The sequence below is a fragment of the Ochotona curzoniae genome, unplaced genomic scaffold, assembly GCF_017591425.1.
Source record: "Ochotona curzoniae isolate NIBS_2020 unplaced genomic scaffold, NIBS_Ocur_1.0 contig_1014, whole genome shotgun sequence".
Taxonomy (NCBI): Eukaryota; Metazoa; Chordata; class Mammalia; order Lagomorpha; family Ochotonidae; genus Ochotona; species Ochotona curzoniae.
In genome coordinates this window covers 29093984-29166072 of record NW_024464920.1, presented here as the reverse complement: position 1 = coordinate 29166072, position 72089 = coordinate 29093984, and the positions used below count along the sequence as shown (strand labels likewise).

Sequence of the window (72089 nt, the reverse complement as noted above, 5' to 3'; positions counted from 1 at the left end):
CTCCTGTGACCTGCATTGCAGTGCAGCAAGTCAAGCCTCTCCTTGCAACAGCAGCATCCCCTATAACGACCGATTCAAATCCCGGCTTCTCCACATGGGATCCGGCTCCCTGCTAACCAGCATGGGAAAGCAGCAGAAGGTGGCTCAAGTGCCCAGGCCAGTGCTACCCACTTGGAAAACACGGAAGAAGTTCATGGCTTCAGCCAGGGTAGTTAAGCCATCTAGAAAATAAGACAGCAAATGGAAGATTCTCTCTATTTTTCTGTAACTCTATGTTTCAAACAATATTTCTGCTTTAAAAAAGAAAAACTGACCTCTTTCGCGCATGCGCACCTCCCCCTCTTTGGCTTATTTTTTTCTCACCCCTGCTAGCTGGCTGACCAAAGCACCCTGCAAGAGACCCAAACAGAGAGTGCCCCTAAAATCTTCGACAGAGAAAAAAATATCCATTTTTATGCTTGTCTGCCCTCCTTGGCACCCCTCAGAAGTCCCTTTCCTTCCGTTGAAGGATTAGCAAGGCAATCTGATAGAGCTAATCTGCACCAAGTGCAAATGACAGATATCCGGCTTCAAGGAAACTTCCAGTTGAATGTCTGATCTGAACCATGTGCGGTGGAAAAACTCAATGGGAGCCAGGAAGCCTCTCCCTCCATCACATTGTTGAGATAGCTCTGCTGGAGCGTGGAAAGGGGGAGCGTGCACCCTCTCCTGTGGGAAACTGTCAGCAAACATCACCAGGGCAACGATGCAGCCAAGTCTCCTAATGGGTCTGGGCTGAGCTGGGTGCTCCATGAAGCAGGTGTCCTTTGAGGCGCACTGTGTGTATCACATGAGGACCACAACGCATTGGGAATTAGAACACACAGTAATGAAAAGCAGGAGTGAGCTTTGCTAAGAGCAGAGCTATTCCAGCACTCTGCTCTGGGTGTTGCCTGTGCTATTATCTACTAAGGAATGGATTCTGATCTACGGAATTTCCAGACTCAAGCAGAAGTCCATAGAGGGAGAATATTGGTTAATGTTAGCCTTAATACAGAGAGAGATGATTGATCACAACCATGGCCCTCATCTCTCCAAAGCATCTTCTCAACCATTCTGTCTTTTGCCACAAAAACACAGCTACCTACACCACCTACCCACAGATTCAAGAGCTTTACAAAAGTTTCTTAAAGAAGTTTCCTGCTCTTCTTCATTTTTTCCCCTTCTCTTGACTTGGCTGTACGAAATAATTGTAATAATACTTTTATTATGAGCTGCTCACACCTTCATACCATGCAGTACAGTAATAAGACTATCATTAAATATATGTCTAGCTTTATTGTGTTATTTGATTAAGTCCTAAACACTGTTCCCAAATACTCCTGTTTCATAATTTATTGCTAAGCGTGTATGATTAGTCACTCACAACTTCTGCAAAATTAGGGGAATCATTAATTAAGGGACCAGGATCTCAGCCTTACCCTAATTATAATCAGCACTGTGATTTGGGGATGTTTCCTTAATCTCTTTGACTCTCAGATTTCTCAAATACAAAATGAAGTAATTGAGCTAAAAAGCTTTCTAATTTGTCATCCATCTCTAAAATTTCACAGTGTTATGATTACAGGAATATTGAGAGAATCTTTTCATATTATTAAAAATTCCCTTTAGAAATCAACACAGGGCCCAGCGCAGTAGCCTACTGGCTAAACTCCTCACCTTGCATGCACCGGGATCCCATATGGACACCGGTTCATATCTGAGTGGCCCCACTTCCCATCCAGCTTCCTGCTTGTGGCCTGGGAAAGCAGTCGAGGCCAGCCCAAGGCCTTGGGACCATGTACTTGCATGGGAGATCCAGAAGAATTACCTGGTCCCTGGCTTCGGATTGGCTCAGCTGCATCCATGAACAGAGGATCTTCCACTCTGTCTCTCCTCTTCTCTATGTCTTACTTTTCAAAAATAAACAAATCTTTAAAGAGGAAGAGACATAGAGAAGGATCTTTCCACTAATTCACTCCCCATATGGTCCCAGTGACTGGGTTTGGTCCAGGCTGGAGCTTCTTCCTGCTTTCCCACAAGTGTGTAGCATTTGTTTTCTAGGCACATTAGCAGGGAGCTGGGTCGGAGGTGGAACAACAGAATCAGGAGCCTGTGTCCATACGGGATACCAGTGACAGATGGCAGCTTTACTGACTACACCATAGCACAGCCTCCCCAAATATTATTTTAAAAGCCAGTTATACAATGTCATGACAACTTACCATTCACTGGGCTTCATATCTGTCTTACGTTATAGCTCAGGCAATTTGCAATCACCAACTCATTTAAACATTTTTTAAAAGACTTATTTAAAGGAAGATTCAATGAAAGAGAGACAACGATCTTCCATGGGCTGATTCATTCCCCACATGGCCTCAACAGTTGAACTGAGCCAATATGAAGCCAGGAGCCAGGAACTTACTTTGGGTCTCCCATGTGGATGCAGGATCCTAAAGCTTTACTGCGTTCCCAGGCCACAATCAGGGAGCTGGATGAAAAGTGAAGCAGTCAGAACACGAACGGGGCCCACATGGGATGCTGGCACATACAAGGCGAGGATTAGTCAACTGAGCCATTGTGCTGGCTCCTCCTTTGAACCTCCGAAATCAGTGCTATTATCTTGACAGCACACACAGAGAACTAAGGTTCAGCACTCCCCAAGTCAGAAGATCTGCAATTCTGATAGCTGGACTCTACCTGATTCCAAAGTCTATGTTCTTTTCCTTAAAAAGACAAATACTAATTGTATATAATAGGCATCGATGAGCAATAATGTGATTTCTTAACACATATTTACATTGTGGAATGATTAAATCAAGCTAATGAGCATATCTATCATTTCACATAATTATCAATTTTGTAGTAAAATATAAAAAATGTACTCTTCTAGTAATTCTGAGGCCTATAGCGTATTACCTTTATTGTTATTATAGTCACCAGTCAGTGCAAGTCCATTTCTGCTCTAACTGAAACTTGGGACTCTGTGTTCAACGTCTCTTCTTTCCCGCAACCACCCCCACTATCTACTCCCTGAATCTGTGATTTCTTCAGACTCCACATCCAAGGGACACTGTGCAGTATTTATCTTTTGGTTTATCCTTGCTGTTATCAATGGCAGCATTTTTTTCCTTTTTGGTTTTTAAAAAGATTTATTTCTTGAAAGTCAGAACTACATAGATTGAGAGAAACCAAGAGAGGCCTTCCATCTGCTGGTTAACTGCCCAGATGGCCACGTTGGGCAGAGCTGGGCTGGTCCCAAGCTGCGAGCTTCCTTCACATCTCCCACATGGAAGCAGAGGCCCAAATATTTGGGCCATCTTCCACTCCCTTCCCAGACCTTTAGCAGGGAGCTGGATGGGAAGTGAAGCAGCCAGGACATGAACCAGTGCCCATATGGAATGTCAATGCTACAGGCTTGCTATGCCACCACGCCAGCCACAAAACTTTCTTGTTTTTATGATTAGAGAAGTACATATAGGACTCCTTTTATCTACCCAATCTTTTAATGATGGACATTTAGCTTGCTTCTATCAGTTACTGTGAATTACCATGAACCTGGGAGTATAGATGGCTCGTAATTCACGCAAATACTGTGTTCTTCAGGCTGCATCATGATGCCTTCAAAATAATTTTGAATAACTTAAGGAGGGGGAAGAGATTGGTTTGAATCCATTCGAAATTTAAACAAACCTTGGAAGTCACCTGCATGTATTTTTCACCCTCTGTCTGCTCCACCTTCCTCAGCTAGATTTCCCTATCTACTGACCTTTCATCATGCTTCTCACAACATACAGCTTTTGAATGACTGCACATTTCCTATCACTGGAACTTTGTTCCTAGAATATTCATATCTGATAAATTTAAGCTTTCAAATTTTCCAGGCCCAGCGCAGTGGCTCAATGGCTAAATTCTCATATTGCATCTACCAGACTCTTACATGGGCACCATTTCTGTCTCAGCTGCTCCATTTCCCATCCAGCTTCCTGCCTTGGCCTAGGAAAGCAGTTGAGGACAGCCCAAAGCCTTGGGACCCTGTACCCACGTAGGAGACCTAGAGGAAGCGCCTGACTCCTGACTTCAGATTGGTTCAGATTAGCCATTGCAACCATTTGAAGAGTGAACCAACAGAAGATAGATCTTCCTCTCTCTCTCTTTCTCTCTCTCTGTGTTTCATACAATCAATATTTTAAAGTAAAATATAAATATACATATTTTTTCAAATTATCCTGAAAGTCAAAAGATGTATAGAAACATCCCAAAATGATTTATAATCTGAATGCAGAGAGAACATCAGTGTGGTATGGGGTGTGAGATTTGGGGTCAACACATGAAGTTTAGATCCCAGCCCTGCTGATATGAAACTGAGTGTTTTAGGGTCTGATATTGCATTTTACTGATTTGGGCTTTTCTCATCTGTTAAATAGAAGCCATAATACCAGCTACACAGAGTAGAATTATACATGCCAAAAGGAAGTGAAGATAGAACCGTAGGAGGTGGCATTTTCTGAATGCCAATTAGGGATCAGGCCTTGTGTGAAGCATTTAACATTGTCTACAATTTTCACTGTTACATATAAACCAATTCTTGTCATTACTTTCATTTTATACAAGGTGAATCCTAGATACAGCAAGACTAAGTGACTTGCCTGAGTGGTTCAGGTGGACAGTATCGGGGTCCAGATGTCAATCAATACTGGCAATCCATCAGAGCATCCTCAGGAACTTTACTGAAAGATGGACGGCTGACACACAAGAAAAACCTGATAAAGATATCTTGTTTTCACTCCCTATAAATGTGTAATTTATACATTTGTGTGTAAGAAATTGGCCAACATGTTGCTTGCTAGGTTAAATTTAATTTCAAACTTTAAAGGTCATAAAACGTGCAGGATATATTGTATCTAAATGCTGGAAAATGTGGAATGACCCACTTTGAGCAAAGTAGCTTTAAATAAGGTCTGTTTTAAATAGCACGCCCTGGAGTATTCACCACAAAAATTTCCAGCCATTTATCAAATGGGCTATACGTGCACGTGCCCTCTCTCCTCACTCCCTCTCTTTTCTGTATATGTATGTGTGTGACTGTGTTAGGGGGAGACATCTCACCCACTGATGTGTTCTTGCAACATTTGGTAAACAGATCATTGCTATTACCTTTGTCTTAAATGTCCGATAATTTATTCTGAACTTGACTCTTGATTTGAAAGCAATATCAATGAAGGTTGGTCATATTTGTAAAGGAAACTATTTAAGCATTTAAGACTCATTAAATTTCTCTGTGACTTAATTGTTCATACAATAGCATTAGTCTTACATACAAAAAAAGATGTAAACAAGGAAAGGACACAGGGCAAGAACAGAGGAAGGGTAAGGGTGGAAAGAGGGAGGGTAGAAGTGCAGAAAAAAGGAAGCAGGGGAGGAAGGAAAATCTTTTCCAACCAAGGCAAAGGGGTATCCAAGTCAATCAGGGAAATAGTTCTACTGAAGATGTGCTTCTGCTATGTTAGACTTACCTGTTTGAATGTCAGAGTATCAGAGAGAGAGGACATACACACATATGAAATCTGCCTGTTGATTCACTCATCGTTGGAAGGACTGGTCCAAGCTGCAGCCAGCAGCCAGGAATTCGTCCTGGTCTCCCTCAGAGCTGGCAGGAGCCCAAGCACTTGACCATCTTCAGCTGCCTTCACAGCAAGCTGCATTGGATGTGGATCAGCCAAGGGCTTTCACTGTAATTCTGCGATGGGATGCCAGAGTCACACCTGCATCTTCATCTCTGGTGCCAAACGTCAGTCCCTCCATCAAATGCTTTAAAGATGAAAAGAAAGTCCTTACTGAAACAAGAACCAAGAACCCACTGTTTATACATTATATATATATATGTATATATATATATGCATAATATATATATGTATATATATATATATGCATATGTGTTTGTATTTATTAAGATCCAGGTATATATTCTACTGCTCTGAGCATGAAAAAACAAACAAGTCCTAATCCTGCAAGTAAGAATGGGGAATACGTGGCTTGATTATTAACATTCATAACTTAAGCTGAAATTACAGAGTCTACAGGCTTGCAGATGTGAAAAATCAGATAAGCAATGTGACATAAAGGCAGGTTACTTAATCTTGCTATGATGCAGCTTTGTCATCCATTAAATGGAAATAATGGCAGAACTCAGTTTATACATCATTATGAGGACCCATTGACCCATGAGCTAACTTGGTCCCTAGTCAGCGATGTGGCAGGGCAAAGGATGCAGGCTAGTTATACAATTCTGGGCTTCGTTTCAACATTGCTACTCAAGTTGCTGTATGATATAGGGTGAATAATTTAAACTCTTTTTAATAAAATAGAAATGATGATACAACCACACAGTAGGCTATGTTGTGGATTTCAAATCCCTAATTTTAAATTCCTAATTTTGAAAAATAATTTAAGTGGCACAATTTTTTTTTCCATATCTATTGATTCAGCTTGTTTTCAATGTCTTTGAGGTCAGTTGAGGTAATTCACCTTAGTCTTGAGGTGAAATTGAAGAAATGTAGATAGAGAATTCCTAGTTAATTTGTCTTCTCTTGGATTTATTTTTCATATTCTTGAAAAGCGCATATAAAATTGTGGCTATGTGAGGTTCATTGGATGTGGGGTTGTATCAGCAAAGAACAAAATAGAGATCCTCTATAATTTATACAGCCTACATCCTCAATATTGTTTTCATGACAAAAGTTAGATATTAGAAAGTAAAAATGCTAATTCCCCTGGGATTCAATAGCAGGGAGGAGGAGAAAGCAACCAAAACTGATCACAATTCCATTTTCATTTAAATCAATTTGTTAATTGGGTTAGAATCCCACTGCTGAAACAAGAAAGACTATAGAAGACTGCTTTATTTTTAGCTTGTCTCTACAAAATTCTCTAGCACTCCTTTCTTCTTGAAGTCAAAAGAAGAGTAAATGTTCTCAAAAATAACACAAGGTTAAAGTTGCATATTTGCATCTTTGTTCTAACAGAGTCTGGCAGAAAGGCATGAGATCTGCATTTTGCTCCATGTAGTTTTCTCATAAAGCCCACTTTCACGATCGCTTTCTGAAGATCCTCTCATATTGAAATCACATGGTTTTCAATATTTTGGGGCACCAAAATAAAATTATCTTTTAATTCCATTTCCCGTGAACTTCTTGAAGTACATTCTTAAACCACAACAGGTTCCAAAACCTTTGACCTACATTGGAGGAAGTTTTATCTTTCCATTTTTAGTGTACGTATGTTGATTGAGTGGTTGCCCTCTTTGCTTTTTATTAGGCTTACTATTTATTTATTTGGTTGGTTGACTGGCTTAAAGGCAGAGAAACATGCAGAAAGAGAAAGCTTTTCCATCCTCTGATTTACTTCTCAAATGGCCACGGCAGTCAGATTTGGGCCAGGAACTCCATCCTGACCATCCTGATGGAACTAGGACCATCTTTCTGCTGCCTTCCTATATGCAATGTCGGGGAGCTGGATCAGAAGTCGAACAACTGGGCCCGGTGCAGTGGCGCAGTGGTTAAGGTCCTCTCCTTGCACACCCGGGATCCCATATGGGCGCCAGTTCTATCCTGGCAGCCCCGCTTCCCTTCCAGCTCCCTGCTTGTGGCCTGGGAAAGCAGTCGAGGATGGCCCAGGGCTTTCGGACCCTGCACCCGCGTAGGAGACCCAGAAAAGGCTCCTGGCTTCAGACCGGCATAGCACCGGCCATTGCGCTCACTTGGGGAGTGAACCATTGGACAGAAGATCTTCCTCTCTGTCCCTCCTCTCTGTATATCTGCCTTTCCAATAAAAAAATAATGAAAATAAATCTTTTAAAAAAAAAAGAAGTGGAACAACTGGGACTCAAACTAGCACTCTGATACGAACAGCAAGCATCTTAACCCTCTGCTCTACAGCAATAAATATTCAGCAAATTTTCTATCACTTTTCTTTTTGAAAAAAATATATTACTAAGGGAGGATCTAGCTCGAATGGCATCTGTAGAACACCCACATAACATGTTATAGAAGTTGAGTACTTCAAGGGCTGACTCCACTTCTGATTCCAGCTTCCTGTTGATTTGCACCTTGGAAGGCAGCAAGTGATAGCTCAAGTCCTTGGGTCATCACGCATCCGGATGAGCTGAATCGAGTTCCTGGCTCCTGGTTTTGACCTGGATAGAAGATCTCTATTGTTTCTGCTCCCACATCTTCGACTTTCTGATAGATAAAAATAAATTGTTTTTAATAAATTATCCCAACTTACATATAGAGCTGAGGAGGATGCTGAACCATACCTGGGCTCAGGCTGCGCTCAGTGCTCTGGCTATGGGCATGTCTGTTGTGTATTTGCCATCACTGGCCTCACAGGAAGTGTCTTCAGTGTGAGGAATCTCCAGACTGCTGGAGGAAAAGAACAACCCTAGCAGTCCCTTGTGACTGACGTAGTTAAGTGGATCATACCACATGGCCTTCTGCAGATTATGTAATTCAAGAGGCTTTGGACTCCACCTTAGGCGAGGTCAGTTTAGGTCAGAAAACTGCACAGCAAATGCCATGTTCTTATAACTCACTTATAAACTACTGTGTCATTTTTGTAATTTTTAAACTATTTTGTTCAAAAGTAAAACTTGAAGCTTTCTCTAATGGTCTTAGTTATAAACTAATTAGCTGCTGTCTTCTCTGTAGAGCCCCAAATGGTCACATTCTTTTTAATCTCTCTTTCTAAAGACAATGTTATATAATATCATTTCCTAGAGTCAGTCTTTCTGTACAGTCACACTTGATCTTAGCCAAAAGGCTGAGAAGTGATTAGTCTTTCTGTATAATCACAGAAGTATGAAAATACTTGAAAAACAAACTCATTTGCATTTCTTGGGAGAATGAAGAAACAGAAGTATCCAACTTATCAAAAGTTATGTGTTACCAAGTACAAAAAGTACATTTCACTAAAAAAAAAACACTTTTGACTTGCTTTTGACTTCTACTTCAACTAGGAGAAGGTTGGAGGCACCAGTGACAATGGCAAGGCCATTGCTAATTACTGCCAAAGTTCTTGTGGCCACCTCTGAGACCATGGCATTTGTCATTAATGAAAAGGCTGCCTCGAAGCCTGTTGGACAGAGTGACAAATGCCAATGAATCAAAATCGTCACCAGCACCCATGGGTTCTTCGGTTCCACTCTCACAGCAATCATGATATCACTGTCACCAAGATGTTTAAAGGAACCAAGGCCAGAACCTGAAAACCTGAAAGATGGAAAAATGCCATCTGAAAAAAATGCTTCAAGATCTGCAAGAATGAGAGCATTCCTTTCTATTCATTGTTCTATCCTTAATATCTAGCAAAATATGAGGTACTTAAGTGGAACTCAAGGAACCATTGTTAACTTTAAGGAGGATGGATGAATGGTGTGAGTGGGGCGAGGGATAGACGGAGGGATGTACACATTAATGGTTATTGTCAATGAACTGAATATTGCCTGTTGATATGAGTCAAACAACAAACCCCCTAGGTAGCTGCAGTCAGGCAAAACATTTGCTAGTTTGACACAGGAAGTCACTTTTAAGTGAATGATGTGTGTGTGGTTTTTGTTGGGGGGTGGCGTCAATAACAGGAGAAGTCTTTTTGATGTGGCACTCAACCTGAAAGTTGTTTTCTTCCTGTCAAGGTTGGAGCATCATGATACCTTGGAGATGGAGAAAACAGATTCCTGGCTATTGGCAGACACAGCTGTGGAAATCAGCACTGGAAAATTTTTCTTAGAGAATGATTTCACACGCCAGTCATGCTTGGATCGGTCCGGTATCAAAGAGGAAAGAGAAGAACCAGAACTGTATAAATACAGTTCATAAAGATTCTCTACCTAATAAAATCTCAGAGTAGAATTTTCTTAGACTTTTTTTTTCTAAATACAATTTGTCAACTGTAGAAGAATAAGTTACTCCACTAAGGTGGATCCATGGGGAAAGCATGACAGGACTGCACGTTAAATATTATAAAACAAACAGAATAGTTGCAGCAAATCATGTTGGACTAAGAAAGACATCCTTCACAGTTATTTATAGCTATAGTTTTACAGATACCACAAACCACAGGACTGAAATGGAGGGCACAGGAGCTTATGGAGGTATAATTTATATACCATAAAATTCACCTTTGAATGAGTATTCATTTCAATGATTTTAGTAGATTTGCATAGTTGCGTAGCCATGGCTACAATCCAGTTATCCAGTAGTTCTGTCTCCCCACAAATTTCTTCAAGATTCATTCACAGTCCACCTCTCCTATGCCCAGACCTCAGCAATTACTGTGCTGCTTTCTGCTGCTGCAGATTCGCCTTTCTTAGAAATTTCGTACAAACCAACTCATGCATGACAGTCTATTGTGTCTGTCTTATTACACAGGCTGTTTTTGAGGTTCACTTCCGTTTTTTATATTTATATTTATCAATAGTTTCTGTTGCTAAATAATATCCCACTGTGTAATATACAATATTTCATTGAACCAGTCTGTGAATGTAATACATGGACTGTATTAATTTCTAAGCTATTATAAAAAATGTCCCTGTGAACATTTTTATACCTAGTTGTGTAAACAAGTTTACTGGTTGGTATCTCTCAGATAAAAAGAAAATGAATTACTGGATTATATGCTAAATTTATGTTTGACTTAAAAAAAAAGTTTTATTATTGGAAAGGAAGATTTGTGGAAAGGAAGATTTGCAGAAAGGAGAGACAGAAAGATTTTTCACCTGCTGTTTCTCTCCCCCAAAATATCTACTACAGCAGAAGCTGAGCTGATCAGAAGTCAGGATGCCGGAACTTCTGGGTTTCCCACACCAGTGCAGGGTCCTAACTTTGGGCCATCCTGCACTGCTGGCCCAGGGCTAAACACTTGGAGCCAGATCGAAAGAGAAGTGGAGTAGCCAGGACATGAATCAGCACTCATATGAGATGCTGGTGCTTGCACAGGATTAGCCAGCTGAAGCACCATGCCTACCTCAATTTTATGCTTGACTTTTTTATATTTCCAAACTATTAGCCAAAGTGGCTGCACGATGTTACATTCTCACTGGTAACATGTATATTCCGATTTCTCCACGTCTCCTGGGTGCTATCATCAGCCATTTGGGTCAGTTACTCTAGTGAATTCGTAAAGAAGGGTAATTCATTGTAATTTTTACATTGTTTTTCCAAGACTAAGAATATTGAGCATCTTTTCATGTGTTTATTAGCCTTTCATTCATTTAGCTAATTTGGTGAAATGTCTTTCGAATCTCCTACTTATTTTTTAATTAGGAAGTTAGTCTTATTATTGAGTTGCATTCTTTCTGAATGCAAGTCCTTCGTCACATATAAGCCTTACAAATATTTTCTTCTCTGGCACTTGTTTTTTCATTTTAATTTTACCTTTTGAAGAGTGAGGGGTTTTTTATTTTGATGAAGTTAATTTTTTTTTTACTGTTTCTTTATCCAAAAAATTTTTTTTAAGATTTAGTTTTTTTATTGGAAAGTCAGATATTCAGAAAGAAGGAGAGACAGAGAGGAAGTTCTTCCATCTGATGATTCAGTGCCGAAGCAGCCACAACGGCCAGAGCTGAGCTAATCCGAAGTGAGCCAGGAGCCTCTGCTGGGTCTCCCACATTGTGCAAGGATCCCAAGGCTTTGGGCTGTCCTTGACTGCTTTCCCAGGCCGCAAGAAGAGAACTAGATGGGAAGCGGGGCTGCCAGGACATGAACTGGTGATCATATGGGATCCTGGCGTGTGTGAGGCGAAGATTTTAGCTGCTACTGTACCGGACACTATCAAAAGATTTTTTTTTTATCAAAAGATTTTTCTTTATCAAAGATAGTGCTTTTGGTGATTTTTTTCTTTCTTTTGTTTTTCTTTTTTTAAATGGTCCTGTATTTCTGGTTTTTAATTTATTGAATCTTCTCTCATATCCAAGCTCAACTAAGTAAATACATAAACTAAATAAGTATTTCACTATAATATGGCTATCTTATTGTTCTTTTCTCTCATTCATAAGATTATAATTTTGGGGCCCAGATATAGCCTAGTGGCTAAATGCTCACCTTGCACGCACTGGGATCCCATATGGGCTGTAGTTCATATCCCAGCTGCTCCTCTTCCCATCCAGCTCCCTGCTTGTGGCCTGGGAAAGTACTTGAGGACAGCCCAAAGCCTTGGGACCCTACATTCATACAGGAGACCCATAAGAGTCTCCTGGCTTCAGCTCAGCTCCTGCTGTGGTGGCCACTTGGGGAGTGAACAATCGGATGAAAGATCTTTCTGTCTCTCCTCTCTGTATATCTGCCTTTCCAATAAAAATAAAATTAAAGATTGTAATTTTTAAAAGATCCTGCTGGATATTTTTAAATTGTATTTGTTTATTTTAAAGTCAGAGTTACAGACAGAGGGAAAAACTGTAGAACTTCTATATACTGGTTCACTCCTCAAAATGCCTTAGAGTGGAAGCTGTGCCAGACTGAAGTCAGGAGCCTAGAACTCCCTCTGGGTCTCTTATGTGAGTGACTGGGTCCCTGGGCTGCATTCCGCTGCCTTCCCCAGAGCGTCAGTGGAAAGCGGATTGAAAGCAGAGGAGCTGAGACTCAAACCAGCACCCGACATGGGATACAGGGAGCGCCTTAACTCATCATCCACACCACCTGCGGTCTCAGGTACTATTACGGGCCCCACTCCAGAGTGGGTCAGCAGACACAGAGTACGTAAGATGCTCACCAAGCGCCGGAGCTGGGACTGAAGCTCAGGCAAACCAGCTGCAAAGCATGTACTCTAATCATGATACGGGCTAAGTAATCTCCCCTGCAGAATGTCTCAGAGCGGTCAGGGTCTAATGCAGTGTCCCTCAGTTTCTGTGACACTGCTCTACCGAGAGAGAACGTCCCTGTTTCAGCTGTGTGAACTTCCCCTCCTCACACACAGCCCTGGCTCCGAACAGCAATCTAAGCAGAGCACATCCTCTTCTCGCTCTCACTTGATGCTTGGGAAACCCTGGCACTGGGAGCTGCCGTTGGATGTGTCTGGTGCCGCCATTAACTGCCACTACAACCCCAGCACTGTCCTTGATTCCTGAGTCCTGGCTGTTCTGTAATTCCAAGGCTCCCTGGGATACCGCTGTATCACACTAACGCGTCCCCTTGCTGCTGATGACAGCACAGGTGCTGTCCTCCTTAACCACCAAACGAGCATCCCTCCTAAGGGCAGCCACTACCGAGGCTCCGTACTACCTGCCCACGGTCCGCAGCTCGGCGCATGAGCACTCGTGTTTTTGGGACCTCTGCACAGACCTCCTGGCTACACCAAGTTCTCCTGCCTGAGTGTGGGTGACATTTGCTTGTCAAGTGCGTCTCCCCTGGGATAGTGTTTCTAGGCCTTGCAGGAAGCAGTAGCTTATCTGATAAACTGCGTGTGAGAGAGCCAGAAGGAGCCCTTCTTTCCCTCCTTCTCACTCTCAGGGAACAGATGCAGACTGTGACCAGGGACTACTGGAACAACGCCACTGCTGTTTTCCAACCCAAAAATGGCTTTGATGGTGGCCATTATAGATCAGAGGAGAGACGGGGAGTGATATTTTGAGGCAAAGGCTGTCTTATTGCGCCCACTTCTGAGTTCTTCCTTTAAGCCACAGCTTCTTTCCCTTGACAAAGCAAAGAGCCTGCTGCTACTGCCAGTTGGTGACAGCAGGTGTCCCAAAGGCTGGCATCAGAGCTTGCTGCAACCCCCACAGTCACACTAGCTTTAGGGATAGTAGCAAGTGGCCAGGAGTTCTAATGTGGACATGTGGGTTGTGAGAACCAGCACAAACTCTGAAGGCAAGCCGCCCTCCATTTACCTCCTGTGTCATGGCACACATAGGCAAGTTCTGAGACCATTTCCTCCTCTTTAAAACAGAATTGAGGGACCTGTGTGATGGATTAACTAGCTAATCCTCCACCTTCAAATGCCAGGATCCCGTATGCATGCCAGCTCATGTCCCATCTGCTCTGCTTCCCACCCAGATGTTCCATGTGGGTAACAGGGGTCCAAGTACCTGGACCATTTTTCACTGCTTTCCCAGCCCTTTAGCAAGTACTTGGACTGGAGATAAAGCAACTGGGATACAAACTGCCACACACTTGAGATGCTGATATTTCAGACTAAAGCTTTCCATATGATGCCACCACACCGGGCCCCCACGTTTTATTTGATATGTGATTCTAGACAGTGTGGTAGATACAATGAAGTGTAAGTGATCACTTCAGTTCTCAAGGATTTCAGGAGGGAACAAAAACATAAGCAAACTATGTAAAGCAATGTCTTGTAAGTCCCAAATGAATGATACAAAGGCTATTACTAGGGTATTTACAGAAAGATAAGACTAACATGGTCTGAAGAATGCCTAAGACATAATGGGGTTCATGCCATGGCATAGCGAGTAAAGCTGCTACTACAGTACAAGCATTTCATATGGGGGCCAGTTCAAGTCACTGCTGCTTGACTTCCTATCCAAGCTCCCTGCTTGTGGCCTGGGAAAGCAGTCGAGGACGGCCCAAAGCCTTGGGACCCTGCACCTGCGTGGGAGACCTGGAAGAGGTTCCTGGCTCCTGGCTTCAGATCGGCTCAGCTCCAGCTATTGTAGCCACTTGGGGAGTAAATAAGCAGATGGAAGATCTTCCCCTCTGTCTCTCCTCTCTCCATATCTGACTTTCCAATAAACAAATAAATCTTTAAAAATGTTTTTCTTTGAATGTTTCATGACAGGAGGTTTTTCATGCAATTTGCTTTTCCATTGACTTTCTGCTTTTTATATCCATTTGTGGCTCTGGGAATACCATTTTTGTTTTTTCTGTTTTTTCCTCAACTAATACTGGGGAAAGGGACTTTTAAAATAAGTAAGTAAAGAGAGATGCAGCGAGCTCCCATTTTCTAGTTCACTACTCCGATGCTTGGAAGCATCAGGGCCGGGCCAGAATCAGAAGCCTCAGTCCAAGTGTCCCACTAAGTGGCAGGAGTTCACTCGCCTTAAACATTATCTGCCACCTCCTAAGCCCTGACTCGCGTGAAGCTGGTGTCAGAGCCGGACCTGGGAACCAAACCAGGGAACTCCGGTGCGAAACACAAGCCTCTCCCACTCTAAGCTGAATGCCTGCTCCCAGAGAGAAGGGAAAATTTTCAGTATCATCTGTTCCTAACATCACAGTCATAAACAAAGACAAAGTTATAGAATCACTGGATTTATTTAATATGGTGTGGGCCAGGTTTGGTGGTCAGGCCCACATTGTTGAAATGAGACTACAGTTGGAATTTGAAATATATCTTGAGACCAATGAGTAGTTATTATGGATATTACACAGCAGAAAACATGCCAAGCTGCTGCAGTTTCCTTTTCTATAAGTACATGGTTTCCTCAAAGCAGCAATCTTAAAGGCACACAAACTCAGCCATGAGAATCGAGTTCTCAGTTGTTTTCCCATAACAGCAATGATCCAATACGCTCTCACCCAATTTGTGTGATTTCGTGGCAGAAGTTTTAAGTAACCGAATGGGGTTTGGCATGTAATCTCTGGTCAAGAAAGTGTTAAACTCCCTGGGGATTCATGCTTGGGGTTTTTTCCCCCTTATGAAACTAGCATGCAGCTTTCTCAATCTCCTACCCTGGCCATGCAGGCAGGATATTGCAAAAGTTCAGAATTATTTGTATTCCATCCACCATTCGTACCCACACATACACACACACCTACAACTGTGTAGGGCAGATGTTACCACCCATGTGTGCAAGATGAGAAAACTAAGACTCCAGATGGCTATGGAATTGCCCAAGACCACTTTGCTAACATGTGATACAGCTAAACTCAGAGTCATGTTCTTCACTATTCCATGCCACTTGAAAAGAGGCAAAGTTCTGGGGCCAGCACCATGATGTAGTAGACCAAGCTCCCACCTGTGGCACCAGCATCCCATGTGCGTTCTTATTTGAATCCCAGCTGCTCCACATCCAATTCAGTTCCCCGCTTATGGCTTAGGAAAGCAGCAGAGGATGGCCCAAGTGCTTGGACCCCAGCACCCATGTAGGAGATCCACAAGAATCTCTTAGTTCCCAGCTTAGGTACAGCTCCCCTTCAGTCATTGAAGCTGTTTAGGGAGGAGCCAGTAAATGGAAGATCTCTCTCTCTCTCTCTCTCTCTTTCTCATTTTCTTTCTGTAACTGTGCCTTTCAAATAAAGTAATAATAAATCCTAAGGCAGAGTTACAGAAAGTTGTTCCAACTGCTGGTTAGCTCCTGCTCCTCCAATGCCTGCATAGCCAGGTCTCGGCTTTGCAGCCAGAACTTAAGTCAGAAGGAAGGAGCCACAGACTCCATCAGTGTCTGCCATGCGGGTGGCTGGGACCACCCAGTGACGATTCTTGAGCTATTGTCTGCTGCCTTCCCAGGGGCTTCAGCAGGAAGCTAGATCAGAAGGAAGGAAGCCAGGCTCACCCTGCCAGGCTGATAAAGGGATGTGGATGTCCTCAAGCAGCAGCTGAGTGGCTTAACTCCCAGAGGCCTGCCCCAGCCACATCCATTTTGAATTCATTGCCCAGGGCTACCTTTTGGTGCTACAGATGCAAGTTCAACAGCTGTGTGGCTGCAACAGAAGTCATCTGACCTACCAAGCCCCAAGTATTGACTGCCTGGCTTTTAACAGAAAATAAAAATTTGCGGGCCCTTGTTCTCACAGGAAGGTCTGACACCAGTGACAAAATAAAACACCAAAATACCAACAGAGTGTTATGGGAATTCACAACAGAAGAGACCAGTGTGGTACAATAGTCATAACAAGGTGGACATTGAGGGGCCAACACAGTGGTTCAACAGGCTAATCCTCCACCTACAAGTGCTGGCATTCCAGCAGTGGTTTGTGTGCCAGCTGCTCAACTTCGCATAAGCAGCTCCCTGCTTACGGTCTGGAAAAGCAGGAGAAGATGGCTCAAGCCCTTGGGCCCCAGGACCCACGTGGAGACCCAGAAAATTGGTGCCCATATGGGATCCTGGAGTTTGCAAGGGGAGGATTAGCTAACTGAGTCACTGTGTTGGGCCGAAAATAAGTAAATCTTTAAAAATAAATAAATAATAAAACCCAAAATGGATATTCAATAATGAGCAAGGTTTTTGCAGAATGAAATGAATTTGAGATTGTAGCAAGGTAAAAAGTTCACTTTGACTGTAAGGCAGTTAAAACAAACAGACTTATTTCTATATCTTAATGTTAGAGTTACAGAGAGAGAGAGGGATGAGAATCTTCTAATCCTTGAATCACTCCCCAAATGGTTGCCACCGCCAGGAAGCTTCATCTGCGTCTCCCACATGAGTGCCAAGAGTCCAAATTCTCAGGCCATCTTCAGTTGCTTTTCTCTGGCCATCAGCAAGGAGCCAGACTGAAAGTGAAATAGCCTGAACTGGCCCCCTTACAGGATACTGGTGCTGCCGGGTGCAAGCGAGATCACACCAGACATGTCTAAGGTTTATTAAGGAGTCTTTATTAAGCAAGTTTGGTGATAACAGGGCCCACTAGAAATAGCAAATCACAAGTCCATATAGCAATCCAGTCGATCGTAACCCTAAGAGGAACAAATGGTCATTACCCTAAGCCTATCCATTAAACTGAAGACTGTCTTAGCTTCCCCAAGAATATAAGTTATCCTAAGAGACATGCAACAAATAACCTGGACACACTTAAAAAGCTGCAGACACTCACCTTTCCCTGGCTTCTCTGCCCACATTCCATCACTGCTAGGCCTCACCTCTCCTGGAATTCCCAACAGATTAGAAATACAAAGCATCTTAGCATTGCTATCTTCACTTTACTGCCGAAGCAATGAACAGAGGGTGAGGAATACAGATGTGCAGGGGCCATGCTCAGGGGATGCCTGTCCTCAGAGTCTGTCTGTGGGAAGCCAGAGAGCAAGCAGGTACTGGGAAGGCCAAGGGTCAGAGTGCTAGAATCATGGAAGCACTTGACCAAGAGAGTGAACTCCTCATTATCACGAGCCTTTTCAGGTGCTTGTGAGGGGAATGGTTACACAACAATGCAATACTGCCCCCTCTGAGGTTCTAGGTGATGATAGGTAAGCATCACAGGTGGACAGTGGGGAGCATCTAGATGGTGTGGGGGGAGCAGCTTCCAAGCCCGTGATCCTGAACTAGCTGCCCACCTCACCACACTGGCATTGCCGGTAGCAGCTTTACTCACTATCCCGCAATACCAGTTCCTGTAAAGTAGTTTTAACTCAAAGCAAAAAGTGAAACACAAAGATTTAATATTGTTTTGATAGAGCAGGGGGGTAATTGAAGGCTCTCTGAGGAAGGGAGTGCCTTGTTCAGTGTGCTTTGAGATAATTCATCTGGCAACAATGTATAGACCGGATCCACACCAGGAACAGACCTGGGGCCACCAAGAGCTGAGAAACTGTCCCAAACGCAGCCAAGGGTTAGTCAAACTAGATAAGAAGACACACAGTGAAAGAACTTGCATCGCTACCTCAGAGATATGCTCACAGATGGATTATTTCCAAAAATGCAGAAAGCAGCATTAGTTTGGAAGACTGGGCAATTGTTAAGACGGTAATACAATTAACAAAGGGAAAGAAGAGACTGGTTTGGTGGCAAGGTCTTTGGGTCCAGCTAGCATGCACAATCTGCGCAAGTTGTCGATTGAGCAAATAGCGAAGGCTTCAGGGAAACCCACAGAGCAAGGACCCAGAGGCAAAGGCAGCACTGAGAGGTTCAGAGTCCTGTATTCCATGCATGCAGATGGGGGGTTCTCACAGGTGAATGGATTCCCATCTAACAGAGAATGTATCCTTACTCAATTGAATGGTTTTACACATTCTCTCAAATTTCAAACATGCTAGTTGCAATCTAATTTCTGGAGAAAAAAAAAAAAATCAATTGGCCAAAGATCACAGAGTTACTGGGGGGAAAGAACACACACACACACACACACACACACACACACACTGAGGGTATTTCAAAAAGTTCATGGAAAATAGATTAAAAGACAAGCTTATTTTGTTATTAAAAAAAATCTTGTATCCCATTGCTAAGAGTACACAGATAACTGCTTTTGTGTGAGCTTAAAGTTTCAGGTTGTCTTCTCAAATTTTCATGTAACAATTGATGTATTAGAAATTTATTTGTGGGCCCAGTGTGGTAGCCTAGTGGCTAAAGTCCTCCCCTCTCATGTGCCAGGATCCCATATGGGTGCTGGTTCTAATCCCAGCAGCCCTGCTTCCCATCCAGTTCCCTACTTGTGGCCCGGGAAAGCAGTTGAGGACAACTCAAAGCACCCATATGGGAGACCTAGAAGAGGCTCCTGGCTTCACATTGGCTCAGTTCCAGCCATTTGGGCTGCTTGGAGAGTGAATCATCAGATGAGAGATCTTCCTCTCTGCATATATGACTGTCCAACTTAAAAAGAAAATACACCCTGGGAGTTTATTTGTAACTCATTCATTCAGTTTATGTTCCAAAGACTAGAGAAACAGGAATTATCAAAATAGTTAACATGCTCAACTAACCTAAGTTATAACAATATCAAGAAAACACACACATAAAGCTTTTAGGTAATTGTAGGGCATTCGTATCTGTTCATTTAACCCGAAGGTCAGCCTAGCTTTTGATAACTACATATGCTTAAAATGGAGTGAAATCAATCACAATTTTTACATTGGAAATTTTGTACCGAAGGTGTTTTATCTTTTCTCCAATGAGAAGCTCCCACCTTTTTTTTTAAAGCAAAGCATTGTGGAATAGGAAGTGTTTTCTGGTGCCCTGAAGTCACATAAATTAAAAAAAAAAAAAAGTCTACCTTAGGGGCAATCCCATAAAGTTGTTGAATTGCTCAAGTCATGCATTTAAATAAGCAATTTATTTTACTCATTTAATGTTTCTACTTGGGGAATCATCGACCCGCCAGCTGCCTTGGCAAGGCTAATCTGGAAAGTCATCCAGGTTGCAGGACAGCAGTGAATGAAAATTCCTGACAATTCAGGAGAAAGGCGAATTCCAGGATGGAAAGGCTGTACTCCGGCCTCGAGGCTCAGTCACTTCCCGGACACTGCGTCCAGCACAAAGGGCCACGCCGACACCAGCGGCTGGGAGGCGTCCGCAGCGGAGTTCACATTAAAAGGCATCCTGGGGGTTCCGGTGGCAGAGGCGGTGCTCAACACGGATCCGCCTTTGCTGCCCGCCGGGGTCGGGCACCGGGACGCCCAGGAAGGCCCAGGGAGGCCCAGGGAGGCCCAGGGAGGCCCAGCGAGGCCCAGGGAGGCCCAGGGAGGCCCAGGGAGGCCCAGGGAGGCCGACGCGCGCCTCCGCCCCGCCGGGCATCCCGCGGAGGCCAGCGAGCCGCGGCGCCGAGCAGCCACGTGTGCCGGGCCCGCGCCCGGCGCCCCGCCCCCGGCGCCCGGCCCCGCCCCTCGGCCCCGCCCCTTCCCGGGCCGCGCACCCGCGCGCCCCGCCCGCGGGCGGAAGCGAGAGCGAGGCTGAACGCCTGACGTCAAGGCGACACCGCCAAACCTCGCCCAGAGTCAGGCGTGTAAAGCAGCCGGAGCGGCGGCGGCGGCAGCGGCAGGACCGCCGTGGCGCCGGGAGCAGCGAGGCGGAGGGAGCGCGGGGCGACCCCGGCTGCGAGGGCCCGGTGACAGCGTGAGAGGTGCGCACGGTGCACGCGTGGCCTCCGGAGGGTGGGCGGCCGGGCGCCGGCTGAGGGGAGCTGCCGGGCTGGGGTGCGGCGCGGGCCGGGCGGGGCGGCCAGGGGCCCCGGGGCGGCGCCGGCGACCCCCTCGGCGCGCGGCAGGTGGCTCGGGTCGGGGGGCGCCTCGCGACCGGCCGAGCGAGCCTGCTGCCCTGCCCAGGCCGGCGAGGACCGGCCACCGCCGCCGCGGGGGAACTGCGCGCTTTGCGGAAGGGGTCAAATGTCTGAAATATGGCGGAGGAAGTGAGAGCCCGAGGACCCCCCCCAGCACACACACACACACACACACACACGCCACACACACCGCCCGCTTCCCTCCCGCCGCCCGTTTCCCCGAAGGCTCGCTCCCCGCCAGGGCTCCCTCTCCCATGGGTGGGTGGAAGTTAGAACGGAAACCAGAAAGTTGTCGTTTTTGAACCCTCAAACTTCCCTCCCCAGCCCCGAGCCAGGGCAAGGAGCTTTCGGGGGACGGAGGGGAGGAACCACTCCCCGACGTCCGGCGGGCTCGAGCCTGACAGGGAAAAAGTTTGCCCGAAAACGGGAGCTGGCTCGCTCCATTTGTTGCGGGAAGTGGCAGGAGGAAGGCAGCGGAGGCAGCCCCACCTAGTCTGGCAGCGGCTGCCGTGCAGAGAGAAAACTGTTAAAGGGGCCTTTCCCTTCGTCAGCAAGAGGAAATCTCTCTGTAAGCGAGGGGGTGGGGGGAGAGAATCCAGGAAGTTTGTCCTCTTCTCTTTTTCGCTGTCTCGCTGTGTCTTGATCCTAAAGCCGATCGTGGATTTTATTGGAAACCACCTCGCCCCGCCCCCAGTGAACCGGGCCCTCCGGATTTGGGGGGGCGCGCTGGGGGGGGTTTGCCTTTTTGGAGAAAACGTCCTTGCGAGTTAGAGCAGATGGTTTGCTTCCCCTGCGCCCGTGTCCCTCCCACCCTCTTGAGGAGTTTAGAAACGTGTTTCGGCCCTGGAACTCCTGATTGGTATGAATAGAAGTAGTCTGCTATGGTAATGGAAAGTTAGCATTTTTGTTTTTTTTACAGAAAGTTGACGCTAAATGACCATTTTGATGTCTTTGAATTCATTCCGTCTAGTTGGATTTTTGTTTTGCTAGAAACAGAATACCTATTGAGTGCGTAGAAGAAAGATTCTAATTCATAAATTCATGGTTAAGCCCTGGGGGGGGGGGGCAGCTGTTCAGAATGCTCTTCCGGCTTGCTTAACCAGACCTTATCTAAGCAAGAATTAACTTACAGAAAAAGATGTTAGCCTACAGCCTTTTATCATTTTTGACTGACTCCTGAAATAGTCTTCCTTGAGTCATGCTAGAGTCATGGGTGGCTTTTCTAGGGGCGGAAGGGAGTGTTTAGATCATCCAGTCCCATCCGGCTGTGAGGAGGAAACTGAGGCCTGTGGTAGATAACACGATGAGTTAGTGGGTCTCCCAGCCCCGGTGGACAGCCTGGAGGGAGAGGCAGCCCTTCCCTGCGGAGTGGCCTACAGCCGGTGGTATTCCCCAGAAAAGGACCACCTTAGCCACCCTGCGGGAGAGACCCACTTAGGGACTTGCAGCACAAGATGTTGGGGAAATGCGTAGTCAAGAGGAGATAATTGTATTTAGAACCCTGAATGCGTTTCATCTCTGTAGTACCCTAAGTGTTCACTCACATTTTCTTGTTTGATGTCCCCACAAAATTGTAAAGCTCCTGTATCTGGGAAGCCCCAAAAGAAGGTCATTGAGTAGCCTGTTTGGTGTGAATGTACCTGGTGTCAAAACCCAGCCCAAGAGCCCAGTACCTGCGTGGTTTATTTGTAACATGTGTGGGACATGGCAGTCACTTCTGTCATCTCTCGGCCTCTCCCACCTACTTCCAGCCCCATGAAAGTCATCTCTTCCTTTCTGTGACACATATCACTTCCTGTTTTAGGTTAGCATTGTCTATTTTTGTTATCCTACTAAATAGGAAACTCCAGGGAGATGTGTGTTTGTCTTTTTGTGTGTCCCAGAACGCTGGGTTAGAGTGAGGGCAGGGGGTGATTGGGCCTTGGTTTCCTCTGTCCCCTTGGCCCCTGGTACTTTGCCTTGGTATATGGAAGTCTTTAGCATTTGAATTTCAGTGATAAGGAAGATGTTTGAAGAGAATGTAGTTGCACCTTGAAAAGTTACTTCCACATTGCCTTTGGAATCTTGCAAATTGATTTTCATTTTTTGTTCACAATAATCTTGTACAATAGAATTCCAGTACTTGCTCTATGGTAAAGAGCCACCTTGTCAAGGAAATTTAAATAAGTTAGAATGACTTAAAAAAAAAACTGGATCCATGTATGTAAATATATTGTTGTTTTTTTTATAAGGATATTTTCAATTGTATCTTATAATTAAAATCGGTAGAAGTGCTGTGCAGAGATAGTGTGGTAATTAATTATATGTTTTAATTGTAAAGGTTTGGGTGGAAATTTCATGTTCACATTCCTTTGCCTTTTGTGTAGGTACTTGTTAGATTTTGAGAAGTGAAATTAATATGTGAAATTGTAGCTCATAAAGAGAATTTAGCTGACTTTTACAAAGGTGTCTTTTGCTAAAAGTGTAAATAAACAATCTTATTGGACGTTAGGGAGTTCTTACTGGTTAGTTTGTGTCTGGATGAAGGGGAGGGTATTGATCTACCGGGTCTGGACGTTCTGGCACTAGCAGTAGTTTAGTATTTATGGATTGCATGTTCAGAAGTCATTACTGCACAACAGTGATGTCATGTTCACTCTAGAGAGAGATGATGGTGACCAATTCTAAATTTCCTAAGATTTCATAAAATTATAACTAAATATGTGTCTGGATTTTATTTTATTTTTAACTTTACTGTTATTTTTTGAGTGGACTCTAAGCTTTGAGATCAGGGTGAAGTTTTGACTGTTAACCTTTTCAAATTTAATTTCTTTTACAATCAGTTTGGAAACAGGTATTTTGATTAGTGCCGATGATTCATTGTAACATTACACAGACTTAAAATTCAGAGACCTCCATTTGTAGTGAACACTAACTTGCTATATATATTACCTGTTGCACTTTTTCAGCTCAGTTGAGCACTGGGTTGTAGTAAGATCAAACCCTGTAGTCACCGTTTTCATGAGTTCTTAGACTGCTTTCTAAAATCATAGCAAACAAAAGATACCACATTTTTCATACTGATATGCTGATCCTTAATTAAGTTGCTAAGTAAATGATGCCTAACACTCATTACATCAGCAATTTAGAAGGTTTCTTTCTCTTTTATTTTCCCCTTTGCATCATTAGAGGATCAAAATTTTTTTATATAGCTTTCCAAGGAATCAGCGTTGCTCTGCTTAACTGTTGTTTGATTATGTATGACACTTGAATACTAGAAATACATTCATTTCTAAAATAAGAAACTTAAATCTCTCTAACCTAAGAGTAATTATGTTCTGAATTTGAATTTTACATTAAACTTAATCCTGAAGTTTACTTTGATTATTAATGCTGTTTTATGCCTCTGCTCTTCTAGTTAACACTACTTTTGGTTTACACTGTGAAACCTGTTAAATGTGGTTCTTCTCTCCCTGCAAGGTGGTCCTTTCCAGTGATAGGGAAATAAAGATGTTAAGAGAACACCCATTACAAATATTATAGAACTTCCGTGAGTTTTCTGTAATTGCTCTAAAATGTATACTTTGAATGGATGTTTCTCTTTTACTTAAAACTTATTTAGCATATCATTGAGTAGCTATATTTTGAAAATATGCGGGTATCTGGTTGTGTTAGTAAATTACCATTGCCTGCTATTTTCTTGTTCTGCCTCTTAGAAACGGAAAAAAGATAACAGCAAACATTGTTTGTATATTTAATAGCAGTTTTTGATAGCTCCTGGAAGAAAATGGAAAACATTAGGTAAAATAAAATTCTAGTTATGTTTTCTAAATGTAAACTTCTTGCATTAGGTGTGTTTTTCAGAGTTACTAAATTAGTGGTTCTCAATTAATGAAACTTATAGAGTGTTGATTTTAAGGAAGGATTATAAACTTTTTGTTTAATCATGTCAAGTTAATGAACTTTTTATATCTTGACTTTTAAAGCTGCAGTGACCGTGTGGAATCCTAATACTGCACTGTGTTGCATATGTAAAGCTACTGTTGCTAGGATTTGTGACTTATCAGTAAACTTAGTAGCAAGTCTGAAACCTTGAAGTCCGTACTATGCAAATGAAAAGGGAGTTAGGGATGAATTAATGTTACATAATGTACATACTATTTCTCTCACCGTTGAAATTATTGAACTGGAGATCTTAATCTGAATCTATAAGATAGCAATTTTCACTGTTTATGTTTTTAGTTTTTTTATTAAAGTGTTATCCAGGCAAATATGTACTTCCCTTTATGAAGTTTTCCTACCTCTGCTTCCTCATTGAAAATGATGGCCTAGGGCCCAGTGCGGTAGCCTAGTGGCTAAAGTTCTTACCTTGCACACACCAAGTGGCCAGAGCTGAGGTGATCCGGAGCCAGGAGCTTCTTGCAGATCTCACATGGGTGCAGGATCCCAAGGCTTTGGGCAGTCCTCTGCTGCCTTCCCAGGCCACAGGCAGGAAGCTGGAAGGAGAGTGGAGCAGCTGGGACACAAGTCAGCACCCATATGGGATGCCAGGCTTGGTGAGGATTTAACCAGTTGAGCCATTGCACTAGGCCCCCCAGAGTAAACCTTAAAAGAATATGCGTTGTAGTGTTGTCTTTTGTTTGGTAAAGCTCTCATTCCCCTGGAACATTGCTTAAGAATCCATTAAATGAACTATGTATTATGAATTATGACAAAAAAGAATAAGAAGTTCTTCCCCTTTTCATTGCACTGATGTTCACACGTGTGGCACAGAAGCAGCAGTAGGTACAAGGTGACGCCTTGGAGAGTGCCTGTGTTCACTGCCATGTACTCAATTCAAATTCCACCCAAGGGCCCTTGATGAGGTAAAACCAATACATAAACCTTTACCTTGTACACAAGGCAGAAAGTAATGCTTTTAAAACATGTTGGATACATATCGAAGTATAATGATCGTCTCCAGTAATAGCTTCTGTGTGGTTGCATTTTCTCCCCAACTGCACCAGCCACATTTTTTCATGGCACACCATTTGTATTGGAAAGGATGCCTGACAAACTACAGTTACTCAGACCTGAGTATTTGGTTGGCATTCTCAGAAACACTGAGCCTGTTTCTTTAAGGTGACAGTCTAGTTCCTAAGCAAATTACAAGTTTGGAAGGCTGGTGTCAACCAATATGCTGTTGATAGTTCCCTGGTATTTTAAAGATGCTTGTGGTTGTATTAATGAACATTTTTTAGGAGGTAGTGATAATGGATGCCCATGTTTGTTTATGTTCTTATTCTGGAAAAGGTGGGAACTGACACCCATAGGTAAATGTGAGGTCCTGTTTTTCATGTTCTTGGAATTTCTTTATTATCATTTTAGGTTTAATTTCCTTGCAGTTTTTTTGTTTTGTTTGTTTGTTTGGGAGGGTCACAGTAATTGATAAGGTAATTTTTTTTTTAAATGTTGTTTGCTTATTTGAGAGAGAGGCCTCTCACCTACTGACTCACTCCCCAGGTGCCAGCCGTAGCTCAGCCAGGACTGGACCAGGCTCAAGTCTGGAGAAGCCTGGAATAGCGTGCAGATCTCCCATGCGGTACTGGATGCAAGGACTTGAACCATTTGATGTGTTGCCTGCCTTAATTAGGTGCTCAGAAACACTTCTGGAATGATCCTGTTTTTACCTTTGGGGAGAGTACTTTGTCATGTTTATTTACAAATGATTGTAGCAATCTTTGTTAAATAACATTATGAAACTTTGGTCACAAAGAAAGCTCCAGATGTGAAAGAATTTCTAAGCTAACCTATGTTTGGATCAGGTAGAAATTTAGTACCAGTTGTTTTTCAGAGGAATAATAAAATGGGTGTTTGTGGAGAAAGAATATTGAGCTTAAACATTACTGTTGGCAAGAACAGCGTTGACCTCAGAGGAAGAAGGGATGTGGAGAGGTTTAAAGAAGGAGTCAATTGAAAATGCTCGCTTTGAGGATTAAGCATTGCAGAATTCCTACTTGCGTGAGCTAATCCCACAATAAGGGGGAGTTTAATAGAAGGCTTTAGTGCTCCCTGTATTAAATAATTAACTAGTCAGCTGTTTTATTGGGTCTGAGCTGGAAAGCATACTGAGGTGTGTGTCCAGGACATCATATTAGTCACAAGGTTGCCACTGGCCATTGCTAGTGTAGGCTTTGATTGCTAGTTGCTGGGGAGAGGGGAATGCATGAAATTCCTTCCATTTTAGCTTTTTTTATATACTTGTGTTTGATTTCTTCCAGGAGCGTGTTATCTTCATTCTTGCAACAAAGAAAAGTAAAACAAGGCTTGCGAACTCATAGCACCTTGTTTATAGTAAAGTGATGGTGGTGATGATAGGCAATAAAGAGGTGAAAGAGCAGGAAACAAAAAGGCAAGGAGGGTGCGGATGATGAGGAAGAGGCTCTCACTGCAGCGAGCAGGCTCACCTCTCAGAAACACGCTTTATAGTTGGGGTTAAACACCAGTGATGGGTCTCACCTGCCAGGAGGGCCTGTGCAGAAGTACTTGTCATTATCTGTTGCCTAGAGATTATGATCTTAATGCTTATTACCAAGAATTTTGAACACTTGTGCATGGTTACTCCCCGGCAGACCCTTACAGACTTTTGTCTAAACCTGCAAGTCCCTGAAGAGGGCATGATTTCATCATCCTTGAAAGTTTTAGCTGATTCCTTTGGCCATGACACTGAATCTGAGAAGTTGTGCACCTTGCTAAGGAGGTGACTGGTATTTGATTTTGCCCTGTTGTCGGACTACATGTGGCTTAGTAGTGATCGTTGACTTGGGTGAATCAAGTTTCGGTGCTTTGGCTGGTACTAGCTGTGAAACCATGCACCAGTAAACTCCTCAGAGTCTTAATCAGTATCTAGGAAGAGTTTGACTAAATAGCTGTTAAGATCTGCTTGAGCTCTCTAATCTGTATTTGTGTAACACTGCCCTTGTTTAAGCCACAGCCATCTTGGTCTTAACTCCAGTAGGAGCTTTCCGACTTGTTTCAATTTTTTCCTTCATGTCAGTCTTTACGCAGAAGACAGTAACTTTTTAAGAAATATTTTATTTTTGTTGCAAAGTCAGATATACAGAGAGGAGGAGAGACAAAGAGAAAAATCTTCCGTCTGATGATTCACTCCCCAAGGGGCCGCAATAGTTGGAGCTGAGCCAATCCAAAACCAGGAGCCAGGAGCTTCGCCTAGGTCTCCCATGTGGGTGCAGGGTCCTAAGGCCTTGGGCTGTCCTCAACTGCTTTCCCAGGCCACAAGCAGGGAGCTGGGTGGGAAGCATGCTGTCAGGCTTAGAACCGGTGCTCATGTGGGATCCCAGTGCGTTCAAGGCAAGGACTTAAGCTGCTAGGCCACTGCACCTGACCCAACAATAACTTTTTAAAAATATAAATCAGCTTGTGTATACCCTCTGGTCCCAGTCTTCCCCCAGTGGCTTAAAATAAAAGCCAGTTCCTTTTCGTGGCCTGCAAAATCCAGTCTAATCCAGTTCATACTTATTTAACAGCTTTACCTCCTTTCCATTGTTACTAAGCTCTGAGCACACTGTACTGCTTTCTAATTTTTAAAATATTTTTTATTTTTAACATTGTTTACATAGTTGAGTACACACCCATGTGGGTCTCTGATTAGGGCAGGGAGGGTTGAGGTATGAAGGAAGGTGGGTGGGACAAATGTTTTAGTTCTTTTTTTTCTTTCCCTCCTGTGTCTGCAGAGGAAAGGAAGAGGTGGGATCCAGGACAGTCATTTAGGACACCTTAGAAGACCCTGATGTGGGGAAGAGTGTTCCAGCGTTGTTGCTAGAGTGGTTTTGATAGTTCTGAGAAGTTGTCAGCTTCATTGAACCAGGGTTAAAAACATCTTTCAAGATCTGTTGATTGACCAAGTTACCTTAGTACATCCACAGACCCAGGAACTTGCTGCAAAGCGTGGGCAGAATTGTCCAACCTTATCTACTTTACATCCTTTAACAAGGCTGTCCTAGATGAGCTAGCTGTGCTGCTCCCTTGTGCATCTGGACATGCTGTCCACCACACAGGCATCAGCGACTGAGGAGGCCCAGTCCTGATACATTCTCTCCAAGGTCAGACTACGCATCCTTTGATTTCCTCTGTGGCAGGGTTTGAGTCCAAGAATCTAATTGGAGAGCCCTCAAGAGACCTCCCCTGGGGTGACCTCAGACTTAACTCCTGTGTTCTCCAGCCAGTACAGGATCAGATTTGGTGTGTCACTTGCACCAGCCAGTGCATATACTGGTGGATGCAGCTGCCAAATCAGTTCTGCCCCCAGCCCCAACTCCTTTGACCCGACCAGTGCTGCAACCCAGCCCAGCCTAGCCCGCCACAGATCCTGTCTTCACAGACACCAACTGGTGCTGCAGCCTAGTCTAGGTGGCCTTCAATAACCCCCACCAGGCCTGCCCCCAATCCCATGTGGTATGGCCTAGCCCGGTCTGTCCCATATCCTTATCCATGGGTGCTGTGGTTTAGCTGAGCCTGACCCAGCGCTGCTTCTCATGGTAACCAACAAGAGGTGTAACCTAGCAGGGGAGTGCCCACAGTTCCTCTGCCATGGCTTGTACTTTCCAGGCGAACAGCAGTCCAGCCTTGCAAGACCTACATCCAGTCCCGGCACTTCCAAGCAGGCGTTGCAGCCTAACCCAGCCAGGCATGACCCTCAGCCATGGCTTTCGAGTGCTGATGATGCTACTTAAGGCACAACCCAGTTCTCCCACATGGGCAGGTGCCTCAGCCTGCCCTCTGGTTCCCTCCTTCTAAACTACCCAGCCTCAGTTACCTCGCCTACCTGTGAGTGTAGTGTCCCAACTGGTAGAAGCCTTAAAAGTCACTCCTCCCCTTTAAATGCCCTCAGTGGCCCCCATTCCAACACTTTCCCAGACCCCTTTTTCTGGACAATCTACAGCCCCACTAGTCCCCAGTGGCACACAGTGTGCCTGGGGGACAGGGCGGTGTGTCTCAGCACTGCATTCCCTAACTTTCCCGCATATCTTTTAGAAAGGGGAAAAGAAGAAAAAAAGGCAGCTATGTTGGCACACTGGCATAATTAACATAGATTTGGTGTTAGCCGGGCCCAGGATGCCCGGCATCTATTAGCCACTTTTCTCCCAGCACTTGCCTAGGTACCAGACAGTCTAGGCAGCTGTCTACTGGGGTTATACTTCCTGATGTTGACCCAACAAGCCCTTTACCAGTGCTTGCTTCTTGCTCAACATTAGATCTAATTGTTAGCATAATCAGTAATTATATTTGTCCATTTGCTTACATCTTTTTTCCTTCTAGCCAGTTTTTAGGAGGACAGGAATACTGTCATTTGCTACCACTAACTCAAATGGTTAAGTAATTGACACTTAGAAAAAATTTAATTGAAAGAAATATGTAAAGTTTGCAATATATGTCATTATCTGTTCTCATCATAAGCTACTTCAACGCTAATTTTTGAAATGCTATGTCTGTGTTCAACTATAATTCTTCGTTTCTTATTTAGGACATCTGTCCCTTGGGGACGAGTTCATCTTGACTACATATTATTGAGAGCTAATTATTCTCAGTTACTGTATATTAAGATTAAATTGAGTAATTATGTACAGATTTTCGTCATAGATACACAAAGTTAATATGAAATGTATATAACATTCAAAATATCCCAATGATTGATGAGTGCTTAGACAGTGAGAGGAAGAAATGGAAGATTTTAGTCTACCGGTTAGAAAAGACAATCAAAATGACGTATAATCTGCATCATGTGGAGAATTCTGTCCTCTCTTTGCCTTTCAAATTTAAAAAAATCATGGAAAATTTTCCGTATTGCTCATATATGTATTTTCCGAATGCTCATATATGTATTTTAAGGATTTAAAATCTTTTATGCAGTTTGTCTCCCAGTTGAGGTTTCTAAGAACTGAGACTGTAGAATGCGTGCAATAGTAAAGTGCGCCTCCAGGAGCAGGTGAGCAGTGTTAGAGTGTAGGACTAATGAAGTCTCGATTTAAAAACCCTTAATGCAAAGAAATACTTATGCTTGGATTTTAAAATTTCTTGTACAAAATTCAGTCTTTTTTATTCCATTTTCTATGAATTTTCTTCATCCTCCATAAGTATCGAAATAGGCTGCTTGGAAACTCAGAATTGATGACAGGAAGTTCCTGTCTGTTTTTCTGTATTCCATGTCCCCCTGTACTGTTTATGTAGCAGCCTAATTAATACTCAACTTTCAGTTTTCATTGCCTTTTTCCATTTTTTTGGTGCATGTATACTGGTGTTCAAGAATTTAAGCTTGTATGCATAAGATGGTTTCTGGATACTGAGTTCTCTGGTAGAGTTGCCAAGACAAATATTCAGAAGCTACCTTTAAAAAAGAAAAAGTACTTACTGACCTAGTAATTATGCAAGTAAGTAATTATGTGCTATTCATATGTGAAAGCCATATGTAAGCGTTTAAATGGCTTCTAGTGAAGTGTGGCATGCCTTTTATTTTCCCAAGTGGCCTTATTTTACTGGATACTAATCACATCTTTGAATAAAGATTTTATATTATAAAATGAAGAACTGTTTGTCAAAAAATAGTATTATATAGCAGTTAGCTACACAAGTTAATATGGCTAGATAAGTTGCTGGTGTTAACTGTTTAGATCTTTGTTAAAGGGACGAGCATTTGACCTGGTGGTTGATGCTGATTGAGAAGCTGGAAACTAAAGGTACTTGGCAGTTTCATCCTTGGGAATATCAGGATGTGATATCTGATCCAGGCTGCTGCTCCGCCTGTCTGCTAAACAGGCAAGCAGAGTTGAGGTCCCTGCCACCCACAGGGAAACCCTAATGGAGCTCCCTTTTTCTGGTTTCAGCCCAGTTCCAGCTGTTGGCAGGCATTTGGGGAGTGAATCAGCAGATGGAAGCACATATCTGCTCAAACCCCCACGGACCTCCTGCTCTGGGTTCAAATACACTTCAGAAAAGTCATATTATGCTAGACATTGAATCTTAGTTAAGAGGTTAATTGTAAAATTAATTTATCTTCTAGCACAAAAACACCCCATTTCTGACTTTTTTCTTTTTAAGATTTATTTTATTTTTATTGCAAAATCAGATATACAGACAGGTGGAGAGACAGAGGGGAAGATCTTCCATCCAACAATTCACTCCCCAAGTGACCGCAAAGGCTGGAGCTGCGCTGAAGCTCGGAGCCAGGAACTTCCTCCACGTCTCCCACATGGGTGCAGGGTCCCAAGGCTTTGGGCTGTACTCGACCACTTTCCCAGGCCACAAACCAGGGAACTGGATGGGAAGCGGGGCCACCGAGATTAGAACTGGTGCCCATATGGGATCCTGGAGCGTTCAAGGCATGGACTTTAGCAGCTAGGCCACTGCACCAGACCCACTTCTGACTTCTTGCACCTCTGCCCCAAAAGCTCATAATTTGTACTTAGTATATTTGCTTGAACCATTTGCAGACAAACCTTTTCCTAACTAATGATGATATATCTTTGATGTGGCTGTTTAGTTCAGCAAACACTTGAATGTCTTTGGTAGCATTAAGTTCTGGAAATAGAAACCCATCTTGGATAGCCACTTTTTCCCCAGTAAAGACTATCCTTTTGGAGGCTAGTGCTGTCACATGACAGGATAATCCTCAGCCTATGGCACTGGCATGCTATTTGGATGTGTCCCAGCTGCTCTACTTCTAATTCAGCTCCCTGTGTAAAGCTTGGGAAAGCAGTGGAGGGTAGCTCAGGTCCATGTACCCCTGAACCCGTGTGGAAGACATGGAAAAAGCTCCTGGCTCCTAGCGTCGGACCAGCCCTGTACCAGCCCTTTTAGGTGTTTCGGAGGGATGAACCAGTAGATAGAGGCTCTTCTTGTCTTCTCTCTAACTGCCTTTCAAATAAAAATAAAATCTTTAATTAGGAAAAAAGCATCCTTCTGGAAGCGATATCTCTTTCTGTGACATCATTGGCAGTTGACTTGAGTTACTGAAGACTCTGGTCTAGAGCTCTGAGGAGCAATACAGGCCCTCCTTCTCTGTGTTCAATTAGGTAAAGTCTGTTTGCAGGCCAAAAGATAGAGATAAATGCTTTCTAGTAGACCTTGGTCTTTCTTTGCTATGGGATATAGGTGTTGGGATCTTAGGAGGAAAAGTATTAGAATTTTTTAGAGGGCTCAGTGTAGTAGCCTAATGGCTAAAGTCCTTGCCTTGCACGTGCCAGGATCCCATATGGGTCCGGTTCGTGTCCTGGCTGTTCCACTTCCCATCTAGCTCTCTGCCTGTGTCCTAGAAAGGCAGTGGAGGTTGGCCCTGAATCTAAAAATAAACAACATTGAATGTGTTGACTAAGTAATGTTCTTGGTATTTCAAGTTTTGAAAGAATGTTGTAAAAATGAATGAGACTAACTAGTCCAAAACCAAAATGGTTGTTTTTGACAGCCAGTCTGTAGCATTCATTCACTTAGGTCATCCTCAGAAATTCTCGTCATGTCTTTTGGCTTGGTTTCTTGGCATCTGTTATGTAGATATTTTAATTCACCTGTAAAGCTATTAGATAGAAGTGCTAGATATTTGAAGTATTGCATAGCGGAGGTATTCACATGTTCCCAAAGTCAAAACCCTAATTGGAAACTGTACTCTTTCCCTTTGAATATCTGAATCTGAATTGCTGTCCGAGTATTCTCAACGCAGCACTCAACTACAAGTAGCAATTAGTATTTTAAGTTGGTATTTGAGCTAAAACTCATTTTCTTTGCAACTAATAGGCAAAATCTATCCTTCTGTGTCTCTTCCAGACACTCATCTGTAGAGCAGATGTTGGCAGATTCTTTCTGGACAAGGCCAGAAAAATCATTTTAGGCTTTGCTGATGCCCAGTGTTGTAATTTACCACAGTCTCTGTCATAGCAGTTCTGCTCTGCCATTGCAGCCTGGAGGCAGCCATGGACAGTACGTAATGAACAAGGCTGTAAATAGGCATGGCTGCATTCCAGTAAGATTATTATCATAGCTTCATAGCTATGTTCCAGAAAAACTATTTATGAACAAAAAAACAAACTTGGATCTGCTGGCTTGAGCTGTGATTTGCCAACCCGCTGTAGGTTAATAAACTGACAAATAAGTGTCTCCTGTATTCGAAGACCTGAGTTAAAAGTGCTGCTTATGTAGCATTGAGTATTATACCTAGGTTCTGTTCCATGAGGTATCTAAACTTTAACCTTTTTAATGAACCTCAGGATACCCAAAGCAGTTTGTTGGGGGGAAAGTCTTTGTGTATCTGCTGTAATCTGTTCATGCATGTGAGGAGCCTGGTTTGTGGGCTAAAACACAGCTTGTAACACCAGTGTCCACGTATCCGAGCACCAGTCTGGGATCTTGGGTTCAGCTCCAGCTCCAGCTTCCTGCCAGTTCTCACGGAAAGGCACTGGAGGAGTGAACAAGCACATTGAACTCTGTTTTCCCTTCTCTCTCATTTAGACCTGCAAATAAATCTTTAAAAAAAATCGTGAAACTATAAGCAGGCGCATGTTCAGTTTGAAGTGATGAGTTAGCATCCTTTTAAAAATAGGGAGCCTAAGATGTGTGCATCAGATATCTACATTGGCAGTACATAATAATCGCTTAGTGTCCGTGGAGTGGTGTTAGCCAAAGCTGAAATTATCAGTTGTTCTGGCTACCCTTATGTCCGTTTCAGCAGGGGTTTTTTTTGTTTGTTAAGATTTTTTTTTTTTTTTAAAGATTTATTTTTATTATTTTTTATTGGAAAGGTGGATATACAGAGAGGAGATACAGAGAGGAAGATCTTCCGTCCGATGATTCACTCCCCAAGTGAGCCGCAACGGGTCGATACTATGCCGATCCGAAGCCAGGAGCCTCTTCCGGGTCTCCCACGCGGGTGCAGGTTCCCAAAGCCTTGGGCCGTCCTCGGCTGCTTTCCCAGGCCACAGGCAGGGAGCTGGAAGGGAAGCGGGGCTGCCGGGACTAGAACCGGCGCCCATATGGGATCCCGGGCGTGCAAGGCGAGGACTTAACCACTTGCGCCACCGCGCCGGGCCCGATTTATTTATTTTTATTGGAAAGGCAGATGTACAGAGAGGAGGAGAGACAGGATGGAAGATCTTCCTCTCTGTATATCTGCCTTTCCAATAAATAAATAAATCTTTAAAAAAAAATGCCCAGTGTTATTTACCAAGTCAAAACCAGTACTGAGATTTTGACTATAGACTGACCTGCTGGTTTTGGTTCCTATTCCGCTTTGCCCTGGTATCCAGTCATACTGTGCTTTCTGCCATAGTCTTAATTATGTTCCATGACATAACAGCCTTTTATGTCATTGCTCTCACTTTTTTTGGTATGTTTTTTTCTAATTGGAATACTGTAACATCTTTGATTTGGCAATTTCAGTCTTTTTTAAAAGTGTATTGAATATTGAGTCACTAGGTGTGTGCTTGTTGGGTGGGTGTGTTGAGAGCATGTGGCCTTTTATTTAAGTTTCTCACACATTCTTGATGTTCAATTGAAAACTCAGGGGTGCACTTGGGGATTTATTTGTATGATATGTATCTTTAGAAAGCAATACTTAAAACTTTTTACTAACAAATGCATAATATTTTAAGTAATTTATGCTTTATTTGTTATTTATTGGCTGTAGTGAAGTCTGAGGAAACCTGAAAATTCTGTCTGAATTATCTTTAGAGTTGGTTAGAGATTGTTTCTAGAATGTCTAGGATAGTCTGTGACTGATCATTCCTTTGGTAGAACTGGCTTTTGTGTGCTTGTCGTATAAATTACAAAACTCATCCGTAGGTTTTTGAGGATAAAGTGACAAAAATTCTTACAGAATTTATCTGCAGTTAAGCCTTAGGATGTAAGTTGTTTTGGGACATACACATATACTGTGATGTGCATATGATTCTGGTTTTTGGTGTTTTTTGTAACAAAATCAACAATTTAAAATATCAATACATTATACCAAAGAGGTATTAAAGAATCAGCTCACTCTGTTTTTTTAAAAAGATTTATTTTATTTTTATTTGAAGGGCAGAGTTGCAGAGAGAAGAGGAGACAAGATATTTTGGTTCACTCCCAAAATGGCCACAACGGCTAGAGCCAAGCCAATCCAAAACCAGGAGTTTCTTCAGGGTCTTTTTTGTGGGTACAGGGTCCTAAGGACTGATGCCTTTCACTGCTGCTTCCTCAAGCCATAAGCTGAATAGGAGCAGCTGGGAAAAGAACCAGTTCCTGTGTGGATTGCAGACACTGCATACAGAGGTTTAACTTACTACACTACACATTGTGTGTGTGGGGGGGAGGGGGGTTCTGTTTTGTAATGGCTAAATTTTAACTTAACTTTAGAGGAGACCCTAAAATAATGTGGAGTACACAGTCTTCTAGGCTATAAAGCCCACTAAAGCAGAGTTATATTTTTTCCCTCACATTTGTCAGATTCCTACCTCTGTCCTAATTAAAATGAACATCCCTTATTTGCTCATTGAAATTTAGGTGTATTATAAATTTATGTTTCCATTTTATATTTGATTCCTCTATACTTCTTCCTAATTGAGAAATAGGAAGGATCCTTGTAAGATAGTGGAGCGAGTGGAGTTGATTCTGAAGATTCTAAGATAGGGACCTGTGCTGTGGCTTAGCCAGTAAGCTGATGCCTCTGGCACCTGCATTCCATATGAGCGCTGGGTCATGTCCCAGCTGTTCTGTTTGTAACCCTGCTCCCCGCAGGTGTGCCTGGGAAAAACAGCAAAAAGATGGGCCAAGTCCTGAGCTCTGGATATCTGGCTTTGGACTAGTCCAGTTCCAGCCATTCCAGCTTTTGAGGGAATAAGCCAGTGGGTGGAAGATCTCTTTTTTTTTTTTCTCTGTTCCTCCTGTTACTCTGTCCTTCAAATAACCAAATCTTTTAAAAAAATAAGTGAGAAACTAGAGGATTCCAAGATAGAATGGATCAAACTTGGTAAAGAAGAAAAAAGAAAAAAAAAAGTCAATGACAACTCCTTAGATGTTTTAAGTTTTCAGATTCCCAAAACAGCTAGATAGATAAGATTAGCAAATCAACCTTCACTGCCTGTTTATTACGTACTATTTTACGTGTCACAAATTACTTTATTTAAATCTGGAAAACAGGCGGAGTAGATACTGTTACTCCCATTTCCAGATGATGCCCTGAAGCACAGAGGCTAAAATGGCCTGACCAAGATCACTCATGTAACATGGAGTGGAACTGGAACTACAGAAAATACTCCAAACCATTACATTATTTTCCTCTCTTATTTTCTCAATTTAAAATGTAGCAAAGTATGGCCTTTTAAAAATCAGATTCTAAGATAAATAGCAAATAGTTATCTCAATCATGTGTGCAAGACAAAAAGATTTTGGGGCATGTATGCATGCCTATACGATTATTGCTAGATGTAATGAGATGAAAAAACATGACAGAGAATTCTCGAACAGAGGGAAATTCTATACAGATCCGTCATTTGGAAGGAGTTGATGGAACCTAAAAAAGTGATCTTCAGCCCACATTGTTTCTTTCCTGTTCTTGAAACATTGTTGGTCTCTCTGCTTCTGGTTACTTAACTCCCTGGCTCATCAGTTGACTCAGTTGAACTCGAACTCAGAAATCTGTGAAGAAAACTGGTTCTTCTGCATTTGTCAGATTACTGATAAATTATTATACAAGCTTAGATGGGAAAGATACTTAAATGAATGTAGCTACAGTAATACAGCTGAAAAAGGTGACCTTAAATTGCCAATCAAAATACACTATTGAATGTTTCAATGAAGATATGATTAATTAGAATAGTTTTTTTTTCTAACCATGTTAATGTGTGAAAAGAGCAAGGGAGGAATTTTTCTACTTGAGGTATCTGAACCGTTTTCTACTTAATTTCCAATTCCCTGCTTCATGTGTTGTTTCTTTAAGATGTAGTTATTTAATGGGCAGGTGGCATAGGGATCTTGTATGCATTCTTTCACTCCCCAAGTGGTCACAACAGTCAAAGCCAGGAGGCAGGGATTCCATCCAGGTCTCCCACTTGGATGACAGGGACCCAAGTGTTTGGGCCATCATCCGCTGCCTTCCTAGGCACGTGAGCAGGGAGCAAGGACAGAAGCAGAACTGTCCTTCACTCTGGAATGGAATTCTGCTATCACGGGTGGCAACTTCCCCAACACTGACCCCACAAGTTGTGAGGTAGTATTTGGGCCGCTCCCATTTTTTTCCCCTCCAAAGTATTTATTTTTAATGTACACATTTTATTGTGTATACTGTATACATTATAAAAAATACACCCAAAAATAAATGCTTTCTGTGACACATTAACTTGTGGGCCATCATCCTTTTGGTAAAATCTGATATGTGCCTTCTATTCGTATAAACTGATCCACAAGAATTCCTTAATGAGGGGGCCTTAGAAGGGAACATGGAACAGCTCGCTGCCTGGCTCAGCTCTGGTTATTTCAGACATTGATGCATAAAACGGAAAAAGGAAATGCCTCCCACTTTTATATATATAATAAATAAATCAGTATCTTTAAAACCTGGATAATATTTTAGTTGGCAAACTAGCTTCATTTTAAATGTATGCTTTTTGGGTTTAACCATAATCTGTCACATAATATTCAGTTATATATCTATATCTGTATACCTATAACTATATATCTGTTGTCATCAGTGAGATTTGTGCAATTTTAATGTCTTTGTTCTCCAAAATATTGTTCTATATTAGACTCTTACATGCCAAACACCCATCAGCTGCTGATATGAACAAGATGAGAGTCCAGAGTAATTTTTAAGTCTGCACAGGAGTTTTGAATTCTGTCACTCATTTGTCTGGCATTAGCACTGAGTCCTCCTGACGTCTGGATAAGTTTTATTTAGTAGTAGAAAGAACACAGTAAAGCGTGTTAACCATTCGACTGTGGGCATTGGAGGCGGGAAGGAGAACTCAAATATATCCTCTTTCCAGAAAGTGTGCAGGGGGAGAAGTAATGTCATTTGACTTTAGGAACTGGTAGTTAAGTGCTTTTACTTAGCCCTTTCTTTATAATTTAAGATCACAGAATAGCAAGAAGGAGGTTGGAGGGTTGTGGCTAAACAACTTGAGTTTAGGAGAACTGCTTGTTATCAGTACTCTGGAAAATTTTAACTATAGCCATTTAGAAATACTTGACATGTTTTAATGGAAAGAAATTTAAAGTTTTAAAATAAAATATCAGGTGTTTCTGGAGCTACACAATTGTTGGTTTTAGCATTCTTCTGTTCAAGGATGTCCTCTTTTTATTGGGCTATATAGTGCCTAAAATATAACATAAAAACTATGGTTTTTTTTTTTTTAAAGATTTATTTTTATTATTTTTTCATTGGAAAGGCGGATATACAGAGAGGAGAGACAGAGAGGAAGATCTTCCGTCCGATGATTCACTCCCCAAGTGAGCGCAACGGGCCGATACTATGCCGATCCGAAGCCAGGAGCCTCTTCCGGGTCTCCCACGCGGGTGCAGGTTCCCAAAGCTTTGGGCCGTCCTCGACTGCTTTCCCAGGCCACAAGCAGGGAGCTGGAAGGGAAGCGGGGCTGCCGGGATTAGAACCGGCGCCCATAAAACTATGGTTTTTTCACTACCCAAACCAAGACTTGGGTAGTTTTTTTTTTTTTTTTCAGTAGAGATGTGTAATGTCTATCAATAAGTGCCTAAACTTCCTTGCCAGCTTATCTAGAAAGGGTAATGATCCATTAGAAATCTCAATAATTCTTTCCTTAGTTAGTCAAAGATTCAAGAAATATTTGTAAACCAGACAATAGGCACCAAAATTAAAAAGAGATCACGGTGCATTTGGTCAGTGATGGTAATATCCAAACTTAAGAATTTTATCAGCAATGTGCATTTATTATTATTATTATTATTATTATTATTATTATTATATTGCATAGTTTGCATAGTCAGACAGAGAGGAGGAGAGACAGAGAGGAAGATCTTCTGTCCATTGACTGGCTCCTCAAGTGACTGAAATGGCCAGTTGGTATGCTGATTCAAAGCCCGCAGCCAGGAGCTCCTCCAGGTCTCCCACACAGGTGCAGGGTCCCCAGGCTTTGGGCCGTCCTTGATTGCTTTCCTAGGCCACAAGCAGGGAGCTGGATGGCGAGTGAAGCCGCAGGGATTAGAACTGGCGCCCATATGGGATCCTGGTGCATTCAAGGCGAGGACTTTAGCCACGAGGCCACAGTGCTGGTCCCAACTATATATATATATATATTCTCATTGAAGGAATCTGTCCATCAACCCTTTGAAATCAGTATTATTGCCCATAAAGATGATCATTCAGTCTTATTTTGTATTTTACAACCTAGTCTTAGTCTGTATTATCAATATGAGTAATTTCTTACACAGCCTGTCTCCTCATTTGGGGTGATGACTGAAATAAATTTCTTGAAAGAATGTCTCATGTACATGAGCTAGTCTTTGATTAATTAGAAGACTTTGTATGATACAACTTGAATTAGTATGTCAAAAGAAGGAAATGTGGAAGGTCTTTGCATCTTACCATGGTTGAATATATACTTAGTATTAGGATTTTTAAACAGATTATGAATGGAGAGATCACCTTATATTGTGTTCTGGGCCTGGTGCAGTGGCCTAGTGGCTAAAGACCTTGCCTTGTATGCACCACAATCCCATGTGGTCACCAGTTTGTATCGCTGCTGCTCCACTTCCCTTCCAGCTCCCTGCCTGTGGCCTAGGAAGACAGGAGAAAATAGTCCAAAGCCTTGGGACCCTGCACACATGTGGGAGACCTGGAAGAAGCTCCTGGCTCCTGGCTTTGGATCACATCAGCTCTGGCCATTGTTGGAACCTGGGGAATGAACCAGCAGATGGAAGGTCTTCCTCTCTGTCTCTCTTCTCTGTAAATCTTTCTAATAAAAAAGAGAATGTGTTCTATTTGATAGACAATGACTCTGAAATGTCTAGTATATAATTACCGTGAAATAAGGAAAGAGTAGATTATCTTTAAATTTTACCACCAAAGCTGACCCTTATATTTTTTACAGTAGTTAAGGAAAGGGAATATGACATTCAGACCTTTTTTTTTTTAATTGAATGTGGCACTTCCCTGAATTTATTTTTAAAGATTTATTATTTTTTAATTGGAAAACCTGATATTACAGAGAAGAGAGAAAGAAAGATCCTCTATCCACTGGTTCACTCCCCAGGTGGCTGCAACAGCCAGGGCTGAGCTCTCCCGAAGCTAGGCACTTTGTCCTGGTCTCTCACGTGGATGCAGGGTCCCAATGCCCTGGGCCATCCTTTACTGCCCTCCCTGGCCGCGAGCTGAGAGCTGGAAGGGAAGTGGAGCAGCTGGGATTCCGGCAGATGCAAGGCAAGGATTTTAGCCATTGGGCTGTTGTGCCAGGCCCCCTGAAGTAAAATTTTAAAACCGATTTATTTAAGAAGTAGTTACCCATAGAGAAGGAGTAACAGAAAGATCTTCATCTGCTGATTCATTCCCTCATTGGTGTGATGGTCAGGAATGACGCAAGCAAAAGAGGAACTTCGTGCAGGCCCCACGCAGGAGTGTGGATGCCCAAGTACTTGAGCAGCCTCCTGCTGGTGTCCTGGGCATTAGCAGGGACAAGAACTAGTAAAGGCTTAGCCTGCTATTCCACAAGGACTGTCCAGTTCAAGCACTTAAACTTCTATTCAGTTTTTAAAGATTGATTTTAATTTGAAAGAGCTACAGAAAGAGGAAGAGACAACCACAGAGATCTTTGATATGTGGGTTCACTCCCCACATGGCTGCAGTGGCCAGGGCTGCGGCAAGCCGAAACAGTTTTGCTGCTGTCAGCAAAAGAGGAAGAGGCCTCAAAGGCGTTATTGCAGTATAGGCTGAGTGAATTTCCAGCTCCCAAGTCCAAAGTTAACTTCAGGTGATTACAAAGCATGATAGTGAGATCTTTTTTTTTTGAATCAAAAACAGGATTTAATTTAACAGTGTATTAGAAGAAGTGTTTGGATACTCAGCTGATATTCGTATGGCACTTTGACTTCAGAGTTCTTTATAATTATTTCATATAAAATAATCCATCTAGTGCCATGTTTTTAATCTATTTTAACTTGTTATATTTTTTTCTTCATACTATTTACCACTTAATACTGACTTTGTTTTCTACTAGATTATAAATTCTGATGACAGGATTGTTTTAAAGATTTACTTTTTGTGTTGGAAAATTAGATATACAGAGAGGAGGAGAGACAGAGAGGAAGATCTTCCGTCCGATGATTCACTCCCCAAGCATCCACAACGGCCGGAGCTGAGCCGATCAGAAGCCAGGAGCCTCTTCCGGGACCCTACACGGCTGCAGGGTCCCAAGGCTTTGGGCCATCCTTGACTGCTTTCCCAGGCCACAAGTAGGGAGCTGGGTGGGAAGTGGAGCTGCCAGGATTAGAACCAGCGTTCATATGGGATCCCAGCGCATTCAGGACGTTAGCCGCTAGGCCATGGCACCAGGCCCTACAGGATTTTTTTGTTTATTGTTTTTTTCCCATTGCCTAGAACAGCCGCTAACATATAGTAGCTTCTTGATGTGTACTTACTGATGTTGAGTAAAATAACCTTGGTATTCCTTAGAGTTTGTTTTCTTTGAATACATGCTCTGTAAATGTCAACACTAAATACTTAACTAAGAGTTTTTTAAAAGGGAATAATTTAGTCTTTTTTTTTTTTTTTTTTTTTGAAAGACAACATTAGGGAGAGAGAGCTTCCATCTGCTCGTTCAATCCCCAGGTGACCAGAAGTGAGGCCATCGGGATTAGAACCGGCACCCATATGTGATCCCGGCACATGCAAGGCGAGGACATAAGCTGCCAGGCTACCACACCAGGCCCTAATTTCCTCAGATTTTTGAAACAATAATCTTGTAGCTCAAAATTTAGATCAGTAATGCTTACTGTTGGGGCTCTTTACCACTTAATACTATTTACCACTTAGATTTTTGTCAAGAATGCTATGGGCAGTCCTCTGTAGTAATTAGATCATGTGGTTTTTGATAAATACCTTCATGCACTAAATGCATTTAAAGTAAAACTTCACTAGATTTTTTGACAAAAAATTTAAATAATTACAGCATTCTTTGTATTAGTGTAAATACCAGTAAATAATTTCTGGCAAAATACAAAAAAAAGTTTACCAAATTTAACACAGTATATGACTTTGTTTTGCTCCATATTCATTTCAAACAATTATGAAGCAGCAACTAGAAACTTACTTTGAAAGGAGCCCCTAGGAAGTTTTGTTTTTTTTATTTTCGATTCTTTGCTGGGATTTGTTCCGAGATTGTTATTAAGTAACCACTAAAATTGGTGAGAAAAAAAAATGCAAGAAAAGTTATGTTACATGAAATAAATGGACACAGTTGTAGAAGTAATAAGTAAACAACTTTTTTTTTTGGATTTAAAAACTTATTTATTGGGCCCGGCGCGGTGGCGCAAGTGGCTAAGTCCTGGCCTAGCACGCCCGGGATCCCATATGGGCGCCGGTTCTAATCCCGGCAGCCCCGCTTCCCTTCCAGCTCCCTGCCTGTGGCCTGGGAAAGCAGTCGAGGACGGCCCAAAGCTTTGGGACCCTGCACCCGCGTGGGAGACCCTGAAGAGGCTCCTGGCTTCGGATCGGCATAGTATCGGCCCGTTGCGCTCACTTGGGGAGTGAATCATCGGACGGAAGATCTTCCTCTCTGTCTCTCCTCTCTGTATATCCGCCTTTCCAATGAAAAAATAATAAAAATAATAAAAAAAAAAAAATAAAAAAAATAAAAACTTATTTATTTGAGAGGCAAAAAGACAGGGGGCGGGCTCCATTCCTCTGGTTCTTTTTTTTTTTTTTAAAGATTTGTTTTTATTATTTTTTCATTGGAAAGGCGGATATACAGAGAGGAGAGACAGAGAGGAAGATCTTCCATCCGATGATTCACTCCCCAAGTGAGCGCAACGGGCCGATGCTATGCCGATCCGAAGCCAGGAGCCTCTTCCGGGTCTCCCACGCGGGTGCAGGTTCCCAAAGCTTTGGGCCGTCCTCGACTGCTTTCCCAGGCCACAGGCAGGGAGCTGGAAGGGAAGCGGGGCTGCCGGGATTAGAACCGGCGCCCATATGGGATCCCGGGTGTGCAAGGCGAGGACCTTTAACCACTTGCGCCAGTTTTATAGGTACTGGGATTCCCACCACCCCTCCCATAACCTTGCCCCCATGGTGGATTCCTCCACCTTGTTGCATGACCACAGTTCAAGTTCAGTTGAGATTCCTTTATTGAAAGCATATACCAAGCATAGAGACCCTCATCTTATTGTCCAGATAAGTTCAACGACTTTTTGGAGAGACCTTCTCTGGTCTGAAGGTAGAGCCAACAGAGTAAAAACCCAATCAATCAAAAGCCCCAACATTGACATTTCCACACTTGAGGTGCATAGCAGTTATAGGAGGGTGTGCAGAGAAATCTTCGGTACCTTGGTGAGGAGCACTTGCTCTGTGTCCTACCTAGTAAGGTATGTGTGAGTCCATGCTGACCAAGCTTTCCTTGTTCTCTGTTTGTCTATTCTAATGTGTGTGTGTGTGTGGAGGGAGGCTCTGGAGCAACCCTGACAGTCATTGCAGAGAGGGTGGGCGCAGTTGTAGAAGTAGTAAGCAAACAACTTTTTTTAAAAAAAATATTTTACTGATGGCAGAGTTGTAGCGAGTGTAAGAGACAGAGATCTCCCATCCAGTGAGCCACTCCCCAGATGGTCACGACAGCCAGAGCTGGACCAGTATAAAACTAGGAGCCAGGAGCTTCATCCAGGTCTTCCCTATGGGTACAGGGATCTGAGGCCTTGGGCTGTCCTCCATGGCTTTCCCAGATCATTAGCAGGAAGTTTGATCAGAAATAGGGCAAGCCAAGACCCCAAATGGCTCCCATGTGAGATGCTAGTACTACAGGGCAGAGGATTAATTTATGCCACCATGTTGGCATAAATTACCAGCATACAACTTTCAAAGAGTTGGATATGCTAGCCTGGTTTTGGTTTGTTTAAGATTTGTTTCTTTATTTGAAAGGGTAAACACAGACATGTAATCTTCCAATACTGGTGAGGTCGAAGTAAGGACCTAAGAGTTTCATCTGTGTTTCCCACATGAATGAGGGGGTCACAAACACTCAGTCCATCTTCCTCTGCTTCTCCCGGGCCATGAGCAGAGACCTGCATCAGACACAGAGCAGCTGGGACACAGACCAGAACCCACATGGGATGCCAGAGGCAAGTCAGTAGCTTTATGTGCTACAACACAGTGCCAGACCCAGCACCCAGATACCTTGCAGGAAGTAATAGCAAGGGCCTGGCACAGTGGCCTAGCGGCTAAAGTCCATACCTTGACCGCACCAGTATCGCAGACAGGCGCCAGTTCTAATCCCGGCAGCCTCACTTCCCATCCAGCTCTCTGCTTGTGGCCTGGGAAAGCAGTCGAGGACAGCCCAAAGCTTGGGACCCTGCACCTGTGTGGGAGACCTGGAAGAGAGAGGTTCCTGGTTCCCGGCTTCGGATTGGCACAGCACCAGCCGTTGCAGTCACTTGGGGAGTGAATCATCGAACGGAAGATCTTCTCCTCTGTCTCTCTTCCTCTCTGTATATCTGACTTTGTAATAAAAAATAAATCAATCTTTAAAAAAACAAAAAGAAGTAATAGCAAAGTGAAAGAGCTGTCAGTTACTTTAATTGATCATGTTGGTTATATAAATTGTAGGTGATCTGCATAAATAACCCATCTTAAGAAATAGTGCTAAAAATTAGCCAAAATCAGTTTTATTTAAAAATAACAAATATTTATGTATTTAATATGTTAGGGTAGGTGGAATTTTTAATGGAATTTACTGTATTTTGATACTTTTGGGTTGTTTGTTGTTTACTTGTTTTATTAATTTTCGGGTCCAGTGCAATAGCTTAATAGCTAAAGTCCTCACCTTGCATGTGCCAGGTGTCCTACAAGGGTACCTGTTCATATCCCAGCTGCTCCACTTCCCATCCAACTCCCTGCATATGGCCTGGGAAAGTAATGGAAGATGGATGGCCCAAAGCCTTGGGACCCTGCGCGCAAATGAGAGACCCAGAAGAAGTTCCTGGCTGCTGGCTTCAGATCGGCTCAGTTCTGGTGGTTGTGGCCACTTGGAAAGTAACAGATTTTTCTGTCTCTCCTTCTCTCTGTATATCTGCCTTTCCAATAAGAAAAGGATAAAATAAATCTTTAAAATTTTAGTTTTCCTCAACTGTAAGCAGGAATTTTTAGAAAGGCAACATGACTAATTTTGTCATATTTGTAATTGTGTGAGTGCCTGGTTAGATGGAGAAGCTACACTTTTTTTTACTGATAAAGAAGAGCAAATGATAGTGGTGCTGATAAAACCATTCCGAAATTCATTTTGGATATAAACTACATTCTTTCCTGATGACCCAAGGAAAATGAAGATCTAGGTGTCCTTCATTAGATAATATGAAGTTTAATGCAGATAATTGTATTTGCTGATTAATTCAGATTCAGGTACTTGAGCCATGCTATGCTGCCTTCCCAGACACATCAGTAGGGAGCTGGACCAGGAAAAGGCACAGCCAGGATTCTGACTGTGTGCGGCTCATACGGAACACCAGCCTGACCTGATCTACCGCCGTGCTTATTCTCTTAAATCACTTTTTAAATTTTTATTTATTTATTTGAAATATGTATTTATTTTTATTGGAAAGGCAGATATACAGAGGGAAGATCTTCTGTCCAATGAGTCACTCCCCAATCAGCCACAGCAGCTGGAGCTGAGCCTATCTGAAGCCAGGAGCTTCTTCCAGGTCTCCCACGCGGGTGCAGGGTCCCAAAGCTTTGGGCTGTCCTCGACTGCTTTCCCAGGCCACAAGCCGGGAGCTGGATGGGAAGTGGGGCTGCGGGGATTAAAAATGGCACCCTATGGGATCCCGGCACTTTCTGGGCGAGGACTTTAGCCACTAGGCTATTGCTCCTGGCCCTATTTATTTTATTTGAAATGCAGAAAGGAACAGACAACAAAATCTCCCACTAGTTCACTCCCCAAATAACAGCAGCAGTGAGGCCTGGGCTAGGCAGAAGCCAGGAACAAAGAACTCTGTGGATCTCCCATTTTAGGCCGTTTCCTGCTGCCCCCTAGGTATGTGTTAGGGAAGATGGAATCTGGTACAGGAAGCCACGTGGCGCTTCTACTCCTGACCAAACGCCTCACCTAGATCATTTAAATGCTTTATTTTTGCTATCCTCTGGCTTGAGCTGTTTTCTATATGCTGGAGGTCTAATAACTCTGAATTTTGTATCAGATTGGTCAGTTTTCCTGAACTTAAATAAGTCCTTAAGTGTATCCCTGAAGTATATACTAAATCAGATTTTAAATACAACTTCTGTCCCTTCTGTGGTAATTTAAAGGAGGTATTATCATGCGATTGTTTCTTTCTTAAGAAACCACCAAGAGCAGGAGTTAATTCACAGGTGAAGAAAAAGAGAACAGAATGGTTACATAGACACTGGAGAAGATGTGATTCCTATAGAGGGTGGAGTTCAGACTGTTTGAAAGGAAGGACTAACAAGGACTATGTAGACAGTTAAAATGAGGCCCTAGAAAGCCATGTGAAGAAGTTGATTATTGATGGTTTTTGTCCCGTAATTTCTTAAATTCCCTTTAAAACGTTAATCATGACATTTCACAGGTTGAATTTAGTTGTTTAAGTCACAGTTTTTGTCGTTTGTCAATCTGAAAGCTTAGTTTGTATTGAATGTTCTTAAAAGATGCCAAGTTGTTTTTACAGCAAGTAGTGTGGCTTAGACCATGTAAACCATGAGAATGATCGCTGGGGTGGGTGTCGGGGCAATACGGATTAAGCCATTGCCTGGGGCACGCAGTAATTCAGCTTCCTGCTCATGTACCTGGGAGCCCACAGGCTTGATGTCCTGCCACCTGTATGGCTGATCCAGATGGAGTCCCTGGCTCCTAGCTTTAGCCTGCACTAGCCCTGGCTGATGTGGGCATTTGTAGAGGGACTGTGTCTGTCTGCCCCTCTCTGTGTCACCTCAACCTTTCAAATAAATAAAATCTTCAGGAGAAAAGATCTACACTTGAAAAAGGGATCTTGGGGATAAATGGTCAGAGACATGTGGGAACTTTGTCTTGGGTTGAAGTGCTAAATCCTTAGTTCTATGTTGTCGCTTCATTGGGTATTGCCATATGCCAACTCAATTTTTCTTGAGCTCCAGTCTTCAGCTTCACTCCCTGAGTGCCCACAGTAGCCAGGGTAGGCTAAGTTGAAGCCAGGAGCCCAGGAACTTAGTCCAGACCCCTGTGATGCATGACAGAGACCCACAACCTGAGCCATCTGCTGCTGCCTCCTGGACTGGGGTGTGGCTCTACTCCTCTTCAGCCTGATATGTTTGGGGGTCAGCTTGAATTGAATTGGAGAATTCTCAGATCTGTGTTTCCATCCATTTCTAGAGACCGTTCCCTTACTCACAGGACAAAGCAATACACTTTTCAGACAGAACTTTTCAGAAATACAGAAGCAGAAGTTAAACAAGTAGCTGAAGAACTAAACTGATGACAGGAATAACTTACCAAATAGTACAAGCCAAAATAAAAAATCGTAATTGCTTTATATAAAAGACCTACTTGTTTACAGAACTAAAGATAAAATTAATTCAGTGGTATGAGCTTAAGGGGCCAAAGTGGAGCTCCCATAATGGTAAGATTGACAAATTGTATACAAGGAGTCATTCTTTGTACTTTTGAGGAATGATGCCAAATGAGAATCTTACATCAGCTTCAAGGATAAGAAATGACATTCAGTATTTGAAACAAAAAAAGCACTAAGCTGAAGTTATTGATTATTTAAGATAAAAGCTGTCTGTGTCAGAAAGTGCGTCCCCTAAGGAGAGGACACTTGTAGGTTTCTTGGAAATCATGAATTTCAGAGACTCATGTACTCGCAAAAGCACAAGAAATTGTGAAAAAAAAGTTGTTGATGTTCAGTATTCAGAATTGTACATGTTAAAATGAGTCAATTCTTTTTAAAAGATTTATTGAATATACAGAGGGGAGGAATGATAGAGAGAAAGATCATCCATTCATTGAAAAGCCGGGAACCCAGAGCCTCTTCCGGGTCTCCCATGGAGGTGCAGGGTCCCAAGGCTTTGGGCCGTCCTCGACTGCTTTCCCAGGCCACAAGCAGGGAGCTGGATGGGAAGTGAGGCTGCCGGGATTAGAACCGGCGCCCATATGGGATCCTGGCACATTCAAGGCGAGGACTTTAGCCGCTAGGCCATGCCGCTGGGCCCAAAATAAATAAATCTTAAAGGGTCCCAAGTTCTTGGGCCATCTTGACTGCTTTCCCAGGCCACAAACAGGGAGCTGGATGGGAAGCAGGGCTGCTGGGATTAGAACTAGCACCCATATGGGCTCCTGGTGTATGCAAGGACTTTAGCCGCTAAGTTACCATACCAGGTCAATGAGTCAGTTCTTGATTGACTGACTTAGAAGTCAGGAGCCATCACTAGTTGGTGAATTTGCAGAGTCATGTTCACCAAGGCAAATTCAGATTGTTAACAATTGATGAAATTTGCTTGGAGCATCTTGTAGTTACCATGATTGAGATTTTATAAAACCTGGGGCCAACATTGTGGCATGGTGAATTAAGCTGCTATCTGCAGGGCCAGCATCCCCAGTGAACACCAATTCAAGTCCCAGGTGCTCCACTTCCAGTCCAGCTCCCTGCAAATGTGTCTGGGAAAGCAACAGAAGATGGCTGATGTTCTTGGGTCGCTGCTGCCCACATGAGAGACCCACAAGAAGCTCCTGTCTCCCAGCTTCAGACCACCAGCTCTGGCTCTTTTGGCCATTTGAGGAGTGAACCAGCAGATGGGAAATCTCTCTTCCTCTCCCCTCACTCTGTAACTCTGCACTACATCTACAAATAAACTAGACAATTTACAAAGGAATGAGTGTGGCTGTGTTTTAATAAAACTTCACATAGCAAATGACACATGGATTTGTTTGAAGACCCTGCCAGATCCTGTTCATCTTTCTAGAACGTGATTTTGATGAAGCAGGGATTTTTGTCTGTGTTGTTCATTGAATGAATATTTTATATCCTTGCATATTAGTGTTGTAATCATTTTAAAAGAGAGTACTTGCCTGAATGCCTTATAAGAAATACATAAACACAAAGGCTACTTGAAAAAATTAATCTTTTCTCTTTACACCAGGATACTAACTTTTGACAAGTTTGCATCATGCGTGAATATAAACTGGTTGTTCTTGGCTCAGGAGGTGTTGGAAAGTCTGCTCTGGTAAGTCATTCTCACTACACCCAAACTTTTTACTCCAGCCTACTTCCTGTTAAGTTTTAGGTTTTGGTTATTTAATAAAATACCAAAATTTGGCTGTCTAGTTTAACATCTCTGCTTCTGCATCAAGTAATGATATAGCAAGAACAAAGATAAAATTTGTTGATAAAGATTTGTGAAGAGGAGAAATTTGGGGAAAATAATTTGATGAATAGTTCAGAGTTTAGCAGAGCTTCACGGAAGGTAGATTGACCTTCTGTTGCTCCCTAGCAAGACAATTCTTTAACCACATAGAAAAACCACCTGCACAGAACAGGATTGCTTAGATCAAACTGTATCAAAGTGTATACAGTGTGAGATGAGTGTTGTTTCATTTGTTTTCTAAGTGATCAAGAGGAATGTTCAGTGTGTATGTTAAAGTCATCTGTGAATTACTCAGAATACCAATTCAATATGATGCCATGTAAATTGTACTGTATTATTTAGAAATAAGTGATGGAAAGAAGCCCCTGTATACTCAACACATACACTGATTTTCCACCAGTACTTGTGATCTGTGGTTGTTTGAATCTGTGGATGCAGAGGGCCCACTGTAGCTTAAAATTTAAAGATTTAAATGTGTTCCTTTTTTTAGACTTATAATATTATATTAATTTTTTTCAGACTGTACAGTTTGTTCAAGGAATTTTTGTTGAAAAGTATGATCCTACGATAGAAGATTCTTACAGAAAGGTACATATTACTTTAGAAAGCTAATTTTTAAAAATTGATTATAAATACTTGTTTGACCTTTGTAATTGAATAAACAAAAAATTAGGAAAAAGAGGCATAATTGTAAATTTAGTGGTAAAAGTTTATGGTGTTTTTGTGGGTTTTTTTGTTTTTTGTTTTGTTTTGTTTTGTTTTTTGTGTTAAATATTTACTGGTTTGGGAGGATCAGACATTCTTAACAGAACTTTTAAGATTATCCTGACCCCAAAACTGTAATTTGATACTGAAATTCACAACCAAGCCATCCATTTCAGCTGGTAGCCCGGTTCCTCTAAATTCCTCTGGAATCTTTACTGTCAACCTGTTTGTTTTTATCCTGTAGATGTAAACACATAAGGTCTTCCTAACTCTTCTACTTTTAATTCTTTGGGAAAGTACCACTGCTTACAACACAAAGATGAATTCCTGTGTTTCCTACTGTGGCATGTGACAGTAAAACAATGTTTGTGCAATTGTGACTTAGTAGGGGAGGAGGTTGTCTCCACCTTTGTGCAACAGCCACCCTAGACCTTACTGTTGTGCAAATGCTGTTAGCACTTCTCCTGTGTCCAGTGACTACCTGCAATACTGACAGTTCCTTTCTGTAGCCCAGCAGTGAGGCAGCATTGCTCTTTGCTTTCCATATCTGAGTCTAAGGTAAGTTGTTTCTTAGGAATGATGATGTCAAAGTGGAAGCAAGGATATAGAATAGTTTAATGGCTGTGGTGCTGCTTCCTTGGCTATTCAAAGTCTTGTCTGGTGTGGTAAAGGAGTACCGTGCTTATAAAATGAAAGTGTATCCAAAATACTACAGGGCACTTAAAAAATAAACAAAATCTTCACCTCTGATATCTTTGAACTGTTGCTTCTTTTATATTCAAGCTATTTTAAAATAATTTTGTGTCCAGAATTAACTGCTGAGTGATTCATGTTGAGACCAAATCAGTCTCAATTTATCTCAGATTATCCCAGATACCCTTGTGTTGACTTCAGAACACATGATTTTTAAAGCAGATGCAATTTGGAGGTCACTGAACCTTGATTACTGAACTGTTTTTCCTCCTGTTTTGTCATTGTTTGGTTAAATTAGCTTGTACAGTTGCCATAATTTGTGTCTCTGTTTTTAAAATATTAGCTTTTGTGTATATTAAGGTAGCTTTACACCCATAAAAAAATGAAGATGCATTTAAAATTTTTTTTCCCCAGCAAGTTGAAGTAGATGCACAACAGTGTATGCTTGAAATCTTGGATACTGCAGGAACGGTACGTACAATGAAATAGTAAATGCCAGTTTATGTCATCTTTACTTTATAAATGCTTGTTCTTTATAGACAAACAGTTGAGCTCGTCTAAAAGCTCTACTCTAAATTTTAAAGCTTTTTTTATTCCATTAAATTATTTTTATTTATACATGTTATAATTGCACTGGGTCAATTATTGAAGAATTAATTAGAAAAATGATAAAAATCAAAATTGTCGTCTTTTTTTGTCACTAGTACTTTTGAAACAGCTTATTCGGTTACCGTATTTCAAATAGTGTAAATAGCAGTAGGACAACAGTCAGTCAACAGAGCCATAGGATGTTTAAGGGTTGGTGTCTGTCTCTTCCAGTGCATTAATAAACCAGGTACATTTTAGGTATCAGAAGGCAAAGAAAAGATTTATTCTTTTTTGTATTATTCTATTTGTATATGGTATTCATTCGGGCAGTGTTTCAGCGTCTAGTATGTACCAAACACTGTATTTTTGCCCTCAAGTGCTGATAGACTAGTGAGGTAGGAGATGAGGAAAGAGTAAGATCCAGGCACCATGCTCTGGGTGGAGCCCTGGAAAAGAGCAAAGTGAGCTAGCTCTAACTTGGAGATACATTTGGGGCACTCTGTTCTTTATGATTTAAAAAAAAATAATAAAAATAGACATGAGACAGCTGAATAGTACTCTATAACCATTTTAAGATGTATAGCAGCCAGTTGTATATAAACTAAAATTGAAATGTCAATGAAGTAGTCACAGGATGTGGTTAAGAACTTGCGTTTTCTAACATATTGGTCACTCAGTACCATGTCAGTTAACTTCATGATGTTGTAAATTTATGTTGAAGTTGTGTAGTGGCTTTTCATTGGAGGGAATGACATTCCCCCGGCTCTATTTTCAAACCAGGGATGGTCTCCCAATGAAACTGTTGAATTAATCTGGATAATAAGATGCTGTACTTTCTGCATGGTCCATGCCTGCAATGATGGAATCATGACTGGATATGAACTGCATTACAACAATATGGAGGAATTCAATATGCGGGGAGGGGTTGGGGAATCCCAAAGCCTATTAACCTGTGTCAGAAAATGAAATTTTAAAATAAATAAATAAATGTATGTAAAAAAAAAACTTTCCAAGTAACTCTTGGGAACAGACCATTGTTAGTGCCAAGTTGTATTTTACTGTGGACTATAATCTTAAGAAAAGTTACATAATATTACAGCATTCTTTATTGGACTATAATTGTACACTTTGAAAATTGTTAAAATTGTCAAAACATTATTATTTTTTAATATTAGTTTTCTTTCCAATTTAGGAACAATTTACAGCAATGAGGGATTTGTACATGAAAAATGGACAAGGCTTTGCATTAGTTTATTCCATCACAGCGCAGTCCACATTTAATGATTTACAAGATCTGAGAGAACAGATTCTTCGAGTTAAAGACACCGATGATGTAAGCTGATTTTCTGTGTTTATAATTTATCTACTTGGAAGGGAGAAGGGCATCTCTTGCATCATCTGATTCACTTCCCAAATGCCCAAAACGGCTAGGGCCAAGAAAGGCTAAAGAGGCTCAAGCCATCTTTTTTAAAAGCTTTATTTGGGCCTGGCACAATAGTGCAATGGTTAAGGTCCTCGCCTTGCACACCCGGGATCCCATATGGACGCCAGTTCTAATCCCAGCAGCTCCACTTCCCATCCAGCTCCCTGCCTGTGGCCTGGGACAGCAGTTGAGAATAGCCCATAGCCTTGGGACCCTGCACCGGTGTGGGAGACCCGGAAATAAGTTCCTGGCTCCTGGCTTTGGATTGACACAGCACCGGCCGTTGCGGCCACTTAAGAAGTGAATCATCGGACAGAGGATCTTCCTCTCTACATCTGCCTTTCCAATAAAATAAATAAATCTTTAAAAAGAAAAAAAAGCTTTATTTATTTTATTTGAAAAAGATAGAGAAAGATCTTCCATCTGCTATAGGTATAACTGTTATGGCCAGGGCTGATTTAAGTGAAGCCAGGAGTTTCATCCATGTCTCCCACGTGGGAGTTGGCCCAAACACTTGGAAATCATCTCTTGATTTTCTGAAGTCATTATCAGGGAGTTATCACAGAAGTAGAGCAGCCAGAACTTGACCCATGGGTGGCAGTAATACAGACAGCAGTTTTACCTGTGAGCCACAGCATTGTACCCTTGAGCAATCTCCTGCTGTCCCCCAAATGCATTGGAAGAGGCTGGATCTGAGGTGGAGTAGCCAGGAGTCAAACCAGCACGCCGGTATAGGATATGGGCATCCTAATGGTGACTTAACCTCTGCCACAGTACCATACCTCAGATGTTATTAGATATCCTTCCTGTGACAAGAGTCAGACTTATATAAGAGCATTGTCAAACAGCTGACAGAGAAGTATAATTTAAAAAGAAAGTGTAATTTTTAAAAATGAACAGTTATTAATTAGATTCTAACATTAAATTAAGATACCTGTACACTGTGTGCCATAATCAAGTTTAATACCCGAGAAGGGTTGAAAATGTTATTTCAGTTCCTGTTCCTACTGTTCTGCATGTAACAGTGGACCTCAAAGTTAATCTTGCATTAGAGTCACATGCAGGCCCTGGAGGCTGTGACTCCTCACAGCCAGAGTAGGACCAGAAACACAGAAGTCTGACATCTTCCAGGTGCTATGAATGTTACTTACCTGGACGCCACACTTTAAGAAACACTGTACAGTAATTGAAATGTTGAGCACTGGTAGTCTTCATGGTAAATGCCACCATATTCTGGACTTCTGTAACAGTTGCATTGTGGTGGAGCCCTGCATATTTATAGCAATCTCAATGAGCATTCTTTTGTTTGCTGGTAATTATTGTAGTTTTCCTCTGTCAGTTGTGTTAAATAAGTGTTTGTTAAATGCCTGTAATGTGCTCCATAACTTCTCAGAAATTCTTATTTCTCTAGCTTTGGTTTTTCTAAAAGTATTATCAAAATGCAACTTATAAATACTTGGTAATACTTTTGTAGAAGTATTGTTGTTCCATATAATGTTCTTTTAAAATTGCAAAAATTACATGTACCCAAATACATGAGGCACATAGTTAAGTTATCTTTATTTTTAGTAAATAAAATTTATTTAGTTCTCTTTTGGTTTTTGTTATTGTGTTTTTTTGCTTTTGTTTTTTGTGGTTTTTTTGTTTGTTTTTTTTTGTGTTTTGTTTTGTTTTTTGATGCCAGGCCCAGCATTGTGACACAGCAGGTTAGGCTGGCTGTGACACCTGCATTTCATATAAGCCCCATATGAATCCCACTCGGATCCAGCTCCTGGCTAATGCACGTAAAAAGGCAGAAGATGGTGCAAGTGTGTAAGAGACCCAGCTAGAGTCCCAGGTTCCTGGCTTGGACCTGTTCCTGTCCTTACCATTGCAACCACAGAGGATAGATGGTCTCTATGTCCTTTTAACTATGCCTCTCAAATTTAAAAAAAAAAAAAAAAAAACTTTTTTTAAAGATTTATTTACTTTTTAATGGAAAGGAAGATATACAGAGGGGAGATGATACAGAGAGATCCCCAGTCTGCTGGTTCATTCCCCACGTGGCCGCAGTGGCCGGAGCTGAGCCAAAACTGAGCCAATCTAAAGCCAGGAGCCTCTTCTGGGTCTCCCGTGTGAGTGCATGGTCCCAGGGTCCTGGGTCATCCTCCACTGCCCTCCCAGGCCACAGACAGGGAGCTCGATGGGAAGTAGAGCAGCTGGGACACCAACCAGTGCCCACATAGGATCCCAGCAGGTGTAAGGTGAGGATTTCAGCCATTAGGGCTACCACGTTAAGCTTAAGAAAGAAATCTTTTTTTTTTTTTTTTTAAGATTATAAAAACTAAGTTCTGCTTTAAGGGCCCTCCAAATTTCTCCTTTGTGGATTTTGCAATTGAGAATTCTTATTTAATAACTGCTTGTCAGGCCCGGCAGGATACTATAGTGACTAAAGTCCTTGCCTTGCACGCCCAGGATCCCATATGGGCGCCGGTTCTAATCCCAGCAGCCTCACTTCCCATCCAGCTCCCTGCTTGTGGCTTGGGAAAGCAATCGAGGATGGCCCAAAACCTTGGGACCCTGCACCCATGTGGGAGACCTGGAGGAGGTTCCTGGCTCCTGGCTTTGGATCGGCACAGCACCGGCCGTTGCAGTCACTTGGGGAATGAATCATCGGACAGAATATCTTCCTCTCTGTCTCTCCTCCTGTCTGTATATCTGACTTTTAAATAAAAATAAATAAAATCTTTAAAAAAAAATAACTGTTTGTCAGGAAACTGGAAAACTTGAAGTTGATTCACGCCCATGAGAGAAACATTTAAAAATTATGGAATACATGAACCTTTCACAGTAACATCCTTTGATGCTTGCTTTTAAGAACAACTTTATATTTTCAGCCTGGTGCAAAGGCCCAACTGGCTAATCTTCTCCCCTTTGAACACCAAGATCCCATATGGGTGCCAGTTCATATCTTGGGTGTTCCACTTCCCATTCAGCTCCCTATTTTATAGCCTTGGAAAGCAGGGGAGGGTGGCCCAAAGCCTAGGGACCCTGCACCCTCGTGGGAGACCCAGAAGAGGCTCCTGGCTACTGGCTTTGGACCTGCTCAGCTCCAACTCTCATGGAGTGAGCCAGTAGGTGGAAGATTTTTATCTCTCCTCTGTGTAAATTTACCTTTCCAATAAAAATAAATGTTTTAAAAAGAAAAAAAAACTATGGTTTGCTTACTATAATTTAACCCATTGTGACATAATTTTAGGGGGCTTTTTTTTTCCTCTGCTTTTATATGTCGGTTTATTCTTTGCCTCTTCCCTTTTGAGTTGCTGCTTTATAAAATGAGAAAGCAGTGGAAATGATTGACATTATAACGTCAGTACTCATTGATTGTTTAAGTCAAATTAGCATATTAAGACTTTATATTTTTAAGTAAATTTATTACATGTTATTAATTTAGTAGTTTTTTCTGAGATCATGTGGAAAATAATCCATAAAATTAACTCCTAAAGATCTTTTAAGTTTATATAACGTAATTACTTAACTATTTTCACTCTCCTAAATGTTTTTAGGTTCCAATGATTCTGGTCGGTAATAAGTGTGACTTGGAAGATGAAAGAGTTGTAGGAAAGGAGCAAGGCCAAAATCTAGCAAGACAATGGAACAACTGTGCATTCTTAGAGTCTTCTGCAAAATCAAAAATAAATGTTAATGAGGTATGATTAGATATGCTTGAAGCTCTTTATTTGGAATACTACGTATAAAAAAAATGGGGGAAAGGTGTGTGTATCAATATAGACCCAAGTTAATATGTATTTGATGTGGTACAATGATCCAGCAGGCAAAATAATCATGTTAAATATGCACATGCATATAAGCCGCAGTACTATTCATGGTCTTTATTATGTGCTGGTACAGTGAAAATTGTAATGAAAAGGGACAGTAGAAGTGGGAAAGTTTGATTACGTCTGCTTGTATATGAAAGTGTTAAAACTCTGATAAAAAAATTAAAAACATGCAGGTTTCTTGAAATTTTAAGTTCTACGGATAGAACAAAAACATGGAAGGTTTTAAAGAAGAATAAGACATTTTTATTGGTATGATGATAAATGTTCTAATTGCAGTAAGATAAGATCTGCAGCTCCTTCAACAAAGTACTTATTTTGAAGAGAACAATTTTAACTCTGCTAAAAGATAAGCCAGAAAAAAGAACTCGGCAGTTATAAGAATATACCTGGTTTTATACTTATTCCTTAACAGAATATTTGTGCTTGGGGAGTTTATTTAAAATCATGGAAATTCTCATTTGACATTTTCTCTTACTTGTGTCTGTGGCTTTTTATTCTTTAAATTTTAAAAGTAATAATATATTTGCAGATCTTTTATGACCTAGTGCGGCAAATTAACAGAAAAACCCCAGTGCCTGGAAAGGCCCGCAAAAAGTCATCGTGTCAGCTGCTTTAATGAACTAAATGTGCTGTAGCTCTGAGCCAGGTATGTTGACTCATCTCTCCTACTCACTCAACTTCATCAAAGGCACTGCCATGCAGAGAGACTGTTGTTTTTGTTCTGCAAAATAAATATTGCTTTTTAAACTATCTGTGAGTGAGTATAATACTTTATTATTTCACCTACCTGTTACCAGAATTAAGGTGTGCCACAAATGTGAGTGTTGTAACAGCTTTGTTCAGTACACATTTCTGCTCTTAATGGAACACAGGTTAGTACGGGTAGTGCGATAAGAAAGATCACCACAACCCTCTGTCCCTTCTTCTGAATGCCTTAAACTAATGGAGGTGTGGAAGAGGGAGATAAGCGATAACAAAATGTGATACATTCTGTGATAAAATCTGGCATAGTACTTACTAATAGTAAAAACCCAGATTCATTTGCCATATGCCAGGCAGTCTTAAGTACTGTCCATATGTTAGTTTACTGAATTCTAATGACAGCCCTCTGAGACACGAACTGTTACTGTCCCTTATTACAGGTGAGGGGATGAAGGCATAGATTGTTACCAGTTCAAGCCCTGCTGTTACTAAATAGCAGAGTTAGAACTTGTGTGAGCAAACTGGGTCCTAAGTTTATGCTTAGCCACTGTGCTAATATTGTACTGTAGGAGCATATAATTGGGGTGCCAGATCTGTCAGATATGGACTGAGGATTCATGGAAAATCTGCCAGAGTGAGACATCTAAGCTAGAATCTGAGGGATATGTACAAATTACCTCTGTTGGGAATGAAGGGTTCCCAGGCAGGAAAAAATGAACACAAATTAACAGTTCAGAGAAGAGACTACACAAGATGACTTGAACGTGTATCATTTACATAGGTTTTGAAAACAGTCATTTTAAAAGAAGATAATGCTTATAAAGCAGTTAGGTCAGTTCCTGGCACATCATAAACACTCCAGTATTGGGTACAGTTGTTTGCCAGTAATAGTGATTTCCTAGTCAGTTATCATTTAATCATTTTACTACACCCTTAGCCTTGGGAACTTTAGACATTTGCAGCTTTGCATCCTCCTAAATTAAGTGACCCCCATTCTACCTTAGTAGTTTGTCTTTTCTTTTAAGAGTTTTTACCTCTACCCTCAATTTAGATTTCTGTTTGGTGATACTCCCATTCTGTCATTCCGGACCGCATGCCCATTCTTAGCGGCACACATGTGCCTGCGCTCACACACTCCCATCTGTCCTTTCCAATTTACCACATTCAGTCTGGTAAGATTTTAGAAATTAGATTATTTAGAATGAAGACCTGAAGTTCTAGGTATTTGTGAAAAATATTTTGGCAGCCACAGTTACATTAACAACCCTTCAGGAGTTTGCACCACGACTGATTCCCAAGTAAAAAAGGAAACTCAGCCCATTGCATATATGCATAAATCACCCAAAGTAAGTATTTATTTAACACAGGGAGTTCAGGTTATACTGCTTTTTTACATCACTCAGTTACTACCTTGAAACTTAATTACATGTGATTATAGTGTGATACTATGGCTGACATCTGTCTTCACATCAGTAGGGCCTGTTTACATGCCGTGTTACAAAGTGCATGCCTGCCACCTGTAAAGAGCCAATTCAGTCTGCTTCTCTCGAGGAACACTTTACCAACTCACATTGCAAGAGTAAAGAAGAAAGATCGTGCATTTTTTGATTATACATGGAATCTCTATTTAGGTTCCAGTTCTAGAGTTATGAATACTTAACAAGTTCATCCATTTTGTTGGTTTTGCTGCCTTTTGATCCTAATTCCAGTAAGGTTGGATTGATCTGATTTTAATAAAGTATTTATTTCTTTTTAATTTTTGAAAGATAGTGTGTAGAAATTTGCACAAAAGCACATTGTAGCTAAAATTTTTCATTTGACAGTAGAGCAGGCAACAAGAGTTTGTTTTGAATGAAAAGATGAAAATGCTGTAAATTTGATACACTCTAGTTAAAGTAATAGCTAAAATGAGAGCTACTTGCAGAACTTTATTTTCTTATGATTTCCTTTGGATTCTGTTTTCAATTAAGTTTTCTTTTTGACAGGTCTGAAGAACTGTTGCCCAATTCAACAGTGCCAGCATTCCAACTTTGTTAAACCTACCAACATCTTAAGTGGACTTTCCTGTGGTGGTACCCTTTACGAGGAGGATGAAAGCTACTATATCAGTTTGCACATTCTAATCACTTTCCAGTATCACAAGAGAGATTTTTACTTATATAATAGTCCTACAGTATGCAGCTGGTAAAACCAGAGGCTACATCCAGTATTACTTCTAAGAGACATTCTTCATCCATCAATGTTGTACATGTATGAAAATGGTGTACTGTATACTTTAACACGCCCCATACTTTGTATTGGAGAGTACAATAATGTAAATCCTGAAAGCACCACTATTTTAGCATAATAAAAGAAAGTCCAAAGAGCTCCTGTATAGACTACTCCAGATAACGTTGCTTCTTTGATACCTGTAGCTTACTGTAATTTTTTTTTTTAAGAAATTCAAGGTCATTATCATTGTATTGTACAAAATAAGCGCTTTGATTAACACAGCTATATAGTTTTTTTAATTTTTAAAAAAAACCTGTGGAGACAGTGATCTTGTCTTTAAAATATAAGTCCTTTCAATATGATGTCTTAGATGAAAGACATTGCCTTTAATATCTGTTGGGAAGGAAATGTCCAGACTTTTCAAATCTCCTTATTATGTTTCCTTTTTTGTTTACATAGGGAACAATGTTTATAGTTGTGTGTACAGTGGGGGTCTACAACAAGAAGTGTATATTTTCAAACAATTTTTTAATGATTTAACAGTTTTTGTAAATCATTTCCAGGCTTCTGCAGCTGTAGATTCTCACTGTGAATCCCTTGCTTGCTCATGCATAAGTGTATTTGCAATACCAAATATACAGGTTTAGTACTTTTGCCTGTTAGTGATTGTTTCACATGTGTAACGTTTTGGTTGAGATGTTCAATGGTGGACGAGTACTGTGGATGTGAATGTGGGAAGTAATTTTAATCATGTGTAATTGGTCACAAGGCCTAATTTGCAGTAATTATTGCTGTTTTATTTAACAATGCCTTGTTGCTTTGTATGCATTAAATGTTTGGATGTAAAGATTGTGTGTCTATCCAACAGGGAGCCACAGTATTTAAATTGACCAACCTGATGTTACAACTACTTTGAGGTGGCCAAATGTAAACTAAAAGCCTTAATTAAAGTGGTGCAATTTTGTATAACTTAGCATCAGTAGTTCAATAAATTTGGATTGCCATGCAAGGGCTTGCATTATAATTACTTGCCACTTGAATGTGTTTTGTGTAATGTTTTTAACAGTGCTAGTAAATAAATATGGGTTTACATTCTTTTTCAATGTAATAGGTGGGTTTACACATGCGGTTTCATAATTTAACATCTCGGAAAGCCAGTCATGAAGTTTAGGACTGAGTGAATCATGACACTGTCAGTTTTGTTTTTGTTTTCAGGTGTTAAACTGAAAATCCAATTACTACCCTTTGTACTTTTCCTTAAGAAATAATTTTGTGAATAAGGCAGTATTACTTATGAATTATGTTTGATAACACTTTCGGATAAAAAGGAAAGATTCAAAATACTTTTGAAGATGTTATGATGTGGGTTTTAAAATATATATCTTGAGTAAAGTTATACTTAGAATATTGATGGCTGTACAAATCTGAATGACATAAGACTCTAGTGCTACTTTCTTTTTGAGGTATGGCTTTGTCTTGTATGTGCTGGTAATCCATTTTATGAAGTTTGTAAAGCAGCTCTTGGACTTTTTCAAAAGGTTTGTTTAGAAATTATCAGTTTAAAGATAAGTTCACTTTGGTTCAAAAAAATTTTTTTTAACCCATGCTGTTCTTTTGTATAAGAAAACATTTTCCATGAACTCTTGGAAGAGCTTTTGTACAGGCTTTTTTAATGGATACGTAAAGGCTTTCATTTTCAGAAGACAAAAACTTAATCCTTGTTTTAAAAAAAAGTTTTGTTTTGGGTTTTTGTTTTTGTTTTTACTCCAAAGACACATTTGTAGAAAGAACAGGAAACAGAGATCTTTCTTCCTGTGATTCATTCCCCAAACAGTCCTGACGGCCGGGCTGGGCCGTGCGAGCCGGGAACCTCTTCCACTCTCCTTCATGGGTGCAGGGGCCCACACGCTTCGGCCGTCTTACACTGTGATTGGAACTAGAGTAGCCAGGACTTGAAACATCGCCCGTGTGGAATGCCAGTGCTACCAATGACAGCTTTACCTGCTTACCCCTTGTTCCTTACATGTGTAACTGAAGGAGTCCCATATATGGAAAGGCCTAAATAAAATTTCTCCAGAAGCCCTGCTTAATTAAAAGGCTTTCTTTGGTGGCAAAACCAATTTCATTTATAGATAGTCATTATGGAGAAAAGCTCCAAATAGTAGGACTGTAGAATACTAGGTAAATTTACTTTGTTCCATTGGAATCTTTCTTTTTTCTTTTAATTTCTTATTTGTTTTTATTGGAAAGTCATATATACAGAGAGGAGGAGAGACAGAGAGGAAGATCTTCCATCCATTGATTTATTCCCCAAGTGGCCACAACGGCCAGAGCTGTGCTGATCCAAAACCAGAAGCCAGGAGTCTCTTCTAGGTCTCCCAGGCAGGTCCCGGGTCCCAAAGCTTTGGGCTGTCCTCAACTGCTTTCCCAAACCACAGGCAGGGAGCTGGATGGGATGCCAGGATTAGAACCGGCACCTTTATGAGATCCCAGTGAGTGCAATGTGAGAACTTTACCCACTGGGCTACTGCACCAGGCCCCACTAGAATCATTAATATCCAATGATTCAGCTACCTGTCATATGTATTACCTACCAGCTATATGCCAGGCACAAGCCTAAGCTCTTCAGCTAACTTCAGGTTCCTAACCGTAAAAAATTATTCTAGATTGAAGGATACATAAGATCTACTAATTCAAAATCATGTATTCCTTGAATTTATTATTGGGTTTCCTGTCTTAGCACTACTGAAGATTCTGTACTGCCTGATTTCATATGTTGAAGCTATCTTGTACATTATAGAATTTTTAGTGGCAGACCTGGTCTCTGCCCACTGAATGCCAGTTAATTACGAATGTGAAGAAGGTGGACACTAGACCCAGATATCTTGGGTTTGTAGTCCCAGTTCTATGGCAACTTCCTAGCATGTACCTTGATTTAAGTGGCTTGGGCCCTTCTGTAAAATAGAGTGATGATGGTGTAACTTCATAGGAATTAAAAGTGAACGAATGACCATGCATCATGTAGGCCAGTGTGGAGTTTTTAGATGATAACAAAAATAGGAGTGTGGTTTTGTATGAAGCACCTTTTTCTCCATATAAAACACTGATTGCAGTTTGGAACTGCACATCATGCTGAGGGATGAATGTTTCTGGTGCTTTTAATGGAAAATACCATCCTCTACTGCTTTCCCAGGCCACAGGCTGGGAGCTGGATGGGAAGTGAAGCTGCCAGGACACAAACCAGCGCCCATATGGGATCTTGGCACACACAAGGTGAACACTTTAGCCACTAGGCTACTGTGCCAGGCCCTAAAATAATTATTAAGAAAAGCCTGAGTCCTTTTTCATGTCCCCATGCACACTGAGAAAACTTGCATTTTGAGAAGAAACCCAAATGTTTTACATGTTTTTCTAAAAAGTACAAAAGCAGTTTAGACATTCATGTTGGATCAATTTATTTTCTCATAAGTGTAAACAGAATGTTACCACATGTGGACATGAATTTTTTCAGTTCAGTTTATGAAATTACGTTTTGCTTTTTGGCTCTCATGTTGAGATGTGTTTTTTAGCACTCAGAGTCAGAACTTATCACTGCAGTATTTTTTCTGAATTCTTATCTCCATCTATCCTGTCTCCTTTATTTTGAATGTTGGAAATGTAAAAAGGAGTTACAATCTTTCATAATTAATCTTCCTACAATCAGAGTTCACAGGCTCATCTTAATCTGTCAGTGAGTTTCTTAATCTGTCAGTATTCTGAAAGTAAATTTTCTCTGATTTGTTACAGTGCATCGTTGCATCTGATAGTTTATGAATGCCTGAGAGAGAAGTATAATAGATTGGAAGAACTAAATGTGTATTTACCTTACTGACTGTTGAGGGAAAATGCCTGAGTCTGTGTTGGGAATCGAATGATGCTACTTGCCAGGCTGGCTACCTAAACCTACTAACTGAGCAGCCAAATCTGTAGGCTTGACACTAGTTTCTCTTTGAAAAGCAGAAATAAAATAATTATCGGTAATAGATCTGATTTTTTTTAGGCTGCAGTGCTTTTTAAGTATTCTACATGTCATACATATTTCATACTTGCTTCCTTGGACAGTTCCGTTAGTGACCTGGAAACCTTAGGCATTTAAAGTTTATCCAACATTACTGATACCTACCTGGGTCTATATCTCACTGTTAATTATCTGCCATAGGCCCAGCATGATGGCTCAGTGGCTAAATCCTCACCTTGCAAGCGCCAGGATCCCACATGGGTGCTGGTTCATGTCTCAGTTGCTCCACTTACCCATCCAGTTCCCTGCTTAGGACCTGGGAAAGCAGTCAAGGTGGTCCAAAGCCTTGGAACCCTGCGCCCATGTGGGAGACCCAGAGGAAGCTGCTGGCTTCTGGCTTCAGCCAGCTCAGCTCCAACCATTGTGGCCATTTGGAGAGTGAACCAGTGGATGGAAGATCTTTGTCTTTCCTTCTCTCCATAAACCTGCCCTGCCTTTACAATAGAAATAATTTTTTAAAATATTTATTTTTATTGGAAAGTCAGATGTTCAGAGGAGGAGGAGAGAGAAAAAGATGTTCCGTCCGACAATTCACTCCCCAAGTGAGCACAATGGGTAGAGCTGAGCCATACAGAAGCCAGGAGCACCTTCTGGGTCTCCCACGCTGGTGTAGGATGCCAAGGCTTTGGGCCCTCCTCAACTGCTTTCTCGGGCAATAGGCAGGGAGCTGGATGGGAAGTGTGGCATCAGGGTCCGAACCAGTGCCCATATGGTATCCTGGCATGTACAAGGTGAGGACTTTAGCCACTAGGCTACCGCACCACGCCCAAGCTATCATTTTTATACGTATAAAGTTTCTTTTTATGATTTATCTATTTGAAATGAAAGAGAAAGCTCTTCCATCCAGTTGTTCATTCCCCCAAATAGCTGCAATGGTCCGGGCTGGGCCAAGCCCGAGCAAGAAACTAGGAGCCTCGTCTAGTCTCCTAGTGGTTTGCAAAGGCCAGGTACTTGGGCTGTTTTCAGTTACTTTCCCAGGCCAATAGCTGGGGACTGGATCTAAAGTGCAGCAACTGGGATTCCAGTCGGTGCCCATATGACATGCTGACAGTGAAACAGTGGCTTAACCCGCTATGCCAGCCCCTGTAGAAGTTTTGTATCATTTATACAAAGGTGATAATTTTTTATTTGCCCAAAGTTGTTCAGAAACTTAATTGCTTTTTTTAAAAAATTCTGAACATAGTTCAATCTGGTTTCCTGCAGAATGACATAAATGAGGAAATTGCCCAGTTTCAGCATCTGAAACAATACTGAAAATAGAACCCTTTAAGTAGTTTAAGAACCTTTAATAGCTTTGTTATCTGCCATTATTACCCATTCTGATTTCTATTTGTAGTGTGCTGGTTTATATCCCCTATGAGCACTAATGTCAGAACAGGAAACTTAACTGCTATGAAATGCTCTGACGTGTTGTACACCAGACTTGGGCAAAGGAGATTAAGAATTAGTAAGTGATACAGTGAATGCGAAGCATGCAGGCGAGATCTTTAATGAGTCAGTGGTAGGAAAGACCAAACACAAATGAGTCATCTAACCATACAGATTTCATACTTTGTGCCAAAGTAAACAGCTGAAAATTGAGGGCTGCTTGATTTGTTTCCATCTCTTAGGGCTATCTACTTGACTTTTGCATCTAGGAGTACATTTATGTAATTGGCTGTTATTAGAATTGTTGATTTTTTTGAGTGAATCAGCCAGTGGGGAGGAACTGCGTGGCTGGCCACGTTTTCCCATGCTCTGAATGAATGAATTCATCAGGTGAGTATACTCTCAAGTGCCAGTGTCCAGAGAGCCTCTGCTCTTCTAAATGGAAGAAATAAGAGCACAGAAGATTTGACAGTTGTTTGAAAGCTAGGCCAGGAAGGAGTGTGCTAGAACTTGTAGGCTGCATTGGAGCAGGAGACAAAGTCATTCAGGGTTGTAGCTGTGGTAAAAAGGGAAACCCAAGAAACTTTGCAAAGAAATTAGAGATTTGTAGCTAGCCAGATTTGAACAGTTAGTCCTTGGACTTAGTAACCGGAGGCAACGGAATTATTTTCTGAGGAGTAAGCACAAAGGAAAAGATTGGGCAAGAAAAGGGTTGCAGTTCAAGCCCTGTTGTGAATGAGCGTAGAGATGAAGGAAAGCTGTGCAGCGATGAGAGTACAGTACTCTGATGGCAGGAAGCTCTTGTCCTCGCCATGTCAGCCCATAGCCCTACTTTTTTGGTGGAAAACTGTTACTAGTTAAATTGCTACTAATATGATAGGTGTTTGGAAGTATACAACTCTGTATTTTTAAAGATTTACTTATTTTTGCTTGAAAGTCGATTTATAGAGAATAAGACAGATCTTCCATCTGCTGCTTCAATCCCCAGATGCCCACAATGACTGATCAGAAGTCAGAAACTTCATCCAGGTCTCCAGTGTGAGTGCAGGGTCCCAAGGACCTGGGCCACCTGCTGCTGCTCTCCCAGGCCTACACCATATCAGTAAAATGCAGGCCTCCATCTTCCTGGCTTCCAAGAGTGAGCTGCTTCTTGCTGTCCTTTGTAAGGATATTTTTGGTGGGATAAGGGCCCAACCATAAACCCAGGGTAATCTCATGATCCTTAACTGAATCACATCAAACAAAGGTAGCATTCACAGATTTTTAAGTGGGCATAATTGTGTGTTTGAGAGCCACCATCACCTTACAACAAATATTTTACTAAATTTTCAGGAACAAACAAAAGGTATATTCCAAGCTAACCCCAAGACATTCTCAGCTGGACCAGCAGGCTCTGCGGTCTCCAGTAAAACTCCTGAGCACCTAGGAAAGCCCCAGAGATAAACCAGTATACAGAGAACCTAGGGTGAGGTGAGTTTCCTAAGTTCCACAATTCCAGAACCAATCTAATGACCACTAAATGCTGTTAGCTGATGTCAGTGGAATTATCTTCCACTTGTGTTAGTATACTTCCTATCTGTCCTGTATGCCTTGTATAGTTTTTAAGGTTTTTTTGAACAAGGCTGAATGACCAAAAGATGTTTCCCTTCACTGGTTTACTCCCCAAGTGACAGCAGTAGCCGGAAATAGGCCATGCTGAAGTTGGGGGCAGGAGTTCAGAGTTCCATCTGGGTTACATGGGTGGGTCCAAGTATTTGAAAGGTCCTCCACTACCTTCCTAGGCTCATTGCCAGGGACCTGGGTTGGAAAGGAACAGCTGGGACAATCAGATCAGTTGACACTCCAGTATGAGATGCTGGTTTGGGCAGGTGGCAGTTTTCAGTAAGTTTTAACTTTTAGGCTTTTTGTGTTAAGATATGCCCAGGGGGGGTTTGTTCCATGGCTTCCTCCACTTAATGAGACTGAATGATTCATGTTAGGACAAAAGCGGGGTGGGCTTCTGCAACCAGTTTTTCAGCACTGAGTGTTGGCTGTGTTGTGTTTCAAAGAATGGGAGGAATGGACAAGCATAGGACTAAATGACAAAGACTACTGCGATTGGAATGAAGTTGATGGACGATTTGAACATGTTAGGATTCCTTCAGCCCAGTGTGTTGGGCTTCTTTACATGTATCCAGAGTTAAGAATGGGGCTTCTCCACACTCAGATAAATGTGGGCCATCTCAGATGGTCTGTACATTAATTATTTCAAGTAGCAAAGTAAGATTGAAACCATCTGCGTGGTTTGCACGTTTTTGATGATTCAGTCATTCTCTATAGAGCTATTGTGGAAAAGGGTCCCAGTTCACTCATTTGAATTTCCTGACTTCAGTAAAGCATGACTTGGATCATGCAAGATTTCAGCTGGAGACATTACAGAGTAGGCTTTATTAGACTAAAAGGCTTCCTGAAATAACATCGATAAACCAATGCAGAAGTAACTGTTAATGCCTACTTGGCAAAATACGTAGCAGTTCATGTTTCAGAAACATGATTAGCCTCCGCTGTAGCACAAACTTCCTTCACTGAAGAAGGAAGTGGCACCCACTCACTGTTCCTTCCTGCTACTCCTGAGTGGGTCCTCCCTTTGACAGGATATGGCCAGTGACAGATGCAGAATTAAGGAAGTGATTGTCCTGGGCATCCTGCCAAATGTTGAAGAGACAATAAAGAGGACAGGCTGAGGGCGTCATCCAGAGAGGATGAATGTAGAATGCAAGCATAGCAGCCCTGGAAGCTAACACATTTTTCAGAGCCTTCTCCACTGTTTGTCATAAGACAGGCCATTGCCCAATATGTGTCTTCATGATAATATATTAATTTCACTTTGAAGAAAAGGAAAAGAAATGAGCCTGGCACCGTAGCCTAGTGGCTAGCTAAAGTCCTCGCCTTGAATGCACCAGGATCCCTTATGGGCACTGGTTCGTATCCGGGCAGCCCCATTTCCCATCCAGCGCCCTGCTTGTGGCCTGGGAAAGCAGTCGAGGACAGCCCAAAGCCTTGGGACCCTGTACCCATGTGAAAGACCCGGAGGAGCTTTTGGCTCCTGGCTTCGGATCAGCTCAGCACCAGCTGTTGTGGTCACTTGGGGAAGTAAATCATTGGACCCAAGATCTTCCCCTCTGTCTCTCCTCCTTTCTGTATATCTGACTTTGCAATAAAAATAAAATAAATCTTTTAAAAATTTTTGAAAAAAGGAAAAGAAATATTTCTGTAACCTAGTTGTGTTAGAACAATGCACGCATAGTGTCTAGCCTTAACATTCGATGGCTTTTTTAAAAAAGATTTATTTATATGGACGGCAGGGATCAAGCTGTCTTCCATGTGCTGATGGGAGGCCAAGACAGGAACCCAGACCTGTATCCGCGTCTCTCACGTGACTGCAGGGAGTCAGATTATCTTCCACTGCTTTCTCAGCCACACTGACAGCTGGCTCAGAAATGGAGCAGCCAGACTCAGACTGGCCCTGGTGAGGTGCCAGTGTTGCAGGGGCAGCTTCACTCACCTGCCGCAATACCAGCCCCAGAGCTAACTGACTGCATTCCATATTCCAAATGCCTGAAACCATCCCTTAAATAGGCTGCTCTCTCTTTCTGCCGTCATGTCAAAATAAGATCTTCACAAATAGAAGTCTAACAAGTTGTCATTCCAGGCTCCCTCACACAAATCAAGTGGACAATGATGAATAACAAAAAATCCAAAGATTAGTTTGCTCTTGATGTTTCCCTGAGACTCTAAATTGAACAACTGACAATGTCTGACAAATTTCTTGAACATTCTCATTTGTATAGCTGTTACATCAATAAATGACTTGTATGAGTTGGGCCCAGCATTGTGGCTCAGTGAGTCAAGCCACCACTGGTGATGCTGGTATCCCATTTGTGAGCACCAGCTGCAGTCCTAACTGCTCCTTCTCTGATCCAGCTCCCAGCTAATGCAGCTAAGAAAGCAGTGGACAATGATCTGAGAATCTGAGTTACTGCCAACCGCCTGGGCAATCCTGGAGGTCCTGGTGGAGCTCTGGGTCCCTGGCTTCCTCCTGGGTCAGCCCAAGCTGTTGTGTGTCAGCCAGCTTATGCAATGTCAATCTTTCTCTCCATCTCTATCTCTCCCAAAGATATCTTTTTAAAAATACATGTATTGGGGCCCGGCGCGGTGGCGCAAGTGGTTAAAGGTCCTCGCCTTGCACGCCCGGGATCCCATATGGGCGCCGGTTCTAATCCCGGCAGCCCCGCTTCCCTTCCAGCTCCCTGCCTGTGGCCTGGGAAAGCAGTCGAGGACGGCCCAAAGCTTTGGGACCCTGCACCCGTGTGGGAGACCCGGAAGAGGCTCCTGGCTTCGGATCGGCATAGTATCGGCCCGTTGCGCTCACTTGGGGAGTGAATCATTGGACGGAAGATCTTCCTCTCTGTCTCTCCTCTCTGTATATCCGCCTTTCCAATGAAAAAAAATACATGTATTTTATCACTCTTATAAACTGTTTTTATTTTCTTTTTAGATTTATTTTTATTGGAAAGTCTATCATACAGCGAGGAGGAGAGATAAAAGAAGATCTTCCATCTGATGATTCACTCCCCAAGTGGTTGCAATGGTCGGAGTTGCACTGATCTGAAGCCAGGGGCCAGGAGCCTCTTCTGGGTCTCCTATGCAGGTACAGGGTCCCAAGGCTTTGGGCTGTCCTCGACTGCTTTCCCAGGCCACAAGCAGGGAGCTGGATGGAAAGCAGGGCCACACATGCAAGATGAAGACTTAGCTACTGCTCCAGGCCCTCTTAGAAACCATTGTATGAACTAGACTGTCAGTGTCTCCACACAGCTGATGGCCTCATCAATATGAAGTAGAAACAAAAAGGGTATTTTTTCCATTTTATAAATTAAAACCCAAAATGTATTAGAATTATTCAGGAACTCATGATACAAGGTAAATGTGCTGAAAATCAATAGCTTTTCTCTATAAGCATTTAGAAGCTGATAGAGTTCTAAACGTAACAAACCATCAGTGTCTTGGGTTTGGGCATCAAAAAACTGCTGCAAATGTTTCCAAGCTACAAAACTCATTACCAAGAGTTAATACACACTGTTAAAGAAGACATAAAACCTTCCTGATGACAAATTCAGATGAATTCAGACCTTCCACAACATGGAAAAAACAATAAAAAATATAAATTCTCCACAATCTTAACATTACTGCAATATGATTTCAATTTGAAATCAACTGATGAGGTTTTGAGATTGAAGCTAAACTCCTAATGGTCTTCAAATGAAAAACAAAAATAAGCTGATTGTAGAATATAACAAGTTAATATACCGAGACATTTTAGTAGCAGATAATGATACTTAGTGAAATACGGGCACAGCCATCCATCTGAAGAAAATAAAAGGCCAGTCTATGTGGTGCAAAAAGTGCTTTCCAGATACAGTTAAAATGTTCAAGCTATAAGGCAGAAAGAGATTGAAAGTGTCATCCAAAAATAGGAATGCCACCTTTTTGGCCAATTCTAAAAACTCAGAAATTGTTTTTTAAGTTAAAGAATTTTTATATTTAGTTAAAAATGTGTAAAAATATAAAACATTTGACAAAATATTCTACCAAGTCTAGCTTGAGATGATACGACACAGATGAAAGATAAAGGACTAGCCTCTGTAACATAAAGGGTTCTTAGAAGTTGAGAATCTAAAAGAAAAACTAATCAAAGATAGAACTGGACAATTCAGAGAAGAGCAACTCCAAATGACCATAACCTCCAGCCGGAGAAATGTGCCTCGGGATCCTGGAGAGCCGGACACCAAGGTGAGCATTGCAGAGAAGTCCCAGTCCCAGGGGGAGACTTGAGGCAGGGAAGGAAGGAGTCCTGGACGATGAGACGTGGAGATGCAGAACTTCTGAGCAAGAGTCTTCACACAGGCAGTGGTGTTAGCGTTCAGTCGTGCCTCGGCCCCGACAATCCTCCTGATGGATCCCTGTCTGAGGAAGCCCCGGAAGTGAGCAGAGCAAGACGCAGGAAACATGAGGTGGATGGCTGTGCGACAGGAGCCTGCAAAGGTACTGCAGATGCACTGACTTCCCTGGCCTG

The 72089-nt window shown here is 41.9% G+C and overlaps 1 protein-coding gene across 1 annotated transcript; it reads left to right on the top strand.

Annotated features, from left to right (window-relative positions):
- Positions 1-20642: 20642 nt before the first annotated feature.
- RAP1B (RAP1B, member of RAS oncogene family) lies at positions 20643-61561 on the top strand. Its single transcript, XM_040982042.1, has 8 exons — positions 20643-20738; positions 50185-50268; positions 50929-50997; positions 52222-52278; positions 53588-53728; positions 57364-57507; positions 58169-58285; positions 60327-61561. Exons 2-7 carry the CDS (start codon positions 50212-50214, stop codon positions 58253-58255), a joined length of 555 nt encoding a protein of 184 aa, XP_040837976.1. The 5' UTR covers positions 20643-20738; positions 50185-50211; the 3' UTR covers positions 58256-58285; positions 60327-61561.
- Positions 61562-72089: the final 10528 nt, after the last annotated feature.

Bases quoted from the DNA above. Each gene is read 5' to 3' on its own strand.
- RAP1B (XM_040982042.1), top strand. From the start codon at position 50,212: ATGCGTGAATATAAACTGGTTGTTCTTGGCTCAGGAGGTGTTGGAAAG. The intron at 50,998-52,221 runs GTACATATTACT...TTTTTTCCCCAG, and splicing joins TAGAAGATTCTTACAGAAAG to CAAGTTGAAGTAGATGCACA. The intron at 53,729-57,363 runs GTAAGCTGATTT...AAATGTTTTTAG, and splicing joins GAGTTAAAGACACCGATGAT to GTTCCAATGATTCTGGTCGG.